Here is a 72,089-nt window from a genome sequence, read left to right on the forward strand (position 1 = left end):
ACTAAAACGTCGTTCTCCGGTACTATGGAGAGAGCAACAGATTTGTTGGAAATCATACATACAGATGTATGTGGTCCGATGAATATTGAGGCTTGTGGCGGATATCGTTATTTTTTCACCTTCACAGATGATTTGAGCAGATATGGGTATATCTACTTAATGAAACATAAGTCTGAAACATTTGAAAAGTTCAAAGAATTTCAGAGTGAAGTTGAAAATCATCGTAACAAGAAAATAAAGTTTCTACGATCTAATCGTGGAGGAGAATATTTGAGTTACGAGTTTAGTCTACATTTGAAACAATGCGGAATAGTTTCGCAACTCACGCCACCCGGAACACCAAAGCGTAATGGTGTGTCCGAACGTCGTAATCGTACTTTACTAGATATGGTGCGATCTATGATGTCTCTTACTGATTTACCGCTATCGTTTTGGGGTTATGCTTTAGAGACGGCTGCATTCACGTTAAATAGGGCACCATCGAAATCTGTTGAGACGACGCCTTATGAACTGTGGTTTGGCAAGAAACCAAAGTTGTCGTTTCTTAAAATTTGGGGCTGCGAGGCTTATGTGAAAAAGCTTCAACCTGATAAGCTCGAACCCAAATCGGAGAAATGTGTCTTCATATCCGAAGGCAAGACATTCGTTGCTAAGAATGGATTCTTTCTAGAGAAGGAGTTTCTCTTGAAAGAAGTGAGTGGGAGGAAAGTAGAACTTGATGAGGTAACTGTACCTGCTCCCTTATTGGAGAATAGTTCATCACAGAAACAGGTTCCTGTGACGACTACACCAATTAGTGAGGAAGTTAATGATGATGATCATGAAACTTCAGATCAAGTTGTTACTAAACCTCGTAGGTCAACCAGAGTAAGATCCGCACCAGAGTGGTACGGTAATCCTGTTCTGGAGGTTATGTTACTAGACCATGACGAACCTACGAACTATGAAGAAGCGATGGTGAGCCCAGATTCCGCAAAATGGCTTGAGGCCATGAAAACTGAGATGGGATCCATGTATGAGAACAAAGTATGGACTTTTCTTGACTTGCCCGATGATCGGCAAGCCATTGAGAATAAAAGGATCTTCAAGAAGAAGACTGACGCTGACGGTAATGTTACTGTCTATAAAGCTCGACTTGTTGCGAAAGGTTTTTGACAAGTTCAAGGGATTGACTACGATGAGACCTTCTCACCCGTAGCGATACTTAAGTCTGTCCGAATCATGTTAGCAATTGCCGCATTTTATGATTATGAAATTTGGCAAATGGATGTATAAACTGCATTCCTGAATGGATTTCTGGAAGAAGAGTTGTATATGATGCAACCGGAAGGTTTTGTCGATCCAAAGGGAGCTAACAAAGTGTGCAAGCTCCAGCGATCCATTTATGGACTGGTGCAAGCCTCTCAGAGTTGGAATAAACGTTTTGATAGTATGATCAAAGCATTTGGTTTTGTACAGACTTTTGGAGAAGCCTGTATTTACAAGAAAGTGAGTGGGAGCTCTGTAGCATTTCTGATATTATATGTGGATGACATATTGCTGATTGGAAATGATATAGAAACTCTGGATAGCATAAAGGGATACTTGAATAAGAGTTTTTCAATGAAAGACCTTGGTGAAGCTGCTTATATATTGGGCATCAAGATCTATAGAGATAGATCAAGACGCTTAATTGGACTTTCACAAAGCACATACCTTGATAAAGTTTTGAAGAAGTTCAAAATGGATCAAGCAAAGAAAGGGTTCTTGCCTATGTTACAAGGTGTGAAGTTGAGTTAGACTCAATGCCCGACCACTGGAGAAGATAAAGAGAAAATGAAAGATGTTCCCTATGCTTCAGCCATAGGCTCTATCATGTATGCAATGCTGTGTACCAGACCTGATGTGTGCCTTGCTATAAGTCTAGCAGGGAGGTACCAAAGTAATCCAGGAGTGGATCACTGGACAACGGTCAAGAACATCCTGAAATACCTGAAAAGGACTAAGGATATGTTTCTCATTTATGGAGGTGACAAAGAGCTAGTCGTAAATGGTTACGTCGATGCAAGCTTTGACACTGATCCGGACGATTCTAAATCGCAAACCGGATACGTGTTTACATTGAACGGTGGAGCTGTCAGTTGGTGCAGTTCTAAACAAAGCGACATGGCGGGATCTACGTGTGAAGCGGAGTACATAGCTACTTCGGAAGCAGCAAATGATGGAGTCTGGATGAAGGAGTTCATATCCGATCTAGGTGTCATACCTAGTGCATCGGGTCCAATGAAAATCTTTTGTGACAATACTGGTGCAATTGCCTTGGCAAAGGAATCCAGATTTCACAAGAGAACCAAGCACATCAAGAGACGCTTCAATTCCATCCGGGATCTAGTCCAGGTGGGAGACATAGAAATTTGCAAGATACATACGGATCTGAATGTTGCAGACCCGTTGACTAAGTCTCTTCCACGAGCAAAACATGATCAACACCAAGGTTCCATGGGTGTTAGAATCATTACTGTGTAATCTAGATTATTGACTCTAGTGCAAGTGGGAGACTGAAGGAAATATGCCCTAGAGGCAATAATAAAGTTATTATTTATTTCCTGATATCATGATAAATGTTTATTATACATGCTAGAATTGTATTAACCGGAAACATAATACTTGTGTGAATACATAGACAAACAGAGTGTCACTAGTATGCCTCTTCTTGACTAGCTCGTTGATCAAAGATGGTTATGGTTCCTAGCCATTGACATGAGTTGTCATTTGATTAACGGGATCACATCATTAGGAGAATGATGTGATTGACTTGACCCATTCTATTAGCTTAGCACTCGATCGTTTAGTATGTTGCTATTGCTTTCTTCATGACTTGTACATGTTCCTATGACTATGAGATTATGCAACTCCCGTTTACCAGAGGAACACTTTGTGTGCTACCAAACGTCACAACGTAACTGGGTGATTATAAAGGTGCTCTACAGGTGTCTCCGAAGGTACTGTTGGGTTGGCGTATTTCGAGATTAGGATTTGTCACTCTGATTGTCGGAGAGGTATCTCTGGGCCCACTCGGTAATGCACATCACTTAAGCCTTGCAAGCATTGCAACTAATGAGTTAGTTGCAGGATGATGTATTACGAAATGAGTAAAGAGACTTGCCGGTAACGAGATTGAACTAGGTATTGAGATACCGACGATCGAATCTCGGGCAAGTAACCGATGACAAAGGGAACAACGTATGTTGTTATGCGGTCTGACCGATAAAGATCTTCGTAGAATATGTGGGAGCCAATATGAGCATCCAGGTTCCGCTATTGGTTATTGACCGGAGACGTGTCTCGGTCATGTCTACATAGTTCTCGAACCCGTAGGGTCCGCACGCTTAAAGTTTCGATGACGGTTATATTATGAGTTTATGGTTTTTGATGTACCGAAGTTTTTTGGAGTCCCGGATGTGATCACGGACATGACGAGGAGTCTCGAAATGGTCGAGACATGAAGATTGATATATTGGAAGCCTATATTTGGATATCGGAAGTGTTTCGGGTGAAATCGGGATTTTACCGGAGTACCGAGGGGTTACCGGAACCCCCCGGGGGGTTAATGGGCCATAGTGGACCTTAGTGGAGAAGAGGAGAGGCGGCCAGGGCAAGGGCCGCGCGCCCCTCCCCCTAGTCTGAATAGGACAAGGAGAGGGGGGCGACGCCCCCTCTTTCCTTCTTCTCCTCCACTTCTTTCCCCCCTTCTCCCATTCCAACAAGGAAGGGAGGGAGTCCTAGTAGGACTCCTCCTGGCGCGCCCCTCCTGGCCGGCCGCACCTCCCCCCTTGCTCCTTTATATACGGGGGCAGGGGGCACCCCAAGGACACAACAATTGATCGTTTGATCTTTTAGCCGTGTGCGGTGCCCCCCTCCACCATAGTCCACCTCGATAATACTGTAGCGGTGCTTAGGCGAAGCCCTGCGTCGGTAGAACACCATCATCGTCACCACGCCGTCGTGCTGACGAAACTCTCCCTCAACACTCGGTTGGATCGGAGTTCGAGGGACGTCATCGGGCTGAATGTGTGCTGAACTCGGAGGTGCCGTACGTTCGGTACTTGATCAGTCGGATCGTGAAGACGTATGACTACATCAACCGCGTTGTGCTAACGCTTCCGCTTTTGGTCTACGAGGGTACGTGGACAACACTCTCCCCTCTCGTTGATGTGCATCACCATGATCTTGCGTGTGCGTAGGAATTTTTTTGAAATTACTACGTTCCCCAACAGCGAGCTGACGTCCGAACTCGCATAGGCATGCAACGTCATGACCTCACGCCGTTCAAGAAGCTAGGGTCTATCCTCGATGATATGGAAGGATGGAACTTCTAGTGATTTACGATGCCGATGATGATGATATGTGTCGGTTGAACTTGTATACTTTCTACAACGATGAAACTTTGTGATGTCCACGGTCCCTGCCGAACTTGCGTAACGCTACTTTGTTAGTTTGGGTACGATGACCTGCGTACCTCTAGTTAATTAGTTTGCGTACTGTATGTTGCATCTAGTTGCTAACCCTTTCTTTTTCGTGTTGCTCTAGTATATTTTGTTGCATATGATTGTACATCCTCTTGATGAAGATGCATCTCTAACAGGTGGCAGTGCTATGTCATGTACAAAGGGAAGGTTCCGGGGGTGTACAACGAGTGGCCTGAGTGTCAGGCGCAAGTGAATGGGGTCTCGGGCGCCAACCATAAAGGCTTCAAAAGCAGACAAGAAGGAGAAGCTAGTTACTTGAGGTTCACGCTAGCGCGAGAGAGGACTCGTAACCGCCGCCTCATGTACTGCATAGTTCCGCTCTCACTCATAGTGATAGCTCTTCTCGCGTATACCATTGTTTAGATGGATGACGTTGTAGTTGCAAGTATTCGAGACTTGCAAGTATTGCTATTTTTGAGATGATGACGAGATACCACTTTGTGTTGGATTATGATTATGATGAGACTATTTGTTGGGGATATAAATACTGGTGTAACCCGCCCATGAGGGGCCGGGTTACGCTATAGCAATTCATTATATGAAGCCTAATATCAAGCTTGAAGATGGCGGTTCAGTAAAGGGCCTAAAGCCCGTAGGCGACTTAAGGCCCGTAGTATAAACCGCCGTAATGGCGTGACTTGTGTTGTAAGGCAAGATTAACTAGTTTCCGAGCCGGATACTGTTTATAAGCCGGCCGGGACTCTATAGGCTGCGGGGCGTCAACCCGTGTATATAAGGGGATGACTCGCCGGCGGCTTAAGGGAGATAACATCAAATCGGTAGCCAGGCATAGCGGATTCGCTCCCTGGTCATCGAAACCCTAGTAATTCCACCTCAACTGGAGTAGGCTTTTACCTTCATCGTAAGGGGCCGAACCAGTATAACCCTCGTGCCCTTTGTCCCGCTTTAACCCCTTTAAGCTTCCTAGTTGCGATGGCTCCACGACTAAATCCTTTCACAAGGGCATCTGCCGTGACTATTCCACGACAGTTGGCGCCCACCGTGGGGCCAGCACACGGTGGATTTGAGTTCTTGAAGGGCAACTTCGAAGGGCTCAAGGGATACGCTGTGGGCCGGATGACCAAGAGTCATCGCGGCAAGCACTACATCAACGACGCAGGCTAGGGCCCCGACGCCGGCTCAATCGAGTACGGGTACCGGGTCCCCTTCGGCGGAATCCACGTTATCATTGGCAAGATCGGCGAGCCGGGCCCTGAGCCGGACATCTGCACCGACCTCATCGAGACGGCTCAGCGTGCGAGACCCGCCCGGACCCTGCCCGCCTTGAAGCGTGCTTTCGTGGGATGCATCCACGGAGGACTCTCTGAAGGATCTAGATCTAGCGATGAGACGGCCATCTGCTCTGATGATGAATCATCCACAGGTGAGACGGACTCGTTGTATCGACTTCGAGACGGCAGGCTCGGGGGTTGTTCCCATGGCAACAGTATTCCGGACCCTTTTGAGCCGCCAAGCCGGGTTGGAATCTTCATGGCCGGCACGCAACCTATTCAAAACTCCGCCGCTGGGGCAGGAGGCCCTGTGCACTCGCCGGCTCAGGTGCCGATGGATCTCACGGATAAGATGACTGCCCTGCTAACCGCCACGGTCGTCCCAGCAGATCAAGCTCAACATGATGTGGAGGTGGCACAGTTAAAGATGGATATAGCACGAGCCAAGGAAGATCTGGCAGCGGAAGGAATCAGGATGGCTGCAGAACGGGCGGCTCTGGACGACCAGACTCAACTGATTCAAGCGCAGTCTTTCCGGCTCACGATGGATCAGAACGCATCCAATGAGGTCATGAGAAGGAGGCATCAGAAGGCTCAATCTCGGCTCCCTCCGGTTTATGATCCTCGAAACCTCTTCAACACGCCCGGTGCAGGGCCCAGTAACCCGCCAGAAATCACGGCACCCGAGGCTGGAACGCCGGTTCAGCCGCAAGTGATGGGGCCTCCCCGTGTGAATATTGCCCCACCTCAATACGTGCCAATACCACCGGGTCATTATTCCAATCCGTTAGAAAACATGATCGCTGCAGCGGCGCGACTGGCGGCTCTCCCAGTCGAGGGTGACTCTCCAACGGCGGTCGAAACCCGCAGGGCCAGAGAACTTCTTCAGACGGCTTTGGCACAATAGGAGGCATATTCATATAGCCGGGACAGGATTCATTCAACCCCTCATCCAAGCCGGAGCCCAAGTTATAGCAGACACATGGTTTCAGCGGCCGACTCAAGCAACGTCCGGTGCCGTGACTTGCCAGCTGGCCATGGCCCGGTGCATAATGGAGCCTTTAACGCGGTAGACCAAGACAGAGCACGTCAAGAGGCGGAGCAGGCGGCTCAGCTGACAGCTTACCAACCCTTCCCGATTTATCCGACGGCTTCAATCGAGGCAGACATAGCTACGAGGACCGGAGGTGTCCCTTGTCTAGTGCCGGCTCGCCGTAACGAACGTCTGCCCAAGGATTTCAAAGGACCTAGGAAGGTACCTAATTACACGGCTGATTTACAGCCTGGAGCATGGATTGAAAGCTACGAGATGGCTATGGAGTTGCTGGAGGTCAGCGAAGCGGCAATGGCCAAATACTTCACCATGATGTTGGATGGGACTGCCCGCACTTGGTTGAAGGGACTGCCACCTAATTCCATCGGGTCATGGGCAGAGCTGAAAGCCCGGTTCATCCAAAACTTCAAAGATACATGTAGGCAATCTATGTCAATTGAGGATTTGACTAACTGCAAGCAGCAAGAAGGCGAGTCTACAACCCATTGGGTACGCCGGGTCAAGGAAATAATACATTCGTCTGATAAGATGGATGCCGGCTCTGCGGTCTTAATGTTGGAGCAAAATTGTCGTTTTGCGCCCCTGAAGATGAAGCTTGGGCGGCTCAAGCGCGATTGCAACGATATGGGTACGCTGATGGCGGCTCTGGTCAAGTACGCCGACTCTGATAGTACCAAGGATCCCGCGTCTGATGAGGAAAAGACAGGGAAGGGAAAGAAGAATGGCAACGGCAAGGGCCCTCAGCATAACCCGGCGAGTCAGGGAGGTAATAAGCGTAAGGCTGATGATGGTATGGAGTTTGTGGCCAACACCAACACGCAGGGTAACAATCACCGACGTAAGGGGAGACAGCCTCCCCGGTCTGGCGGGTCAGGCCCGACGCTTGAGCAGTTGTTAAATGAGCCCTGCCCAAGGCATGGCTCTAGGGAGAAGCCGACCACTCATCTATGGAAAGACTGCGCGATCATGAAAGCTTTTAAGAATTCCAACATGTTCAACGGTAACAATGGGAAGGGCGGCGGCTCAGGTGGCGGCGGCTTTCATGGCCCGGGCGGCGGTTCAAATTCCAATTTTCAGAATCCTCAAGCTAATCAAGGTGGTTTTAGCCAGCAATCTGGCCAGGGTAATCAGCAGGAGCAGGGGGATACTAGACCCATCCAAAGCAGCTCAACAGTGGACAGTATCATGTGTTTACTACCAGTTTGTGCAAGCAAGACCAGAAGCTTCATAAGAGGGTTGTGAACGCTGTTGAGCCGGCAGTTCCACGTTACTTGTGATGGTCTGAGCAGCCGATTGTATGGAGTAGGGAAGATCACCCTCCCCGGGTTGAGAATCCAGGTCACCTGGCCTTGGTGGTGGCTCCTCAAGTTGGTGGGTATAAATTCACTAAGGTACTCATGGACGGAGGTAGTAGCATCAACATCCTCTATTATGAGACCTTCTGTCGTATGGGATTAACTGATAAAAACCTCAACCAGTCCAATACTGTTTTCCATGGTGTGGTGCCCGGTAAGTCGGCGTATCCAGTTGGTAAGATCGAGCTGGAAGTAGCCTTTGGAGATGAGTACAACTACAGGGCGGAAAAACTGACTTTTGAGGTGGTCAAAATAAGAAGCCCGTACCATGCTTTATTTGGGCGGCCGGCTTACGCTAAGTTCATGGCACGGCTGTGTTACGTATATTTGCAGCTCAAGATGTCGGGTCACAATGGGACCATTACGGTTCATGGCAGCCGAAAGATAGCCTTGGAGTGCGAGGAAGGGGACGCTGCTTACGCTGAATCTGTTTGTGCGACAGAGGAATTAAAGTTTTACAAGGATAATGTTGACCCGACAGATATGACGTCTTTGAAAAAACCGACCATGGAGCATGAGCCGGTAATGAAATTTAAGTCCGCCGATGAGACTAAGGTTATTGACTTTGTGCCAGGCGACTCATCTAAGCAGTTCAGCATCAGTGCCAATCTGGATCCTAAATAGGAAAGCGCGCTCATCGAGTTCATCCGTGAGAACCGGGACATCTTTGCATGGAAACCTTCTGACATGCCGGGTGTACCGAGAGAACTCGCTGAGCACACTCTTAATATTGATCCAAAATTTAAGCCAATCAAGCAATTTCTCCGGCGGTTTAATGAGGAGAGGCGGAAAGCCATTGGTGAGGAAGTAGCCCGGCTCTTGGCGGCCGGGTTCATCGTTGAAGTCTTTCATCCAGAATGGCTAGCTAACCGGGTGCTCATGCTCAAGAAGAACGGCACCTGGCATATCTGTGTGGATTATACGGATTTAAACAAGGCTTGTACGGCTGATCCTTTTTCTCTCCCCCGTATTGATCAAATTATTGATGCTACGGCGGGTTGTGAGCGTTTAAGTTTTTTGGATGCTTACTCTGGATACCATCAGATCAAAATGGCAGTTAAGGACCAAGAGAAGACGGCGTTCATTACCCCTTTTGGAGCCTTCTGTTATGTGTCTATGCCGTTTGGGCTCAAGAGCGCCCAGGTGACTTACCAGCGGTGCGTACAGAATTGTCTTCATAATCAGATTGGGCGCAACGTTCATGCCTATGTGGATGATATTGTGGTAAAATCCAGAGAGAAGGAGACCTTGATAGACGATCTGAGGGAGACCTTTGGTAATCTCCGGTCTACAAGATGATGCTTAACCCGGCCAAGTGTGTCTTTGGTGTTCCTGCAGGCAAGCTCTTGGGTTTTCTGGTTTCTCATAGAGGCATTGAAGCTAACCCGGAGAAGATCAAGGCAATCACCTCTCTGGCTAAGCCGGCGTGTATAAATGACGTCCAGCGTCTGGCGGGTCGGATCGCTGCTTTAAGATGATGCTTAACCCGGCCAACACCGCTGTATCAGATGATGAAGAAAACAGATGATTTTGTCTGGAGTGATGCTGCCAACACCGCCTTTGAGGATTTGAAAAGACAGTTAGCTGAGCCGCCAGTTCTTGCTGCTCCTGTTGATAAGGAGCCCTTATTATTGTATGTAGCCGCTAACGCACGAGCCGTCAGTGTGGCCATCGTGGTGGAGCGCAAGGAGGCGGGTAAGGAACACCCGGTTCAGCGGCCGGTTTACTACGTCAGCGAAGTACTTATTGAGTCCAAGCAACGGTATCCACATTGGTAGAAGCTTGTTTATGGGGTATTCATGGCAAGCCGGAAGCTTAAGCAATATTTCCAGGGCCACCCTATCACTGTGGTTAGTTCTGCTCCTTTAGGAGATATCATCCAAAATAGAGAAGCCACAGGAAGAGTCGCTAAGTGGGACATTGAACTTGGGCCTCATGGTCTAAAGTATATGCCACGCACGGCTATCAAATCACAAGCATTGGTAGATTTCATCAACGATTGGACAGAGCTGCAGATACCTGAAGAGAAACCGGATAACACATACTAGACTATTCACTTCGACGGGTCCAGGCAATTGGAGGGCTCGGGGGCTGGAGTCGTGTTAGCTTCCCCTCGAGGTGACAAATTTTGTTATGTACTACGGTTGATGTTTCCCTGTACTAACAATGCAGCTGAGTACGAGGCCTTGCTCCATGGTCTTCGGATGGCTAAGGAGATGAGCTTAAGCCGGGTAAGGTGCTTTGGCGACTCAGATTTGGTGGCCCAACAAGTATCAGGCAAGTGGGATTCCAAGGACCCCCTCATGGCGGCTTATCGCCGTGAAGTTGATGCCATTGCGGACATTTTCAGGGTTACCAAGTAGAGCACATTGACCGCAGAAAGAACGAGGCGGCTGATGCCTTAAGCCGGCTGGGCTCTCAGCGAAAGCCGGTGCCGCCTAATACTTTCTTTGATATTCTGCATAACCCTTCTGTCAAGTTACCTACAGAGGAAGACTTGACTGTTCTAGACCCAGAAGCACAGTTGGTGGCGGCTCTTCATGTTATCCCAGATTTGACAGTGCCATACTTGGCTTACATGACCCGGGGAGAATTGCCTGAGGATGAAATTTTGGCCAGACAAATAACCCGGCGGTCTAAGTCAATGATAATTGCCAATGGCGAGTTGCACCATCGCAGTGTCACTGGGGCTTTTCAGCGTTGTGTTTCCCCTGAGGAAGGGCAAGAAATTTTACGAGAGATTCACGAGGGGGATTGTGGCCATCATGCCGGCTCAAAATCCCTTGTGGCCAAAGCTTTTCGTCACGGTTTTTATTGGCTGACGGCTCATGCTGATGCAGAGGACTTAGTCAGTAAATGTGACGGTTGTCAGAAGTTCTCAAGACGTGCTCACGTGCCGGCTCAAGAGTTGAGGATGATTCCAATCACTTGGCCGTTTGCAGTCTGGGGGCTTGATATGGTTGGACCTTTCAAAAGGTCCAAGGATAAGAAGACCCACCTCTTGGTGGCGGTTGACAAGTTCACAAAGTGGGTTGAGGCAGAGCCAGTTAGTAAGTGTGATGCAGCCACGGCGGTTCAGTTCATGAAAAAGTTGATATTTCGCTTTGGTTTTCCACACAGCATTATAACTGACAATGGTACTAATCTGTCTAAAGGCGCCATGGAAGAATTTTGTCAACGAGAGCATATTCGACTTGATGTTTCATCAGTGGCTCACCCCCAATCCAATGGTCAAGCTGAGAGAGCCAATCAGGAAATCTTGAAAGGCATCAAGCCCCGGCTTTTGGTCCCTTTGCAGCGGACGCCGAGTTGTTGAGTGGAGGAGTTACCCTCTGTGATATGGAGCATCAATACTACTCCTAATAGGTCTACGGGTTATATGCCTTTCTTCATGGTTTACGGAGCCGAGGCGGTTCTCCCTAGCGACATCCGTCATGACTCGCCTCGTGTGGCGGCTTATGTTGAGACGGACAATGAACAAGCGTGTCAGGATGCTCTTGACTTGTTGGATGAACAACGTGATATAGCAGCAGCTCGCTCGGCGATTTACCAACAAGACCTGCGCCGCAATCACAGCCGCCGAGTTAAGTCCAGAACCTTTCCGGAAGGTGACTTGGTGCTCCGGCTCATCCAGGATCAAACAGATGCACACAAGTTATCCCCACCTTGGGAAGGGCCCTTTGTGGTCAGCAAGAACTTGCACAACGGGTCATACTACCTCATCAATGTTCGAGAGCACAAAGATTCACGTAAGTCGGAGGAGGAGACCGCCGGCCGTGGAATATAGATCAGCTTTGGCCTTTTGTATGTATATGCAATGATTACATTTGTGGTCTCGCAGCCATTTGTATGTGTATCATGATGACATTTGTATCTGCTAAAGATTCTTGTATAAAGCCAGTTCAAATACAAAACAAATATGCATAAAAAATAAAAAACTACTAAAATTAGCAGTAGCGAGTGGAGAAAAGTTAGCAGCAGCGTGACAGTAGCAGTAGCGCATCCAGCCAAAGCGCGCTAGAGCTATTAGCAGTAGCGAGCTTCCACGCAGCACGCTGCTGCTACACTTGTATAGCAGTAGCGCGGGCGTGCATGCGCTGCTGCTACGGGTTAGTTATAGCGTCTTATTAGTAGCGCCGGTCACCGCACTACTGGTATACCTAGAACCTGCGATGCTGCTAGGATTTTCCCTAGTAGTGGGTGATGACTGCTTGTGTGATTATACACAATATGATTGCAGAAGATGAGCGCCCGGAATGTCTGTATGATCAAGGGTTTTAGTTTCAAGGTGAGAATGCTGTGCCTGAGCATGGAGGAGCAACAATGTTTGAACAGTTTACCCAATTTCATCATGACATGCGTGATTGGGAAACTCACGTGCAACTGCAAAATAATTTGGTTGAGTATATGTGGGCTCATGTTGGCAACCAATAGATGTATCTTCTTTATTCGGCTTGCAAAACTATGTGAGACATTTTTACTTTTATTCGGCTTGTAAAACTATGCTATTTTATTCAGTTGAAACTATGTTATTTGACTATATGTTTGAATGCAAAAGTTGTGTGCGAAACAATGCAAAAATGAGCTATTTTTTGAAAATACCGTCCGTTTGGGTCGCCCTGTTGGAGTTGCTCTAAAATGGCCATAGAGATTGAGAATTGCATTGGCGCTCTCAGGTGTCACAGATCCATATATGAACATACTATTAAAAAAATATCAAACTTTTAAAAAATTCTAAAATTTTAGGATATCAAACATGGATGCTCATTCTACTCCCGCTTTTTCATGAGCAATTGATACCTGTGTTATCCGTGGCAAAGAAAATACGGTCCGACATATGATCCATTGAAAGCACAAGTGCTCCCTGGGTGATTTTGGTAATTAATGTCAACATATCTCTTGTTGGACTAATGTTTTCATCTAGTATGTTTCAGATAAGTTCAACAATGGAGTGGCATGGACTAGAGGATATTGAACCCCTCCAAGATGATAAGGACAAAGGATTGGCTCAAGCTCAAAGCTCTGGATTCTACATTTTCTATTTTAGTGATCCAAGATCACATTGAGTCCATAGGAAACAAATACTATTAAAAGGGGATGAGGTGTTGCTTAATGGCTTGCTCGCACAAAGTGCTTAGTGATATGATCCAAAGCCCTCAACCACTTTCTCACATCCACATATGTTCCAAACAAAAAGTCAAACTCGGCCCCACCGAAATTTCCTATCCGGCACCACTGAGTTCACTTGACATAGCCACTACCAGAAACCCTAGTCAATTCGGTTTCACCGATGCGATCTCGGTCTCACCGAGATGGGCTTGCTAACTCTCTGTTACCTATTGCAGTAATTTCGGTCTCACCAAAATATGCAATCGGTCTCACCGAGTTTGCTTGGCCAACTCTCTGTTTTGCTTATTACGCAAATTGGTCCCACCGAGTTTGTGTAATCGGTCCAACCGAGATGAGGCTTTACCCTAACCCTAGCACATCGGTCCTACCGAGTTGATCATGTTGGTCCCACCGAAAATCCTAACGTTCACATTTTGAACTAAATCGGTCTGACCGAGTTTTCTGATTCGGTCCCACCGAGTTTGGTGATTTGTGTAACGGTTAGATTTTGTGTGGAGGCTATATATACCCCTCCACCCACTCTTCATTCGCGTGGAAAGCCATCAGAACATGCCTACACTTCCAACATACATTTTCTGAGAGAGAACCACCTACACTTGTGTTGAGGTCAAGATATTCCATTCCAACCACATAAATCTTGATCTCTAGCCTTCCCCAAGTTGCTTTCCACTCAAACAATCTTTCCACCAAATCCAATCCTATGAGAGAGAGTTGAGTGTTGGGGAGACTATTATTTGAAGCACAAGAGCAAGGAGTTCATCATCAACACACCATCTATTACCTTTTGGAGAGTGGTGTCTCCTAGATTGGTTAGGTGTCACTTGGGATCCTCCGTCAAGATTGTGGAGTTGAACCAAGGCGTTTGTACGGGCAAGGAGATCGCCTACTTCGTGAAGATCTAGCCTAGTGAGGCAAGTCCTTCGTGGGCGATGGCCATGGTGGGATAGACAAGGTTGCTTCTTCATGGACCCTTCGTGGGTGGAGCCCTCCGTGGACTCACGCAACCGTTACCCTTCGTGGGTTGAAGTCTCCATCAACGTGGATGTACGATAGCACCTCCTATCGGAACCACTGATAAAAATCTCCGTGTCTCCAATTGCGTTTGCACACTCAAATCCCATCCCTTTACATTCTTGCAACTTGCATGATTTACTTTCCGCTGCTCATATACTCTTGTCATGCTTGCTTGATATGTATTCTGAATGTTTAAACTTGTGCTAAAACTCCACTTCAACTTAAAGAAATTAAAAACTGCAACTTTTCTTACTAAGTGTCTATTCACCCCCTCTAGACACCTCTTCTCGATCCTTTCAATTGGTATCAGAGCTTTGGTCTCCATTGCTTTGGTTTAAACACCTTTGGAGGAAGATGGATGCGTCTACATTGGGGAGTCTTAGACATAGAGTGCCTATACTTGATGGAGAGTACTTTCATGAGTGGAAAAATGAGATGCTTGAGATTTTCAATGAATATCATTTAACCAAGTACATTACTACTCCTTGTGCTCGCTTTGTTGATCCTTTGCATCCCACATTCGATGAGGATCTTGACATGATTCGCAATCTTAGAACTATTAATCTTATTGTAAAAGGATTGCCTAAAAACTTGATTGCTAGCTTACGTGCTCTAGATTGTGCTTACACAATATGGAGATTTCTAGAGGAACGATTCCCAAATTATTCCTTGAAAATCTAGATGAGATTCTCCATAAGTCTATTGCCTTGAATAGGATGAGTACTAGTGATCATAAGTTTGATGAGTGCATATTTGAGCTTCGTGATCTCATGCGTGCCAAAGGAGATGTTGGAGTTATTAGCAATATCATTTCCGAAGTCATTAGGATTCATAGAGATGAACATTGCTACGGTCATACTTCTAATGAATCACTCTCTCTAGGAATTGATCCATCACATGACGAGGATGAACATGGATACTATGATGAGAATGATGATAGTGACTATGATCTTGATGATGCGATGAGACACTTTGGTCTTATGGCTAATCTTCGCGGCTACATGGCTGGAGGAAAGGAATTGGTCCTTGATAGTGGATGTACTGATCATATGACCGGAGACAAAGATATGTTCCGTGAGCTTGCTAAAAACGACGGCCCTCGAAAGTATGTCACATGATAGCTCCATAAAAAATGTTATGCTCGTTGAATCTCTTGGCTACAATTTACTTTCCGTATCTAGGCTTGCTGACTTTGGTTTCAATGTCCTATTTACTGAAGTAGATTGCCAAGTGTTTCGTAGAGATAATCATAAAATGGTCTTTACCGGTATCCGTAGAGGTGATCTTTACATTGTTGATTTCACTAAAAAGGCTCAACCTAGAACTTGCTTTATTGCTAAATCTTCGAAAGGTTGGTTGTGGCATAGAAGGTTAGGCCACGTGGGCATGCGAAATCTTGATAAGCTTATTAAAGGTGATCATATCCTTGGAGTAAAAGATGTTATATTTGAAAAGGATAGACTTTGTAGTGCTTGTCAAGCAGGAAAACAAGTTGGAGGAAGTCACCCCGTGAAGTACATTATGACCACAAGAAGACCGCTTGAGCTACTTCATATGGATCTCTTTGGTCCCAATGCTTACAAGAGTCTCGGTGGTAACTCATTTGGTCTAGTCATAGTTGATAATTTTTCAAGATTTACGTGGGTGTTCTTTCTTGATGATAAATCGCAGGTCCAAAAGATCTTCAAGAGCTTCGCTAGGAAGGCCCAAAATCAATTTGAAGTGAAGATCAAGAAGGTTCGCAGTGACAATGGAACGGAGTTCAAGAACGCAAATGTGGACACCTTTCTTGACGAAGAAGGGATTTCACACGAGTTCTCGGCTACGTACACACCTCAACAAAATGGATTTGTTGAGAGGAAGAACCGAACTCTTATTGAGATGGAAAGAACGATGCTTGATGAGTACAAGACTCCGAAACACTTTTGGGCGGAAGCGGTTGAGACAGCTTGTCATGCAACAAATCGCCTGTATCTTCACAAGCTACTTGGCAAGACGGCATACGAGCTCCTCACCGGTAACAAACCCCAAGTTGGATACTTCGACTATTCGGCTCAAAGTGCTACATTCTTGATAAGCATCGTCATTCTAAAGTTGCTCCTAAATCTCATGAAGGATTCCTACTTGGTTATGGCTCAAACTCTCACACTTACCGTGTCTACAACAATTTCACCCGAAAGGTTGAAGAGACGGTAGATGTGAAGTTTGATGGATCTAATGGCTCGCAAGTAGAGCAATTGCCAATTGATGTAGGAGATAAAGACCCTTCGGAAGCAATCCAAGACTTGTCTATTGGAAAGATTCGACCAACGGAGGTGAAGGAGAGTACCTCATCCGTCCAAGTGCAAGCGTCTACCTCACGACAAGCTGAACCAAGAGTTGGCATGGAAGCATCCACGAGTGGGACACATCAAAATGAAGAAATGAGGAAGTACACCAAGATAAACCTCATCAACCTCCTTCTCCACCATGACAAGAGAACGACAACGTCAACAATGAAGAAGGCCAAGAAGAAGGACAAGATGATGAAGAGGATGTTCCACCCCGACCCAAGCAAAAGCTCCCACGAGTTCGAGCAAGAGTCTCAAGAGATCATCCCATCAAACAAATCTTCAATGATATTCAAACCGGGAGAATCACTCGCTCTAAAACTCGTTTGGCTAATTTTTGTGAACATTATTCATTCATCTCGAGCATTGAACTTATGAAGGTTGAAGAAGCATTGGAAGATCCGGATTGGATAAACGCCATGCATGAAGAGCTACACAACTTTGAGAGAAATCAAGTGTGGACATTGGTCGAGAAGCCCGACAACAACCACAACATCATTGGTACCAAATGGGTGTTTCGCAACAAGCAAGACGAATATGGTCAAGTCGTCCACAACAAAGCTCGTCTCGTCGCCCAAGGCTACACTCAAGTCGAAGGTATGGACTACGGTGAGACATATGCCCCCGTTGCTAGACTTGAGTCCATCCGCATCTTACTTGCCTATGCTAATCACCATGATATCACTTTATACCAAATGGACATTAAAAGTGCTTTTCTAAATGGTGAAATTGAGGAGGAAGTTTATGTTAAACAACCTCCCGGCTTTGTCAATCCTAAGAAACCCGATCATGTCTACAAACTTCACAAAGCTCTTTGTGGTCTTAAACAAGCTCCTAGAGCGTGGTATAAATGCTTGACCAAGTTCCTTATTGAGAAAGGCTTTGAGAATGGAAAGATAGATTCTACTCTTTTCACTAAAAGGGTTAATGGTGAATTATTTGTATGCCAAATTTATGTTGATGATATCATATTTGGTTCGACTAACCCCCATTTTAGTGAGAAGTTTGGAAAGCTAATGTCAAAGAAGTTTGAGATGTCTATGATGAGTGAACTCAAGTTCTTTCTTGGGTTGCAAATCAAGCAAACTAAGGAAGGCACCTTTGTTTCTCAAACAAAGTACACCAAGGACTTATTCAAGAAGTTCAACATGCAAGAAAGCAAAGGTATGAAAACTCCCATGCCAACTAGTGGACATCTTGATTTGACCAAGGACGTCAAATCGGTTGACCAAAAGGTTTACTGTTGTATGATTGGATCATTGTTATATCTATGTGCCTCCCGTCCCGATATTATGCTAAGTGTGTGCATGTGTGCATGATACCAAGCGGCCCCCAGAGAATGTCATCTTAAGGCTGTGAAAAGGATAGTGAGATACTTAATACATACACCAAATTTTGGCATTTGGTATCCTAAGAGGTCCTCTTTTGATCTTGTTGGCTATTCCGACTCGGACTATGCCGGAGACAAGGTTGATAGAAAGTCCACTTCGGGTACTTGTCAATTTCTTGGTAGATCTCTTGTTTCTTGGTCCTCCAAGATACAAAACTCGGTGTCCTTATCCACCGCCGAAGCGGAATACATTGCCGCCGGTTCATGTTGTGCTCAATTACTTTGGATGACCCAAACTCTTAAAGATTATGGGATCAATGTGAAACATGTTCCATTGCTTTGTGACAATGAGAGTGCTATTAAGGTTGCTCACAATCTGCAACATTCTCGAACTAAGCATATTGAAGTTCGTCATCATTTCATTCGAGATCATGTTGCTAAAGGGGACATTGATCTTAAGCATGTTCGTACCGATAAGCAATTGGCAGATATATTCACCAAACCGCTTGATGAGAAAGTCTATTGTCGTTTGAGAGGTGAATTGAACATCATTGATGCTTCAAACTTGGAGTAGGAACTCCATTTGGATACATGCAAGGCATGAGCCTATGACTAATCCTTGATACTTCTCTTATGATGATGATCATATGTCTTGGATATACTTGCACCCTTGCACGCTATCTAACCCTTGTAGGTACTTGGATGAATCTAAATCTATGAGATTGCAACTCACTTACAACTTGAGCAATCTCTACATCACCAAGTCTCTACACAATGGTGGTTGAAGACAAGGAAGTTGGAACCCTTCAACATATCCTTTGACAAATTCTATATATCAAATTTCATTTGGTATCAAATTTCATGATTGCTCTTCCTTGCAAAACTAACCCATGTAGGTAGATGAACTCACTTCCAAGTGGTGCTCCCAACTCTTGATGAGCTACATCAACCTCAAGCAACCCACACAAGTTCAACTACATGACTAAGATCAACACCACCACCCAAGGTATGTCATTCCATCTTAGAGAAGCTTTGCCACAAGTCATAGGTCAAAGCAACTCAACAAGATGTGAATACATCAAATGCTTAAACGAAAAATGGTAACCCCATTTTGAGCTCAAACGATGAGTATGAATTATGATCAAGTGTTCTCACTTGACTCCTTAGTCAATACTCTAACATAGGTGACTTTGTCACCGCCAAATTCTAGATGAAGTTCTCTAGTGTTTCTCTGAGTTTTTGCATTTGTCCTTTGCTTATTTATTCCCTTTCCTTTATCCAAAAAAAACTTCATCTAGATTTTCCTTTCTCTGTTTTTTTATTTTTTGTTTGCATCCAATTCATTGCAAATCTTTTAGTTAATTCCTTGCAAATCTTTGTGAGATCTTATTTGCCTAGTGAGCTGAGGTGACAAGTGTTTCTCTCTGTGTTGAACTCGGTCACACGGGTCTGTCAAGTTCGGTCAAACCGAACCAATTCGGTGCCACCGAAGTAGATAACTCGGCGTTACCGATTTCAATGCAGAAAAGACCATTTGCCACTTGTTCCTGCATTTTTTGTTCCAGCTCCACTCGATGATTCTTATCCTCTACCAGCATCACACCCTATATGCTGCTTTGCTTTGTGACTCAAGGACCAAACCTATTTTGACTCACACTTCAGAAGAACCCTTCTTGGAAATTGATGTCAAAGGGGGGAGAGAGAGAGATCACATCAAAGCTTAATTCTTCAAAAAGGGGACGAGAGAAATCACATCAAAAGCCCCAGATGCTTGGTATTCAAAGAGGAGAGAAGTCACATGTCTTTAGAGGGGAGAAGACATGTTCATGTTTGCTAATTTTCTTTGCTCTGATTTTCTTTTCAGTTCCCTATCTTCTCCCAGCATCTCTCGTACAAGATTCAGGGGGAGCAAGACATCTAAGGGAAGGAAATCTTTGAATTCATTGCATATCTTTTACCTTTGGGGACATGTCTACATCCAATAGAGTACTCAGTACTCACTCTCTACATGTCATCCCAGTCTTGGTACTCTTGTGGTTTCTTTCGTTTGCTCTAGCTTGTAGATGTATCTGTGTTATCTAACCTTGTTTACTCAGGTTCATTCCTTCCTAAGCCAACTCAAGACCACAAGGTAAGTATATGCATCACACTCATGTGCATGAGGATTTCTTGCTGATGTACATACTGTTTGCAAGAAGGACTCATGAGCATGAAGGTACATTTCCTATATTCACATCTTTTGCTCTGATGCATATAGCCAAGATACATGTAACACATTGCTTACTCTGTCATGCTTATGCATTCACATGCTCCTATATTCCATATTTGCATGATTGCATACATATAGGGGAGCCTATGCATGTTACATGTCTTTCCAAAGCTTTACTGGTTATTCTCTATATCTTTATCTAAAGCTTTGATGTATGTTGTCATCAATTACCAAAAAGGGGGAGATTGAAAGCACAAGTGCTCCCTGGGTGATTTTGGTAATTAATGTCAACATATCTCTTGTTGGACTAATGTTTTCATCTAGTATGTTTCAGATAAGTTCAACAATGGAGTGGCGTGGACTAGAGGATGTGGAACCCCTCCAAGATGATAAGGACAAAGGATTGGCTCAAGCTCAAAGCTCAGGACTCTACATTTTCTATTTTAGTGATCCAAGATCACATTGAGTCCATAGGAAAGCCAATACTATTAAAAGGGGATGAGGTGTTGCTTAATGGCTTGCTTGCTCAAAGTGCTTAGTGATATGCTCCAAAGCCCTCAACCACTTTCTCACATCCACATATGTCCCAAACCAAAAGTCAAACTCGGCCCCACCGAAATTTCCTATCCGGCGCCACCGAGTTCACTTGACATAGCCACTGCCAGAAACCCTAGTCAATTTGGTTTCACCGATGGGATCTCGGTCTCACCGAGATGGGCTTGCCAACTCTCTGTTGCCTATTGCAGTAATTTCGGTCTCACCGAAATATGTAATCGGTCTCACCGAGTTTGGCCAACTCTCTGTTTTGCTTATTACCCAAATCGGTCCCACCGAGTTTGTGTAATCGGTCCAACCGAGATGAGGCTTTACCCTAACCCTAGCACATCAGTCCTACCGAGTTGATCATGTCGGTCCCACCGAAAATCCTAACGTTCACATTTTGAACTAAATCGGTCTGACCGAGTTTTCTGATTCAGTCCCACAGAGTTTGGTGATTTGTGTCTAACGGTTAGATTTTGTGTGGAGGCTATATATACCCCTCCACCCACTCTTCATTCGTGAGAAAAGCCGTCAGAACATGCCTACACTTCCAACATACATTTTCTGTGAGAGAACCACCTACACTTGTGTTGAGGTCAAGATATTCCATTCCAACCACATAATCTTGATCTCTAGCCTTCCCCAAGTTGCTTTCCACTCAAACCCTCTTTCCACCAAATCCAATCCTATGAGAGAGAGCTGAGTGTTGGGGAGACTATCATTTGAAGCACAAGAGCAAGGAGTTCATTATCAACACACCATCTATTACCTTTTGGAGAGTGGTGTCTCCTAGATTGGTTAGGTGTCACTTGGGAGCCTCCGTCAAGATTGTGGAGTTGAACCAAGGAGTTTGTACGGGCAAGGAGATCGCCTACTTCGTAAAGATCTACCCTAGTGAGGCAAGTCCTTCGTGGGCGATGGCCATGGTGGGATAGACAAGGTTGCTTCTTCGTGGACCCTTCGTGGGTGGAGCCCTCCGTGGACTCGCGCAACCGTTACCCTGCGTGGGTTGAAGTCTCCATCAACGTGGATGTACGATAGCACCACCTATCGGAACCACGGATAAAAATCTCCGTGTCTCCAGTTGTGTTTGCACACTCAAATCCCATCCCTTTACATTCTTGCAACTTGCATGATTTACTTTCCGCTGCTCATATACTCTTGTCATGCTTGCTTGATATGTACTGTGAATGTTTAAACTTGTGCTAAAACTCCACTTCAACTTAAAGAAATTAAAAACTGCAACTTTTCTTACTAAGTGTCTATTCACCCCCCTCTAGACACCTCTTCTCGATCCTTTCATCCATCCAAACAGATGTTTCTATTGATGAGCATTCTTTGACTTTTTTTGCCGAGAATACCACGAGCACCCATTGCTCATGAAAGTAAACACGGGAGTACAATGGACACCCATGTTTGATTTTTTAGAAATTCTAGTTTTTTGTGAAAATTTCTGGTATTCTTTTAACACTATATTTATATAGGGGCGTGTAGCGCACTAGAGCCAAAAATCCTCATCCCAGAGAGATTTCGCTACTATTGGTGTCTTTGCATGAGGTCTTGAAAAATAAAAGCATCACCAATCGTAACCCCTACTCCCATCTTCGACTCTCCACCACCTCATTTGTGCGGATAGATGGCCCGAACAAATTAGACAGAAAAATGTCACCCAATCGGACCCCCAAACCTAGTCCATACATTTGGACGGTCCAACATTCATCAAACTCAATCCACGTCCGCCATGTCAGATTCATACAGAATCCCTTCAAGTTGTCAAACGACCGCCATCTCCTCCGTGCAAGTCCTCCATTTGCCACATCTGTGTCGTTGTCGTCCTTCGTCCTTGCTCTGCGTCGTCATCGTCCTTCGTCTTTGCCCGATACGAATTTATTGGACAAATTTTAGGATGGTAGTTATCGACGTAGAGTCTGTTGTTTCTGCTCTGGCTTCACGAGCCACGCCCCCATGCACTACGACATTCTAGCTTCACAACGTATCATGAATGACTCCCGAATGGAGGCTTCGGGTGTGCCGGGTGTGTCAGAGTCCAACGTGGCGGGTGTCCTGACTCCCCCAAACCTCTCACAAGATTTTGGTTTGCGGGAATTCAGACATCCGAACTAATGCGCGGGCATTTAATGCATGGCTCTAGATAGCAAAGAGTGTTAAGACTATGGTGTTATTATTTTTAGGGGCATTTTGATGCACCGCGTTTTTTTAGAGTACGCCAAAGGCGTACCATACCTTTATAGAAGAAGAGAGCAAGCATTATTTACAAGGGTTACAAGAAAGAAAAGATCTTCCTAAGCGAAGCGCACACCCTAGGGCACCCAACTAGCTAGCCTATGCCAACACTCTCACAAAACGAGCCATAACCTCCTCCACCCAAGCCCGCCAGTCTCCATTCTTTAAGCTCTGCGATGATGGCAAGGGCCAGCTCGGATGCGGTCTTCTGCTGGTTGATCCGGTAAAAAACTCTAGCATTGCGTTGCTTCCAAAGAGCCCATGTGGTCGCGATGATGACTGTGTCAAAGCCGCACTTGAATGCTTTTCTGAAGTTAGTCCTCGTGGCCAGCCACCAGTCAAGAAGAGTATCCTTCGGTCTGGGGACGCTACCGCTGAAGCTCAAAGTCTCAAAAATGTAGTGCCACACTTCCCTCGCGTAAACGTGTTGAGTGAGGATGTACTCCACATTGTCCTCATCTTGGAGACACGTGAAGCAGGCGGACGGAGCATCCTGGAGTCCATGTATGAATCTCCTGTCAGAAGTCCAAATCCGGTGCTGAACTGCCAACCAAACGAAGAGTTTGCACTTCAGGAGAGCCCAGCTTCTCCAAATGCAAGTGGCAAAGGGGGCTCTTTCAGCGCCTTAGCAAAGACGATTGTAGGTGGACTTTGCAGTATAGGATCCGAACGGGTCAGCTGGCCACGAGAAGGAATCGTCCCTAGTGGGGTCGCGATTGATCGTACTGATCGCGAGATTGAGATGTAAAAGCTGCATGTGGCCAACAAAGTTAACTTCTCCACTGATGTCATGCAGCCATCGCCCCTCCAAGAGCCCATCCTCGACCGTGCGGCGATTGATCGTACGCGTGTCCACAAGAGCGTGGATGAGCGGTGCGATGTCCTTGACCACAAAGCCATGGATCCATCGATCTCTCCAGAACAAGACCTTACTGCCCTTCCCCACAATGATGTGCACCATGCTGTCAAAAACCTCCCGAGCCTCTCTGTCGTCCGCCATGGGCAATCCTTGCCAAGGCCTGTCAGGATCCGTTCTTCTGAGCCACTCCCACCGAACTCTCAAGGCCAACCCTTGCAATTGTATATTAAGAACGTCCAAACCACCTTGGCAGGTTGGTTTGCATACCGAATTCCATGCCACGAGGCATTGACCGCCATTCACTTTCTCCTTGCCAACCCAGAAAAATGAGCGCATCCATTGGTCGATCTCTTTAAAAACCCAAGCTGGAGCCTCCGCGATCATGAAGTGATGTATGGGTTTGGCCGCGATGACCGACTTAACGAGCACCAAACGTCCAGGGCGATGAATAAGCCCTCTTTGCCAGGCTGGGGCGAAGCTCTTGGCTTGGTCGATCATGGGCTGCCACTCGGCCCTCGAAAGCTGTCGGATGGCAACTTGGAGACAAAGGTATTTGCACGGAAAGTTGCCCAAACGACAATGCAAGATGGACTGCACCCGGTCTCGGTCGCTGGTATCCCCATGGATCAAGATGGCCATCGACTTATGATAGTTGATTTTAAGCCCAGAAGCCTCCCCAAACACATGTAACACCGATCTGACAAACGTGAGGTCCAGCTCCTTTGGCTTAACAAATAAGACCACGTCGTCTGCGTAGATCGACACCGACTGATGAGCATCAATGCCCGGAAAATTTCCAATAACACCTAAATTGGCAGCCTTGATCATGATGTGTGACAACACATCCATGGCGATGATGAATAGCAGGGGAGAGATAGGATCCCCCTGCCTGAGGCCCTTGACATGAGTGAAGCTTCTGCCGGGAACTCCATTGACAATCACTTTGGTGGTGGCGGTCCGTAGGAGAATAGAGATCCAACCGCACCACTTTTGGCAGAATCCTTTGCTCCTCATCACATCCATCAGGAATGACCAATTGAGCAAATCAAAAGCCCTAGAGATGTCAAGTTTCAAGAAAGCGCTGTCCGCCTTGCGAGCGTGTAACTTCCTGGCCACTTGCCTGACAAGAAGGAAATTGTCGTGCAGATGCCTCCCACAAATGAAAGCTGACTGGTTGGCCGTGATGATTTCTTTCATTCTTCTGCGCGCTCTCATCGCGAGTAACTTGGCGAAAATCTTAGCCACACTATGAGGGAGGCTAATTGGCCGAAAATCTCCAACCTCCTCCACGTCGGCTTCTTCGGAATAAGGACAATGTGGGCTCGGTTAAGCTTACCAAAACCACGGCCATCTCCAACATAGAGCTTAAGAAACACCGCCATGATCTCATGCTTGATGATGGGCCACGCCTTCTGATAAAAGGCCGCGGTAAACCCATCCGGCCCTGGCGCCCGCTCCAGGTGCATCTCTTTGATCGCGCTCCAAACTTCCTCTTCTGTGAATATATCGTCCAACTCCGAGAGGTTAAGATGAGCCATATCCAAGAAACCAAGATCGACGTTGACGTCGCGGGCTGAAGCCTGCCCCAACAACTGTTTGTAGGCATCCGAGAAGATCTCCTCCTTTCTCTCTTGCTGCGAGACCAGCTCTCCATTGTGCCTGATGTGAGGGATGAAGTTTTTGGTTCTCCTTCCGTTGGCCACCGCTTGGAAAAGTTTGGTGTTGGCATCCCCTTCACGAATCCATCTCAAGCGAGAGCGCTGTCTTTCAATGGTTCGCTGGAGAGAGGCCAAACCCAAAAGCGCGTGCTTAAGTGATCTTCTCAGCCACCTCTCTCTGCAATCAAGTTGACGGGACTCCATCGCTCGGTCCAGTCTGAGGATGACAAAGTTGGCGATCGCCATCTGGATTTTGATGTTGCCAATCTTGCACTGGCCCCAGGCTTGCAGGGCAGAGGCGGTGTTCCTAAGCAGTGCATTGAGCCTCTTGAAAGGGTCAACAGTGTCATCCTCACACACCCACGCGTCTTTCACAGCTTGCTCAAAACCCTCCAAACGAGTCCAGCAGGTCTCAAACCGAAACCTACGCTTTGGGCAGAATGGGGCAGAGGTTGACAAATGAAGTGGCGCATGATCCGAGATATTGGAGGAGAGAGCTTGAAGCAGCACATCCGGAAAGTTGAGCTCCCAGTCCACCGAGACCAGGACCCGGTCGATCTTAGTCATCACCAACTGATCTCTTTCATTAGACCAAGTGAAACGCCTACCATGCATGTATAACTCCTTAAGCTCGTTGTTATCCACAAACGCCTTGAACTTCCTCATCATGCCCCTGTTAAGGTTGGAATTGCTCTTCTCGTTCGCGCGAATGATCATATTGAAGTCGCCAAGCACCATCCACGGCCGCGGAGACACATCCCTCCTATGTTGTAGCTCAACAAGAAACTGAGTCTTAAGCTCGTCCCCTTGGGGGCCGTACACCGCCGATAACCACCACTCCGAGCCATCCTGGCTATGAACCAACCCAGAGAGGAAATTTGTGTCAAAAGTGATATTACTGATAGATAGATGCGCACTGCTCCACCCCAAGAGGATGCCACCCCTAGTGTCCAACGCCGGCAAGTAGGCGAACCCATCAAACGATGGTCCAATGCATTGCATAACCAAATACGGGTCAAATACATCTATTTTTGTCTCTTGGAGACATACAAGATTAACCTTAGCATCGACAACGAACTCCCGGACAGCGTTCCTTTTGGCAGGGTTATTGAGACCCCTCACATTCCAACACAACACTTGGGGATTCCAATCCATGAGAAAGGAGGAAACACCCGAACACCCACCCAAAACGAGCGCAATCAAGCTACGCTCAACACCTCCACAGCACCAGAACACGCATCAGGGGTCGGCGGCACCTCCTTGCCAAACAACGCAGCAATCACCCTCTCTTGCTGCTCCCTTAGAGGGGAGTCGAAGATCTCGGCTAGCTCGGCAATGGTGTCCTCGTTACCTTCCAAGTCTTCCGGGACCAACCCAAGAGATGCACCGCGTTGGGGTGGCCCTAATTTCATCATAAGGATACATTGATAAATGTATATGCACGATCAGGACTGTACAAGGAGCAAGAGACAAAGAATGGACACACACGTGCACATTTGTAAACAGCACAGTCACTGTCATTGTCTCCTTATACAAATTACAACAGTAATTTACAATATGTACTGTACTGTACGGAAGTGTGTCCTAACGATGCACATGTTTCGATTTAACCGGCCGAATCCAGGCTCGGAGTTAAAACCTAAAACGACTCTGAAGAATGAAAGCAACGCAGTTAAGACTTAATTAACACACCTGAAACCGATCTTTCGCCCAAATAAACAGCGAGAACAGCTGATGGGCGTGGGTTTCTAGACTTGGATGAAGGAATGGCAGGGTACCCCCATGAGCTGCGCGAGGCTGGTGGACCGGAGCTTCCTCTCCGTGACGGCGGGGTCTTCCAGGAGGAGCACCTTGTCCTTGTCCTGGACGCCGGCCATGTGCAGGTGGTCGCCGTCGTCCCGCTCCCGGCCCCGGTACAGCAGCCGCTGCTCCCTGGGCCACAGGCCGGTGGCCAGCGACAGCAGCACCTTGAGGTCGCCGAAGGTGGCGGTGGCGTCGATGGACACGTCGTGCTGCCACGCGCCGCCGGCGGTGCAGACCTTCACCAGGATGGCCTCGACCACCGCATCGTCGTCCGGGCCCCGGCGCTTCTGCACCAGCATCCCGCCCGGCCGCACCTCCCACTCGATCCTCTCGTGCTCGGCCACCATGGCGCACATGTCCACCCCGCCGCCGATGCCGCCCGCCGTGCTCTTGGACCGGCTCCTGAACAGCCTCCTCGGGCTCGGGATCTTCACCATCTCTGCTCCTAGCTCTCTCTGCTTCTCTCTGCCTGCCTCGTGTGTGTGCAGTGTGCGTGATGATGGATGGTCGATGATGGATAGCTAGCTGCTCTCTGGGTGTTGTGCTGCGTGAGGCTTGATGGAGTTGGAGGGATGCTTGTGATTTTAAAGGGGGAGAAGGTGCCGAGCATGAGGACAAGGTCGGCAGCGGCGACAGAGACGAGAGCCGTGCGCCTGCGCGGTCGAGGGCGCGGGCGCGAAAAGGGAGAATTAAGATATGGGTGGTGACTAGGCGGAGCTTAGCAGGAATAGCAGAAATAGATTAGCGTTAAACAAGTGTTGTATACGCTGAGTCGCCGCGGGTGAGGGGACACCTGTCTGCTCTTTGCTAAGACGGCTGGATCGGCAGCACATGGGGAGGTGGCAACGCGGTCTCTGCAGCTGCATGAATGGCGGGACCGACGGAATCGCCTCACCGGCTGCAGGTTAGTTTGTTTTGTTGTCGTTCGTTATCATTTTTTACTATTCCCTCCCTCCCGAATTAGTTGCCACATTCTCCACAACTTTTTCCTCAAACTGAAGTCTATGCACTAAAATGAGTTTCAGGTTTCTCTTTTCTGGAGGAAAATGTATTCTCATCTATATCTGTCTTTTTCGAAAGAGGCTAATGCATTTATCAAATATCAACATTACAAGAAAATACCTAAGCGAAACTTAAATTACAAACAAGGGAATCCACCATCTTCCCCATTTGCACATGCATGTTGGCGCTCTGAAGGATCCACTGCCCGGAGAAGAAGACAATGTTGGCTCGACCGTCCTAAGTGGCGGATTGGCTAAATGAGCGTCGCTACCATGAAAGGCCGAGCAGGGTGAAGACACACCCCAACTTCCCCCTTCCACCACCACCACGACCACCACAAAAAGAGGGGAAGATAAACATGTCTGACCGATTTTGTTCCTAAATCTGATGGGCCATCGGAGCAGGAGAAGAAACTGGAGAGAACATTATTGAGCATCGACGTCACTACAACTAGAAGGGTCGAGCGATGGACAACAAAGACCTACCTATCTACTCGACCTCACACTAATTAAATCCAATGTATCGCCCTGGTCCATGCATTTTCTTCCTTTTGCTATAGTTCGTGCGGTGTTGTGGTAACGCATTATGTATCCCACTCGGAGGGTACGTTCTATGAAGAAATTATAATACTTATGAAAAAGATTACTCCAGATTTAGAGAAGAAGCTGGAAGAAACATTATTTACCCATCGTTAGAATGACCGAAGCGATGGTCAATGAAGAATTCGAGACCTAGCTAAAACCCAACCGGGCTAGCTACAGCTCGCACCGATGGACTGGATCCTCCCACAATCCCTCACCGGCAGAGTCAACGAAGGAGGAGGAGGGCGACGACCTACCGGCGGAGGAGGGGTGGATACAAGGAATGCATAGAGATCGTCGGGTTTTTTTATCCTCACGCAGCGGCCGCCTCTCTCCACAGAAAAGCTTGGGGTTCCTCTGCCTCCTGCCAGCACCGCTGGTCCACCTCCACAATCCCCCACCGGCAGAGTCAATAAAGGAGGAGGAGGAGGATGGCAACCTACCGGTGGGGAGGTGTGGAGATAAGGAATGCATAGAGATTGTCGTTTATTTTTTCTCACGCAGCGGCCACCTTCTCTCCGAACAAAGCTTAGGGTTCATCTGTCTCTCGTCCCTGCTGCCGCCACGGGTCCACCTCATCTCCGGTGGCCTTAGGGCCATGGGTTTGAAGGAAATATGCCCTAGAGGCAATAATAAAGTTATTATTTATTTCCTTATTTCATGATAAATGTTTATTATTCATGCTAGAATTGTATTAACCGGAAACATAATACATGTGTGAATACATAGACAAACAGAGTGTCACTAGTATGCCTCTACTGGACTAGCTCGTTGATCGAACATGGTTAAGTTTCCTAACCATAGACATGGGTTGTCATTTGATAAAAGGGATCACATCATTCGGAAAATGATGTGATTGACTTGACCCATTCCGTTAGCTTAGCACTTGATCGTTTAAGTATGTTGCTATTGCTTTCTTCATGACTTATACATGTTCCTATGACTATGAGATTATGCAACTCCTGTTTACCGGAGGAACACTTTGTGTGCTACCAAACGTCACAACGTAACTGGGTGATTATAAAGGTGCTCTACAGGTGTCTCCGAAGGTACTTGTTGGCTTGGCGTATTTCGAGATTAGGATTTGTCACTCCTATTGTCGGAGAGGTATCTCTGGGCCCACTCGGCAATGCACATCACTATAAGCCTTGCAAGCATTGTAACTAATGAGTTAGTTGCAGGATGATGCCTTACGGAACGAGTAAAGAGACTTGCCGGTAACGAGATTGAACTAGGTATTGAGATACCGACGATCGAATCTCGGGCAAGTAACATACCGATGACAAAGGGAACAACGTATGTTGTTATGCGGTTTGACCGATAAAGATCTTCGTAGAATATGTAGGAGCCAATATGAGCATCCAGGTTCCGCTATTGGTTATTGACCGGAGACATGTTCGGTCATGTCTACATAGTTCTCGAACCCGTAGGGTCCGCACGCTTAAAGTTCGGTGACGACTTGTATTATGAGTTTATGTGATTTGATGAACCGAAGGTAGTTCGGAGTCCCAGATGAGATCGGGGACATGACGAGGAGTCTCGAAATGGTCGAGACATAAAGATCGATATAATAGACGACTATATTCGGACATCGGAAAGGTTCCGAGTGGTTCGGGTATTTTTCGGAGTACCGGGGAGTTACGGGAATACGGGGGAAAAAGTATATGGGCCTTATTGGGCTTTAGGGGAGAGAGAGAGAGAGGCAGGCCGCGCGCCCCCCAACGACTAGTCCGAATTGGACTAGGGGGAGGGGCGGCGCCCCCTCCTTCCTTCTCTTCCCTCTTCCCCTTCCTTGTCTCCTACTCCTACTACTTGGAAGGGGAGGAATCCTACTCCCGGTGGGAGTAGGACTCCTCCAGGGCGCGCCATAGGGGCTGGCCCTCTCCCCCTCCTCCACTCCTTTATATACGTGGCCAGGGGCACCCCATAGACATACAAGTTGATCTGTTGAACTCTCCCAGCCGTGTGCGGTGCCCCCCTCTACCATAATCCACCTCGGTCATATCGTAGCGGTGCTTAGGCGAAGCCCTGCGTTGGTAGCAACATCATCACCATCATCACGCCGTCGTGCTGACGAAACTCTCCCGTGAAGCTCTGCTGGATCGGAGTTCGCGGGACGTCATCGAGCTGAACGTGTGTAGAACTCGGAGGTGTCGTGCGTTCGTGTGGCACCCCGGCTGAGAGAAACCGGAACACCCCGTATTCCAGCCCAGAGATCGAGGAGAAGTCTCTGGAATACGTCACTGCTTGACATAGAACAAATCAGCTCTTATTACAAGAATAATAATTACAAGGCTCTGATGTTACAAAGAAGCACATCAGCACTGCGACACCACGCCTGCGATACTATACTTGCTCTATGCTAGCAGCGGAACAACTCGTAGCAGCGGAACAACGACGAAGGTGGTGAACTCCACTCCGCAGGGACTCTGGCTGGGACACGATCTAGCTCGCACGCACGGCAACCTCGACAAGCAATCAAGCAATCATGGCATCACCTGCAATCTGGCATGACACGCCAGGTCAGTACATTGAATTTACTCGCAAGCTCACAACAACCATAAACATCAAGGCAAGACAATAACATAGCATTAACAGGTTAATTAATTAACAACTACCATGATGAAACAACTACTAAGCATGAGATGAAACTAATACAATGCTGATAAATCACCATCTCAGATCTCCATAACCATATCTCTCGGCTAACCGGCCAAGCAATATACCATCTCGATCAACTCATGATCAAAACCACACGGTGATCTTTCCAGCGATCACTACCATGACCAACACTTGGTCTCAAACTGTGATCTTTCCGGTGATCACAACCATGACCAACACTTGGTCTCCAACATCATCATCAACATCCTGCCAAACTGTTACTGCTCAGAATATATCATCATATAAATCACCTATAAGTCATTACGTCATGTGAGTGTTGATCGAACGGTGGGACCTAGTACGAACCCATGCCCATGACCGAGGACGCGGCTATCGATAGATTAAACACACACACTCTGCAGAGGTAGCGCACTTTACCCACACCACGGAACCCATGGCCTCGCACTCCCATTCGGGTGGACCAACGGCGTTCCGACAAAACCGATCTACTACCATGACACTCTCCCGGCCACTCCGACCCGCTCCCAACTGGGCTAGTCCTGGGTGGCCCCGTGTCTACCAAAGACACAACGACCACCGTCGTGGCCAAAACGTCCCTCATGGGGACCGGATCCATAACAATAACAACGGGCAAACAAGGTTATGTCTGCTTACCGGGCCAGGGTAAGCATGCCCATAACCTTCCCTAGTTGGAGACACCGACGAGAGGCACGACAATAGACCGCATTAGGGCCTTCCCATAAAAGGCAAATGTGGTTGCACTGGAAAAAGCCCGGTTCGGTGGCACCTGACCAACTTAATGACGGAATTTAACCCCAAAATGTAATAGTAATGACTGATACTCCGATATCATCTATCAACCTATAATCCAAGTCATAGCAATATCCAACAAATAATCCAAGCATAATCTCATCATCTCAAAATACTCCAAGGGTAGCACAACACTACTATCATGATGAATAGGAAAACAATAGTCGTACTACTCCAATAACAAGAATAAAGCTATTCGGCTAAGATCCACATGTACACATCATCTCAGAAAATAATACTCCAAGTAACCGAACATCAACTAGCATCATGAAAATAAGCATACTAACCACTAATAATCCAAAGGCAGCATGATATCCAAAGTAATACTCCAAAATAATACCAGATACCATCATGAGGAATAAACATAATAGCCACTAAGAATCCAAAGGCACATGTCATCCACATAATCATCAAAATATTAATCCTAGAACTCCAAGCAATATCATGGCAATATCAAGATCAAACAATACTCCGAGAAATGCCATGAACAAATCATACATAGCTAACACAATATTTTAAACAAGTTCAAATTAATAAACCATGTCACTGCATTGCAATCATGCAAATGGAGGGTGTGGCTTTCCTGGGGTGGAAGAAATCACCGGAAGAAAGTGCGAGAAGCTCGCGGAACGAATCGCGGGAAACAGATCTCTCTCGGAAGGGGCTGATTAAGGGCAAGGGCAAAATGGGCATTTTCAGAATGTCAAAACATGGTGAAAATGTTACCAACAGAACGGGCTCGACGAAACGAAGAAGTGGGTTTTGGAATCACCTCATTCGGTGTTACGGTTGCGGAGTTATAAGGTGTGGAAGAAGAAGGACCAATCTGTGAATATTTCTTCAGCAAACAGGTCCCTGAGTGGATAAGGGAGAGGCGCAAAATCAGAAATACGCTTTCTGAACAGGAAAACGCACTCCCGATAACAGAAGAAGGTAATACGCTTTCGGGCAAATGAAAGCGTACTAAGCGAAATACGATATCAAAGAACTGAAAGTGCACTCACCTAAAAGGCGCTTCCACTTATCCACGTCAGCACCCGGCTGGGTCAACGCGGAATGGCTGACGTGCGGGGCCCGCCTGCAGGTCGCCTCGCTCGCCCCAGGTCCTCGTCCCCATCGCGCTCGCCCGCGCCTGGCCACGGCAGAGCCGGCGCCCGACGGCGATAGCCGGTGCTACTGGCCATCTCCGGCGATGCCCGGCCTACCTACGGATTCAGGGGGACGAGACGGATGCGTCCCCAGGCATAGCAGCTTCCAGGGAGCTCGGGAAACGATGGAGCATTGGCCGTGGCGGAAGGGAGCTGCGGGCGTCGACGGGCTCGCGGCTACGGGTGCTCCGGCGAAGTGTGGAGGGGCTGGGGAGGCTCGAGGGTGGTGGTGGAGACCTCTGGTGGTGGTGGAGGGCAAGGAGGGGACGGCGTTGAGTGAATTTAGCTAAGCATTACCGGCGGCCATGGCGGCAATGGTGGTCGTGGAGGGCGGCTCGAGCTCGGGGAAGAGGTCAGGGGAGGCTAGAGGACGTGCAGGAGGCCAGTGGTGAAGCAAGACGGGGTCGGGGTGGCCTTATATAGGCGGGGAAGGGGTGTGCCGCGCTGTCGCCGCCGCGGACGCGTGCCTGGCACCGCGGACGCGTGCCCACGCGCATGAGCTCGGAGTTAGGCGACGAGGAGGAGCAGTGGAGGCTCTCACGAGGCAGAGGAGGCCAAGGCGGCGCAGGGAGGATGACGACGGCGACGAACAGAGCCAAACCGCCACTGTGCTCTCGTGGGCGTTCGGCGGCGAGCGTCGGTGAGCGTCGGTGAGGAAGCGGACGGAGGGGGAGAGGGGCCCAGGGGAACTGCGACGATGAGAGGAAGACAATGGACACGGTCACGCGCGCTAAGGCGACGAGAGGAGGAGGTGCCGAAGTACAAACAGCCACAGGGCGCGGCCACTTCACACAGAGCGCGTGCACAGTGATGCCATTAACGCGGTCACCGCGTGCACTGGCATGTAGCGGGGGAGAGAGGCTTGAACATGATGTCTAGTGGTAAGTTCATCCAGGGTAGGTCTCATCTACGGTGGTAGTTTGGTTAAAAGTGATCTGGTTAAACGGTAAGAACCCTTTGAAGTTTACTGCAGTAAACTTGGGTGAGCACTAGTGATCAACAGGAAGGGTTTCGGATCCAATGGAGTTGTCTGCGAGGTTGAGGATAAGAAGAACTTTCATCCTGGTAACTTGGAGAAGAATTGGATCAAGATAAATCATAGTTGCTTTGCAACTGCCAAATCTGGTCCAGAAATGAGATTTGGATGATGCACTCAAATGGTGTGGCCACTTGAGCTCAAATTTGGCAAGGTTTCATGATTTGATTATATAAAGATGCTGTATAAGTTTCATACCAATTGGATTCACCAAAATGGTACTTGCTTCACAAACATCCTTGCTGACCAGAAACTTGCAAACATTCTAGAGGCATAATGGCTTGACGAACCATGCCCAAAATGGGTGGAGGTAGGTTATATGGATAATAGAAGGCCTAGAAAAATTGGCAGCCATAATGGAGTAAGATAAAATATACTTGCTTCACAAACTAAAATTTTGGACAGAATCAAAGAATTGAAGATGAGCTCTCATGGAGGCATGCCATGAGCTCTACTTTGGTGGAGGGCTATGATTTGATGATATGAGGGATCATGCAAAATGGAAACTCATTTGGATATGCCTAGCTTGCACCTCCTTCACAAAGCTTTTTTCTGGATAGAAACTTTGGAAAATCATAATTAAATAATTACTAAACAAATGAGGTTGCGTTTTGGCATGTGGCAATGATATGGACAGGAAAAGGTGTCCAAGGAGTTTGAGGTCAATTGGGAAAAGGAAAATAGCACTTGCTTCGCAATGTGCCATTTAGGGCAGAATAGGGAATGAATTATTTGAGCAAGATGATAAACATGACAAATGAAATATTTTGCCATATTTGAGAAATATATGACCCAAACAATTTATGAGAATTATTTGGGAATTTAAGGAGTGATGGAAATAAAGGTTGCTTCACAACCTAGGGCAGACAGGGTTATTCCTTTAATAGAAAAAGGAATATTTCCTAGAAAAAGATTTTAGGGTTTGGTCAAGCAGTGAAGTGACAAGATCTTGGCAAGGTTTTGAGAATGATGAGCCACTTGGGAAGGAAAAAAGAGGATGATTTCCCAGGTGACAAGGCCACAGAACCACTCCAAAAAGAAAAATAGAGCAAAAACCAATAAATCAAAAAGAAAAAGAAAAGGGCCAAAATCCAGGTTGTTACAACTCTTACCCCCTTAAAGAAATCTCGTCCTCGAGATTTAGTTGCTCTGGGAACAAGTATGGCTTGACGATACCGTTTCCAACTCGGGCATCCTTTTTCCTTTATTTATTGTTCCCCCAAGAATTTCAGATGATCAACTTACCTTGCTCTGGGGTGGCTTTTCCCAAATTTTGATGGGTCTTTGCTCATATACCAAATCCTTTTGCTGACATTGATTTTCTCATATCTGCGATGATGTCCGATGAATCTGATCATAAATTTCCTTTTGGTCATGAAAACCTTTTTATTTCTGTCATGGGGTTGCTGCAAGCCTTCTGGGTTCAATAAATGCTTAGAATTAATCATGGCCATCTTCTGACGGGATCTGACTGCTCATAGGTGGCACTGATTCATCTTGATTTATTTCCTTTGGCTCGAGCATGTGGCATATACCAGAGATTTGACTGCCTTCCGTCGTGAGCAATATAATGGTGTATGGAGTTATAGTTATGTCATACCTCAAACATTTACATCTTGAGACTTTGCCCGACAGGGGCTGACGGACAAATGCTTTTCCTGACAGACTGACCGTGTACTTGATTCCGTCGGCGAGTATACCGGGTCTGAGCTGATTATTCGGCTTTTGACTTTCTCGTTTTGTCGGTATACCCATTTTTGGTAATACGCTGTGATATGTTTTAACTCTGTCGTTGAGGTCAAACCGTTGAGGTTACAAAGGAATCTTGGATCTAACAGAACAGACTTGGATATTCCGCACTAACCATGTCAAGCGGGTCAGCAGGATATGAAAATCCTTGTAAATAGAGTAGGCCGCTGAAGGTGTATGTCTTTGTGGATCCATATGGAATTATGGCCTCCAACTGATTTGGGTATCCGGACCCTGATGGTCGTGCAAAATACATCATACCTTTGTTGTCAGTCTCACCCTTTAACGGTCATGATTTTCTTTGTCAGGATACCTTGCTGAAATAACTTGGCCACACATGCCCTTGATTCTTCGTATGACCATGACTGTGGCTAGTGCAATATTGTTGGCATTTATTCCTTCCGCTTATTTTCTGACCTGTGTCCGCACATATATGACATATACTCGGGGTTTGTAGCTGTACGGAGCTCATTGCTGAGGCCAATCATACAAGAAGGTGACAAGAGTTCACGAGATCCCCTTGTAGGTGCGGAATATTGGCCTTGGTGGCCATTGTCAAGATTGTTACTTCTGCGATGTCATATTCAGATCTTGTCGATCCTTGCATTACATAAGGTGTGTATCTCTGCTTATCTTCATTTGCATGACTTATGAGGTTGTTGGGTCCGTACCTTTCTTAGGTATATCTGCTGGATCAGTGCCGTATCCCGTATGACTGACCGATCTGACCCGGGATACATGCGTGCCATATGTATAATAATCATATGCAACTGAATACCATATTATTGCAGCAGCCATATGTTTTGACTGAATTGTTCCTCTGACAAAATTATTGCAAATTTGATCCTTGAGATGTACTGCCATATACCGCCAACTCATCATATAATCTCGGAGGACGGTGTATAGTGTGGTACTGACGCGGACTGGGTGGCTTACGAGGGAAGCCATCCAAGTAGCTTGCTGAGGAAGACTCTTAGATTCTGCTCGAGGCTTTTGTCTGGGTAGCGTGCAGAAGAAATCTCGATAGCTTACACCCGAAGCTTGGTCGGATTATTGTGCAGGAGATACTTGAGTTCCGTACTTGAGAAGCTTCTCCTCGGGTTTGCTTGTTGAGAAAAATTCATTTCCGTCGGTCAGAAGCTTTTACCGAGGTATCTTGTTGAGAAAGACCGGGTACCGTGGGCCGGAAATTGTTCACATACCATGCCGAGGAAAAATTTGAGGAGCCTTGCCTCATAAATTTCTTCCGATAGCGTGTGGAATAATGCTGGGTTTCTTATATCCAAAACTTCATACTGATATGCAGACTGAAATCCATGCACACGTCCATAATATTTTGCGGCTGATTAATTGCATGAGAAAATTTGTTTGACTGTCTTCCTTGAGCATATCACATCCCGACTTTCTCTTGGAGTATAACATATTTCAAGTACCATTTATTGCTGAGCCAAAACTTTCCCTATGATCCATACCTTGGACTGAAAAATATATCGTTGGTCTTGCATTTGACTTGTCTTTCTGCTGGCTGGATCATTACTGCTGTAGAATTGATGCAGATAATCAATCCAAAACACAATTGGCATTCTGAGCAGATATTCCTTATATCATGCGGTTGACTGAGAAGGCCATAATGTTTAGCTGAGCTTCTTCCAACTATTTGAAATACTTATTACTTCTTCGAGTCCGGTGTCAGTTGATGAGCAACTCTTTATAGGGGAAAAATAATGTAACACCGGGGCCCAAAAATAAAGAAGCAAAAGAAAACTCAACTAAACAAAACCACACAACAACAATCAATTCACACACAATCAATGTCACATTTTACTGCTAGTCACACAATATGCATGCCTACTTAAGCACACAAATCTCGCGGGATCTCTGGTTCTACGGTCTAGCATGTTGTGACGGTGTGCACGAGGACGAATAAATGTGTGGAAGAATTGGTGTAAACAGCGCTACACCAAGTGCTAGCTTAGCCAGGTAGCAGCCTGGACTAGCTTGGAGGTGAGGACTTACTCGGTAATCATGTAGCGGGACACGAAGGTCGCAACCACATTATTATCAAGCGGACGGAAAAAGATCCGTACTCGTCCAAGAAATAGGATAGCGGGGAAAAACTGAGGCTACTGACATTGCCCTTTCTTGATAACTACGATCATTAAGGGTTGCCAAAATGACAAGAAAAAGGATGATCCGTGATAGAAGCATGTCTACCACCGAAACAAAAGGTGGGGCTGAAGGAAATAACTTGGTGCGATACCTGAGCATCATTTTTGCAAACAGTGTCAGGATCACTTGGCATCACTCTGCTGGGACAGAAATGACGCCAAACACCGAAGAATGAGCAAGAAAAGAAAACTGGAGAAATGCAAAGGCTGAGCTGTAGTGGATCCGGACCGATGCCATCTACATCACCAGATTAAACCGTTAGTAAAAAAATAAGGCTACATGCATGCTATGCAACAAACAATTGCAGCAACCAAATGCAACAAACAAGACCACCTCTAAACTACCGGTTTCTACCGCTCACGCTGACTAGGGCATCCTACAGCCAGACCTGCTCTGATACCAAGCCTGTGGCACCCTGGCTCAGAGAAACCGGAACGCCCCGTATTCCAGCCCAGAGATCGAGGAGAAGTCTCTGGAATACGGCACTGCTTGACATAGAACAAATCAGCTCTTATTACAAGAATAATAATTACAAGGGTCTGATGTTACAAAGAAGCACATCAGCACTGCGACACCACGCCTGCGATACTATACTTGCTTTATGCTAGCAGCAGAACAACTCGTAGCAGCAGAATACTTCTAGCAGCAGAACAACGATGAAGGTGGTGAACTCCACTACGCAGGGACTCTGGCTGGGACACGATCTAGCTCGCACGCACGGCAACCTCGACAAGCAATCAAGCAATCACGGGATCACCTGCAATCTTGCATGACACGCCAGGTGAGTACATTCAATGTACTTGCAAGCTCACAACAACCATAAACATCAAGGCAAGACAATAACATAGCATTAACAGGTTAATTAATTTACAACTACCATGATGAAGCAACTACTAACCATGAGATGAAACTAATACAATGCTGATAAATCACCATCTCAGATCTCCATAACCATATCTCTCTTGGCTAACTGGCCAAGCAATATACCATCTTGATCAACTCATGATCAAAACCACACGGTGATCTTTCCGGCGATCACTACCATGACCAACACTTGGTCTCAAACTGTGATCTTTCCGGCGATCACAACCATGACCAACACTTGGTCTCCAACATCATCATCAACATCCTGCCAAACTGTTACTGCTCACAATATATCATCATATAAATCACCTATAAGTCATTCCGTCATGTGAGTGTTGATCGAATGGTGGGACCTAGTACGAACCCATGCCCATGACCGAGGGCGCGGCTATCGATAGATTAAACACACACACTCTGTAGAGGTAGCGCACTTTACCCACACCACGGAACCCATGGCCTCACACTCCCATTCGGGTGGACCAACGGCGTTCCGACAAAACCGATCTACTACCATGACACTCTCCCGGCCACTCCGACCCGCTCCCAACTGGGCTAGTCCTGGGTGGCCCCGTGTCTACCAAAGACACAACGACCACCGTCGTGGCCAAAACGTCCCTCACGGGTACCGGATCCATAACAATAACAACGGGCACACAAGGTTATGTCTGCTTACCGGGCCAAGGTAAGCATGCCCATAACCTTCCCTAGTTGGAGGCACCGACGAGAGGCACGACAATAGACCGCATTAGGGCCTTCCCATAAAAGGCAAATGTGGTTGCACTGGAAAAAGCCCGGTTCGGTGGCACCTGACCAACTTAATGACCGAATTTAACCCCAAAATACAATATTAATGACTGATACTCCGATATCATCTATCAACCTATAATCCAAGTCATAGCAATATCCAACAAATAATCCAAGCATAATCTCATCATCTCAAAATACTCCAAGGGTAGCACAACACTACTATCATGATGAATAGGAAAACAATAGTCCTACGACTCCAATGACAAGAATAAAGCTATTCGGCTAAGATCCACATGTACACATCATCTCCAAAAATAATACTCCAAGTAACCGAACATCAACTAGCATCATGAAAATAAGCATACTAACCACTAATAATCCAAAAGCAGCATGATATCCAAATTAATACTCCAAAATAATACCAGATACCATCATGAGGAATAAACATAATAGCCACTAAGAATCCAAAGGCACATGTCATCCACATAATCATCAAAATATTAATCCTAGAACTCCAAGAAATATCATGGCAATATCAAGATCAAACAATACTCCGAGAAATGCCATGAACAAATCATACATAGCTAACACAATATTTTAAACAAGTTCAAATGAATAAACCATGTCACTGCATTGCAATCATGCAAATGGAGGGTGTGGCTTGCCTGGGGTGGAAGAAATCACCGGGAGAAAGTGCGAGAAGCTCATGGAACGAATCGAGGGAAACAGATCTCTCTCGGAAGGGGCTGATTAAGGGCAAGGGCAAAATGGGTATTTTCAGAATGTCAAAACATGGTGAAAATGTTACCAACAGAACGGGCTCGACGAAACGAAGAAGTGGGCTTTGGAATCACCTCATCCGGAGTTACGGTTAAGGAGTTATAAGGTGTGGAAGAAGAAGGACAAATCTGTGAATATTTCTTCAGCAAACAGGTCCCTGAGTGGATAAGGGAGAGGCGCAAAATCAGAAATACGCTTTCTGAACAGGAAAACGCACTCCCGATAACAGAAGAAGGAAATACGCTTTCGGGCAAATGAAAGCGTACTAAGCGAAATACGCTTTGAAAGAACTAAAAGCGCACTCACCTAAAAGGCGCTTCCACTTATCCACGTCAGCACCCGGCTGGGTCAACGCGGAGTGGCAGATGCGCGGGGCCCGCCTGCAGGTCGCCTCGCTCGCCCCAGGTCGTCGTCCCCATCGCGCTCGCCCGCGCCTGGCCACGGCAGTGCCGGCGCACGTCGGCGATAGCCGGAGCTACCTGCCATCTCCGGCGATGCCCGACCTACCTACGGATTCTGGGGGACGAGACGAATGCGTCCCCAGGCATAGCAGCTGCCGAGGAGCTCGGGAAACGATGGAGCGTTGGCCTCGGCGGAAGGGAGCTGCGGGCGTCGACGGGCTCGCGGCTACAGGTGCTCCGGCGAAGTGTGGAGGGGCTGGGGAGGCTCGAGGGTGGTGGTGGAGACCTCTGGTGGTGGTGGAAGGTAAGGAGGGGGACGGTGTTGAGTGAATTTAGCCGAGCATGGCCGGCGGCCATGGCGGCAATGGTGGTCATGGAGGGCGGCTCGAGCTCGGGGAAGAGGTCAGGGGAGGCTAGAGGGGTTGCAGGAGGCCAGTGGTGAAGCAAGACGGGGTCGGGGTGGCCTTATATAGGCGAGGGAGGGGTGTGCCGCGATGTCACCGCCGCAGACGCGTGTACGGCGCCGCGGATGCATGCCCACGCGCATGAGCTCGGAGTTAGGCGACGAGGAGGAGCAGTGGAGGCTCTCACGGGGTAGAGGAGGCCAAGGGGGCGCAGGGTGGATGACGACGGCGACGAACAGAGCCAAACCGCCATTGTGCTCTCGTGGGCGTTCGGCGGCGAGTGTCTGTGAGGAAGCGGACGGAGGGGGAGAGGGGTCCACGGGAACTGCGATGATTAGAGGAAGACAATGGACACGGTCACGCTCGCTAAGGCGACGAGAGGAGGAGGTGCCGAAGCACAAACAGCCACTGGGCACGGCCACTGCACACAGAGCGCGTGCACAGTGATGCCATTAACGCGGTCACCGCGTGCAATGGCATGTAGCGGGGGAGAGAGGCTTGAACATGATGTCTAGTGGTAAGTTCATCCAGGGTAGGTCTCATCTACGGTGGTAGCTTGGTTAAAAGTGATCTGGTTAAACGGTAAGAACCCTCTGAAGTTTACTGCAGTAAACATGGGTGAGCACTTGTGATCAATAGGAAGGGTTTTGGATCCAATGGAGTTGTCCGCGAGGTTGAGGGTAAGAAGAACTTTCATCCTGGTAACTTGGAGAAGAATTGGATCAAGATAAATCATAGTTCTTTGCAACTGCCAAATCTGGTCCAGAAATGAGATTTGGATGATGCACTCAAATGGTGTGGCCACTTGAGCTCAAATTTGGCAAGGTTTCATGATTTGATTATATAAAGATGCTATATAAGTTTCATACCAATTGGATTCACCAAAATTGTACTTGCTTCACAAACATCCTTGCTGACCAGAAACTTGCAAAAATTCTAGAGGCATAATGGCTTGACGAACCATGCCCAAAATGGGTGGAGGTAGGTTATATGGATAATAGAAGGCCTAGAAAAATTGGCAGCCATAATGGAGTAAGATAAAATATACTTGCTTCACAAACTAAAATTTTGGACAGAATCAAAGAATTGAAGATGAGCTCTCATGGAGGCATGACATGAGCTCTACTTTGGTGGAGGGCTATGATATGATGATATGAGGGATCATGCAAAATGGCAACTCATTTGGACATGCCTAGCTTGCACCTCCTTCACAAAGCTTCTTTCTGGATAGAAACTTTGGAAAATCATAATTAAATAATTACTAAACAAATGAGGTTGCGTTTTGGCATGTGGCAATGATATGGACAGGAAAAGGTGTCCAAGGAGTTTGAGGTCAATTGGGAAAAGGAAAAAAATAGCACTTGCTTCGCAATGTGCCATTTAGGGCAGAATAGGGAATGAATTATTTGAGCAAGATGATAAACATGAAAAATGAAATATTTTGCCATATTTGAGAAATATATGACCCAAACAATTTATGAGAATTATTTGGGAATTTAAGGAGTGATGGAAATAAAGGTTGCTTCACAACCTAGGGCAGACAGGGTTATTCCTTTAGTAGAAAAAGGAATATTTCCTAGAAAAAGATTTTAGGGTTTGGTCAAGCAGTGAAGTGACAAGATCTTGGCAAGGTTTTGAGAATGATGAGCCACTTGGGAAGGAAAAATAGGATGATTTCCCAGGTGACAAGGCCACAGAACCACTCCAAAAAGAAAAACAGAGCAAAAACCAATAAATCAAAAAGAAAAAGAAAAGGGCCAAAATCCAGGCTGTTACAGTTCGGTACTTGGATCGGTCGGATCGTGAAGACGTACGACTACATCAACCGCGTTGTCATAACGCTTCCGCTTTCGGTCTACGAGGGTACGTGGACAACACTCTCCCCTCTTGTTGCTATGCATCACCATGATCTTGCGTGTGCGTAGGAATTTTTGGAAATTACTACGTTCCCCAACAGTGGCATCCGAGCCAGGTTTTATGCGTAGATGTTATATGCACGAGTAGAACACAAGTGAGTTGTGGGCGATACAAGTCATACTGCTTACCAGCATGTCATACTTTGGTTCGGCGGTATTGTTGGATGAAGCGGCCCGAACCCACATTACGCGTACGCTTACGCGAGACTGGTTCTACCGACGTGCGTTGCACATAGGTGGCTGGCGGGTGTCAGTTTCTCCAACTTTAGTTGAACCGAGTGTGGCTACGCCCGGTCCTTGAGAAGGTTAAAACAGCACTAACTTGACGAACTATCGTTGTGGTTTTGATGCGTAGGTAAGAACGGTTCTTGCTCAGCCCGTAGCAGCCACGTAAAACTTGCAACAACAAAGTAGAGGACGACTAACTTGTTTTTGCAGGGCATGTTGTGATGTGATATGGTCAAGACGTGATGAGATATAAGTTGTTATATGAGATGATCATGTTTGTTTGAAGTTATCGGCAACTGGCAGAAACCTTATGGTTGTGTCTTTATTGCATAAGATGCAAGCGCCAAATAATTGCTTTACTTTGTAGCTATGCGATAGCAATAGTTGCAAGAGCAATAGTTGGCGAGACGACCATGTGACGGCACATTGATATAGATCAAGATGATGGAGATCATGGTGTCATGCCGGTGACGATGGAGATCGTGACGATGCTTTGGAGATGGAGATCAAAGGCACAAGATGATGATGGCCATATCATGTCACATATTTTGATTGCATATGATGTTTATCTTTTATACATCTTATTTTGCTTAGTTCGGTGGTAGCTTTATAAGATGATCCCTTACTAAAATTTCAAGGTATAAGTGTTCTCCCTGAGTATGCACCGTTGCGAAAGTTCTTCATGCTGAGACACCACGTGATGATCGGGTGTGATAGGCTCTACGTTCAAATACAACAGGTGCAAAACAGTTGCACAAGCAGAATGCTCAGGTTAAACTTGACGAGCCTAGCATATGCAGATATAGCCTCGGAACACTGGAGACCGAAAGGTCGAGCGTGAATCATATTGTAGATATGATCAACATAGTGATGTTCACCATTGAAAACTATTCCATCTCACGTGATGATCGGATATGGTTTAGTTGATTTGGATCACGTAATCATTTAGATGACTAGAGGGATGTCTATCTAAGTGGGAGTTCTTAAGTAATATGATTAATTGAACTTAAATTTATCATGAACTTAGTCCTGGTAGTATTAGCATATCTATGTTGTAGATCAATAGCTCGCGTTTAGCTCCCCTGTTTTATTTTTGATATGTTCCTAGAGAAAACTAAGTTGAAAGATGTTAGTAGCAAAGATGCGGATTGGATCCGTGATCTGAGGATTATCCTCATTGCTGCACAGAAGAATTATGTCCTAGATGCACCGCTAAGTGACAGACCTATTGCAGGAGCAGATGCAGACTTTATGAACGTTTGGCTAGCTCAATATGATGACTACTTGATAGTTTAGTGCACCATGCTTAACGGCTTAGAATCGGGACTTCAAAGACGTTTTGAACGTCATGGACCATATGAGATGTTCCAGGAGTTGAAGTTAATATTTCAAGCAAATACCTGAGTTGAGCGATATGAAGTCTCCAACAAGTTCTATAGCTAAAAGATGGAGGAGAATAGCTCAAGCAATGAGCATGTGCTCAGATTGTCTGGGTACTACAATCGCTTGAATCAAGTGGGAGTTAATCTTCCAGATAAGATAATGATTGACAGAATTCTCTAGTCACTATCACTAAGTTACTAGAACTTAGTGATGAACTATAATATGCAAGGGATGATGAAAGTAATCCCCAAGCTCTTCGTGATGCTGAAATCGACGAAGGTAGAAATCAAGAAAAGCATATGTAACATCCCAAATTTTCAATTTGGAATGTTATACATTAGATCATCATGCATAACATATTTTATTGCATTTTGTTTTGTGATCCTAGAAATTCTACGCAACTCAAGGACCCATGGAGAGAGTTGGGGATTTCATTATTTTCATATTTGGGTTTTCTCAAATTTTGAAAATAGGATCATTTGTTTTAATTATTTTTTGTTCGAAAATATTTCATATCAATTATATGAGAGGGGATAATATGACTTCTCCAAAAATAATGAAATATTGGAGGAAAAATATTAAAAACTAATATTTGATTTTATTTGGATTTTATTTGAATTAGGAAAATATGCGTTTTTCAAAATTGCATTTTAGGCCCAAATAAATGTTCATCTTGTCCGTCTTATTTTTAGAGGACGGGGAAAATTTATTTCGGGATTTTTGGAGTACATTTAGTATTTCTTTTTTTTCTTTTTCTGCACGTCCAATTTAAAAAAAGAACCGACCTACCGGGCCGTGTCAGGCTTGGACTCTGGCCCGGCCGGCCTTTATAAGCCGCGAGGCCGCCCCGCCAGCCCAAGCCGCCCGCCCCCGCGAAACCCTAGCGCCGCCGCCGCCGAACCGCACCACCGTCGCCGGTTCCGCGCCGCCGCCGCCGCGTCGCCGCCCCGCCGCCGGGAGCCGCCGCCATCGCCGCCCCGGAGCCGCCGCCGCCGCCCGGAGCCCCGCCACCGAGCCCGCCCGACGCCGGAGCCGCCCCCGCCGTCGCCGTCCCGCCACCCGAGGTTGAACACCGCCGCCGCCGATTTTCTCCGGATAACCGTGCGTGTTTTTTTAGAAAACCCCGGTTTATTTTTTTATCAGATCGTTTTTTCCGGTTTAGTCTATTTCGCGGACGTTCGTCCATACATTCGTTTTAACGAACGGCTTTCGTCGTTTAACCGCAGACAGCGAACGTTCGTTCGTTAGCATGTTCGTCAGTTTTTCTTTTTCTCGGATTTTTCGCGATTATTTTCGATCGCGATTTCAGATCTGTTTTTCATTTTAATATAACTTTTCGCTCGTTTATCGGAATCAGGCGATTCAAGCGCCTAGAGTTTCGTCTCGAAACCCTCCTTCTGATTAACCAACTCAAACAAGTTTTGCTACTGTAAAATTTGACTTGGGTCCAGATTAGTAAACGCAGCTTGTTTCTTTCGCCGTTTGAGTTTCGTTGCTACGTTCGATTTGATTCTTTTTGCAAACCGGAGTTCTTAAGTTGAACTTTCTGGTTAGATCTCTTATTTTGAGTTTTATCTGTGCACCCTTTCTTGATTGCTTATGTATGTATTGTTTGTTTGCGATAGAGTACCCGGAGTGCGAAGCGTGCTACTACGAGTCTCTAGGTTTCACGGATCATCAGCAAGGCAAGTAACACTATTGCATGATTAGGATCTAATTAAAATGTGGGTTTTGGGAAGTAGTTGAGGTAGTACCTATTGCCCTGTTTATATCAAACCATTGGGAGTTAGTTCTACGTTTGCTTATATTGCTATGCTATGCTCGTAGACGTGGATTGGGTTTGAGTGAATTTTTCCATGACAGATGTGAGATTGTTAATTAATGGTTCAACTTAAGGTGGCTACTTTAATTTACATCTGGGTGGATTGAGGCACCTGGAGAACCCAGTGTTGCCTGTATTTTTGGATATCCCGGAGTACCAGTGTGATCATCCTATGGACCGCCACCCAGACTCTAAGGGATCATGAGATTATTCATGCTAGAAACTTCCGTGTGCAGCCACAAGCTATTATGGGCTCTAGCATAGTTGAGTAGGTTACATGACCTCTTGAAGAGGTGGGCTAGCAGATGTAGAGGAAAGTAGGTGTAACTGTCCACCCGGAGTAAAGAGTATTGTTTCTGAAAGACTGTGTCTCGGTCATCCGTTTCTCAAACACCATGTGGTGCGAGAAATCAAGCGGAGGCAATCGAGTCTTGTCGGGAAAAGTGCGCAAACCTCTGCAGAGTGTACAATCTAATCATGGTTAGCCGTGTCCCCGGTTATGGACATCTTGAGTATCTAGCTCTTGGATTATCATGTGAATCTCATCATCATGTTACATATTTTAATTTGATTGGGTTAATCACGTTCTTAATTGGGATTGAGTTGGAGGTACCTTCTCAATGTTTAACAACCACCATGATAGTTAAATAAAATTTATTCCTTTGTGGTAGGGAAAAATTGGATTTTCACAAAACTGTAACCATAGAGCTTTCCACCAGCCAAACATGCATGTAGTGATAGCATTATTCTGTTCATTACTCTCTATGTGTTACATTGCCAGCATATTCCATGTGCTGACCCGTTTTTGGGCTACAACGTATCATGTTGCAGACTTTTCAGACGACGAGAAGGTGCCATATGTCGTGGTCTTATACTCAGTGGTGCCGCTGGAGTTGATGTACTCACTTTATCTTCCAAGCCTTCCGCTGTTATCGTTTTAGATGGCCTTAAGCCATATTTGTTGTATTAAGTTATCTTTTGAGACATTCGATGTAATAAGTGTGTGATTGCTACTCTATTATAAATCCTTCAAGTACTGTGCGTGTCAGCATTACCGATCCAGGGATGACACTAATGCACAGAGACTAGACTGTAGGTCTGGTCGCTACAAAGATGGTATCAGAGCACACGCTGACTGTAGGACACGACCACTAAGCTAAAGCCCTAGATCACTACTCTCTTCTCATTTCTAACTCCTCTCCTTTCTTCCACTCTTTTAGGATGGCGGATGCAAAGAACAAGTTCGCCCAACCGGATGAGGATACACCTTTTGGACGACACTTGAAGGAAGTTACTAAGTACCTGAACATCGGAATACCAAGCTTCACCAGAACCTACAACGCCACACTACCAGAAGAGGAGCGCTGGATGATTCAAGTTCAAGTTCCAAGAAGGACGTTCATGCCAGTCACTGAGCCCATAGAGTTTTCCTTTGATGCACCAACCTGGAGTCTAGGAAAGAGCATGGCAGCCCACATCACCATGGGACGCAATGGAGAAGTGCACCACAATGATCTCAAGGATACTATCTATCAGATTTGTGGGCGCCGAGACGAGCAATGGGAGATAATCAGCACCAGGAAGGATAGATCTATTGCAGCTTTCATTCAGGAGTTAAACCAGCACATTCGTCGCTAGGAGAACCAGATGTGCGCAGACATGATAGAACTGAAGAAGGCAAAGACAAGGATCATGGAACCGGAGGAAGAACTCAAGGCTACACGCGAGGATTATATGGAGGAAATCGTCGCACTAGTGGAGAAGAATGGCGACCTGACAAAGAAGCTAGGAGTTTTCATGGGAGACCCAGCACCAGGAGGAGATGATGATGAATCTACTTGCCCGGAGAACTACATCATCATCGACGGCACTGACTCGGACCTCAGTGATGATGATTGGGAGGATGAAGCCGGAGCAGATATCATGGAATCTTCGACTGAGCAATTTTTCTAGTAGACCACCAAATTAGTAGTAGTATTCCACCATGTATATAGTATAGTCCAAGCACTTTGTAACGATAGTTAGATCGATTGTTTGCCTTGTTTGAATTGATTGGAGTGATATGATTATGTTTGTCTCATGTGCATATGGGTAGTGTTTTCCCTCTAGACCTCATTCTATCCTATTTTCTCATCTTTTCTAAAACCCATCAGATGCCTCCGAGACGCGACATCGGATTTGTTTTCCCACCGGAGATCACTCAGTTGATTCAGCAGCAGAATGCCCTGATGCAAGCGCTAGTTCAGAACCAAGGCAACAACAACAACAACAACCCACCACCACCACCACCTGTTGATCACTTAGCCCGTTTTCTTAGGCTGAATCTGCCGGTGTTCTCCAGTAGCACCGAGCCGATTGTGGCAGATGATTGGCTCCGCAAGGTTGGAAGGGAGCTGACCACTGCAGGATGCACAGATGCGGAGAGAGTGCGTTTTTCCGCACATCAGCTTGATGGACCCGCAGCATCATGGTGGGAGAATTACACAGCCACTCACCCCATTGACACTGTCACATGGGACCAGTTTCAGCAAGCTTTTCGTACTGCCCACGTTTCAGCAGGAGCTATGGCCATGAAGAAGCGTGAGTTTCGCAACTTATGCCAAGGAGGACGTACCGTTGGCCAATACATGGAGGATTTCAGTAAGTTAGCACGTTATGCCCCAGATGACGTTGCTACGGATGCAGCTAAGCAGGAGAAGTTTCTGGAAGGACTGAATGATGAGCTGAGCATGCAGTTGATGGTGGCAACTTTTAACAACTACCAGGAGTTGGTAGATAGAGCTCTCATGATTGAAGGGAAGCAGCAGCAGATTGAGAGTCGTAAGAGGAAGTATGGACAAAGAAAGTACAGTACAGGAGCTCACCAGAAGCCTCGTTTTACCCCAAACTCGGGAGGACACCTTCAGCATAACCATGGAGGTCACAATCACAATGGAGGGAGCTCGCACAATCATAGTGGCCCCAAGAATGGCAATGGGAACGGAGGAAGCAACGGACAGAACCGTACCAACCCATCAACCCCAGCCAAGAAGGATCTAAGCCACGTTACTTGTTTCAACTGCCAGAAGACTGGACATTATGCCACTGATTGTCCGGAAGCTAAGAATGGAAATGGCAATGGAAGCTCGGGGAAGAAGCCGAACCCTTTCAACAGAGGACAAGTGAACCACGTTAATGTGGAGGAGGTTGAAGCACAGCCTGAAGCAGTAATAGGTAAGTTTTTGGTTAAGACATTTACTGCAATCGTTCTTTTTGATACTGGTGCATCGCATTCATACATATCAAGGGGATTTGTGGATAAGTTTAAGTTCCCCACCAAAGTTCTTAGAACACCTATGTTAGTAACCTTGCCATGAGCAGAGTATATGGCAAGCCAAGGATGTTTTCAGATGCCATTGGCCATAGGTAGGCATGTTTTCCACTCAGACCTAATAGTTTTGGAGTCGCAAGGTTTGGATGTGATTTTGGGAATGGATTGGCTATCGATGTATAGAGGAAACATTGATTGTGCCAGTAAGACGATTTTGCTTACTACCCCAGAAGGGAGAAGGATTAAGTATGTATCCCGGCATGTGCCGAAGAGGACTCAAGTGAATTCCTTATCAGGAGTTGTACAGGAGGAAGTGCCAATGGTGAAGGATTTCCCTGACGTATTTCCATAGGAGTTGCCTGGCATGCCACCAGATAGGGACATCGAGTTTTTGATTGAGCTTTTGCCAGGCACTGGGCCAATATCAAAGAGACCGTACAGGATGCCCGCTAAGGATTTGGAAAATTAAGACGCAGATTAAGGAGTTACTGGATAAATGATATATTCGCCCAAGTACGTCACCTTGGGGATCGCCCGTACTTCTAGTGGAGAAGAAAGATGGATCGTTGAGGATGGTTGTTGATTATCGTGGATTGAATGAAGTAACAATCAAGAACAAGTACCCACTACCGATGATCAATGATCTGTTTGACCGACTACAAGGAGCTAAAGTATTTTCCAAGATTGATTTGCGATCAGGATACCACCAGTTCAAGATTCGAGAGCAGGATATACCCAAGACAGCTTTTACCACAAGGTATGGGCTATATGAGTACACCGTTATGTCATTTGGCCTGACTAACGCACCCGCCTATTTCATGAACATGATGAACAAAGTGTTTATGGAGTTTTTGGATAAGTTCGTCGTAGTGTTCATTGATGATATTCTGGTCTATTCGAAGAATGAAGAAGAGCATAAGGAGCATTTGCATTTGGTACTTGGAAAGCTCAGAGAACATCAGTTATATGGCAAGTTCAGCAAGTGCGAGTTTTGGTTAAAGAAGTTGGATTCCTTGGACATGTTATATCCGGAGAAGGAATAGCAGTAGATCCCACTAAGGTTAACACTGTGACAAATTGGGAGTCACCCACGACAGTTGGAGAGATCCGGGGTTTTCTTGGACTCGCAGGATACTACTGGAGATTTATTGAGAATTTCTCGAAGATTGCAAAACCTATGACCGAGTTGTTGAAGAAGGACACCAAATTCAATTGGACTGAGGAATGTGAGGCTAGTTTCCAGGAGTTGAAGAAACATTTGGTTACAGCGCCAGTGTTGATTCTGCCAGATCAACGCAAGGATTATGAAGTATATTGCGATGCTTCTCGTCGAGGACTTGGAGCAGTGCTAATGCAGGAGGGAAGAGTTGTTTCATATGCCTCACGATAGCTTAAACCCCATGAGTTGAATTATGCGACACATGATTTGGAGTTTGCAGCCGTAGTGCATGCGTTGAAGACATGGAGACATTTTCTCATCGGAAACCATTGTGAGGTGTACACGGATCACAAGAGTTTGAAGTACATTTTCATGCAGAAGGAGTTGAATCTCAGGCAAAGGAGATGGTTGGAGCTCATTAAGGATTATGATATGAGATTGCATTATCAACCAGGGAAGGCTAACGTAGTAGCCGATGCGTTGAGCCGCAAGAGCCATGTCAACACACTCATGACCGGAGAGTTACCCAAGGAGTTAGCAGTGGATCTTCGCGAACTATGTTTGGAAATAGTTCCGAGAGGCTATGTAGCAGCATTGGATATTCAGTCTACTTTGATGGATAAGATCAGAGAAGCTCAGAAGACAGACAAGGAAATTGCTGAGATAAAGGAAAGGATGAGTAAAGGAAAAGCCAAGGATTTTGTGAGGATGAGCACGATACCTTATGGTTTGAGGACCGCGTTTATGTGCCCAATGATCCGGAGATCAGGAAGTTGATCTTGCAAGAGGCCCATGATTCACCATATTCGATTCACCCAGGAAATACCAAGATGTACCAGGATTTAAAGGATAGTTTCTGGTGGAACGGAATGAAGAAGGATATTGCGGAGTATGTAGCAGTTTGTGATGTATGTCAGAGAGTAAAGGCAGAGCATCAGAAGCCAGCAGGATTGCTACAACCATTGCCGATACCCGAATGGAAGTGGGATAAGCTAGGCATGGATTTTATCACAGGATTGCCCAGTACTCGTTCAGGCTATGACTCGATATGGGTTGTAGTCGATCGTTTGACGAAGGTAGCTCATTTCATCCCAGTAAAGACCATTTATACAAGTGCTAAGTTCGCAAAGATATACATGACCAGGATCGTATGTCTGCATGGAGTTCCGAGGACCATTGTATCAGATAGAGGAACCCAGTTTACTTCAAAGTTTTGGAATCAATTGCACGAAACTTTGGGTACCAGGCTAGAGTTCAGTACAACCTTTCATCCACACACAGACGGACAGACCGAGAGAGTCAATCAGATTTTGGAGGACATGCTGAGAGCTTGTGCGCTAGATTATGGATCTAGTTGGGACGACAATTTGCCGTATGCAGAGTTCTCTTACAACAACAGTTATCAATCCAGTTTGAAGATGGCCCCTTTCGAAGCTCTGTACGGAAGGAGGTGCAGGACACCGTTGTTGTGGGACGAAGTTGGAGACCGCCAGTTGTTTGGACTAGTTTTGATTAAAGAGTCTGAACAGAAAGTGAAGTTGATTCGTGATAGGCTCAAGGTAGCCCAGTCCAGGCAGAAGAGTTATGCGGATTCTAAACGCAAGGAGACAGTTTACGAAGTCGGAGACAGAGTTTATCTTCGAGTATCACCACTTCGAGGAGTGAAGCGCTTTGGAGTTAAGGGAAAGATAGCGCCACGTTTTGTAGGACCATACAAAGTCTTGGAGCGTATGGGAGAAGTTTCTTACAAGTTGGAATCGCCCGGAGGATTGTCGGGAGTTCACGATGTGTTCAATGTTTCTCAGCTGAAGAAGTGCCACGCAGAGATGGCTGAGATACCACAGAGAGATACAGTGTCATTGGAAGCGATTCAGCTGGATAGTGATTTGACCTATGAGGAGAAACCAGTCAAGATTCTCGAATATGCCAGCCGAGTCACCCGCAGCAAGGTTATCAAGTTTTGCAAAGTTCAGTGGAGTCACCATACCGAGGATGAAGCCACCTGGGAGCGAGAGGAAGATCTACGGAAGGACCACTCTCACCTATTTTCTAGCCAACCCGAATCTCGAGGGCGAGATTCATCTTAAGGGGGGTAGGTTTGTAACATCCCAAATTTTCGATTTGGAATGTTATACATTAGATCATCATGCATAACATATTTTATTGCATTTTGTTTTGCGATCCTAGAAATTCTACGCAACTCAAGGACCCACGGAGAGAGTTGGGGGTTTCATTATTTTCATATTTGGGTTTTCTCAAATTTTGAAAATAGGATCATTTGTTTTAATTATTTCCTCTCCGAAAATATTTCATATCAATTATATGAGAGGGGATAATATGACTTCTGCAAAAATAATGAAATATTGGAGGAAAAATATTAAAAACAAATATTTGATTTTATTTGGATTTATTTGATTTTATTTGAATTAGGGAAAATATGTGTTTTTCAAAATTGCATTTTAGGCCCAAATAAATGTTCATCTTGTCCGGCTTATGTTTAGAGGACGGGGAAAATTATTTCAAGATTTTTGAAGTCCGTTTAGTATTTCTTTTCTTTCTTTTTCTGCACGTCCGATTTAAAAAAAAACGAACCGACCTACCGGGCCGTGTCAGGCTAGGACTCTGGCCCGGCCGGCCTTTATAAGCCGTGAGGCCGCCCCGCCAGCCCAAGCCGCCCGCCCCCGCGAAACCCTAGCGCCGCCGCCGCCGAACCGCCCCACCGCCGCCGGTTCCGCGCCGCCGCCGCCGCGTCGCCGCCCCGGAGCCGCAGCCGCCACGATCCGCCGCCCCGCCGCCGACCCCGCCCGACGCCGGAGCCGCCTCCGCCGCCGCCGTCCCGCCACCCAAGGTTGACCGCCGCCGCCGGTTTTCTCCGGAAAACCGTGCGTGTTTTTTTTTAAACCCCGATTTATTTTTTTATTAGATCGGTTTTTTTCCGGTTTAGTCTATTTCGCGGATGTTCGTCCGTACGGTCGTTTTAACGAACGGTTTTCGTCGTTTAACCGCAGACAGCGAACGTTCGTTTGTTAGCCTGTTCGTCAGTTTTTCTTTTTCTCGGATTTTTCACGATTATTTTCGATCGCGATTTCAGATCTGTTTTTCGTTTTAGTATAACTTTTTGCTCGTTTATCGGAATTAGGCGATTCAAGCGCCTAGAGTTTCGTCTCAAAACCCTCTTTCTGATTAACCAACTCAAACAAGTTTTGCTACTGTAAAATTTGACTTAGGTCCAGATTAGTAAACGAAGCTTGTTTCTTTCGCCGTTTGAGTTTCGTTGCTACGTTCGATTTGATTCTTTTTGCAAACCGGAGTTCTTAAGTTGAACTTTCTGGTTAGATCTCTTATTTTGAGTTTTATCCGTCCACCCTTGCTTGATTGCTTATGTATGTATTGTTTGTTTGCGATAGAGTACCCGGAGTGCGAAGCGTGCTACTACGAGTCTCTGGGTTTCACGGATCATCAGCAAGGCAAGTAACACTATTGCATGATTAGGATCTGATTAAAATGTGGGTTGGGAAGTAGTTGAGGTAGTACCTATTGCCCTGTTTATATCAAACCATTGGGAGTTAGTTCTACGTTTGCTTATATTGCTATGCTATGCTCGTAGACGTGGATTGGGTTTGAGTGAATTTTTCCATGACAGATGTGAGATTGTTAATTAATGGTTCAACTTAAGGTGGCTACTTTAATTTACATCTGGGTGGATTGAGGCACCTGGAGAACCCAGTGTTGCCTGTATTTTTGGATATCCCGGAGTACCCGTGTGATCATCCTATGGACCGCCACCCAGACTCTAAGGGATCATGAGATTATTCATGCTAGAAACTTCCGTGTGCAGCCACAAGCTATTATGGGCTCTAGCATAGTTGAGTAGGTTACATGACCTCTTGAAGAGGTGGGCTAGCAGATGTAGGGGAAAGTAGGTGTAACTGTCCACCCGGAGTAAAGAGTATTGTTTCTGAAAGACTGTGTCTCGGTCATCCGTTTCTCAAACACCATGTAGTGTGAGAAATCAAGCGGAGGCGATCGAGTCTTGTGGGGAAAAGTGCGCAAACCTCTGCAGAGTGTACAATCTAATCATGGTTAGCCGTGTCCCCGGTTATGGACATCTTGAGTATCTAGCTCTTGGATTATCATGTGAATCTCATCATCATGTTACATATTTTAATTTGATTGGGTTAATCACGTTCTTAATTGGGATTGAGTTGGAGGTACCTTCTCAATGTTTAACAACCACCATGATAGTTAAATAAAATTTATTCCTTTGTGGTAGGGAAAAATTGGCTTTTCGCAAAACTGTAACCATAGAGCTTTCCACCAGCCAAACATGCATGTAGTGATAGCATTATTCTGTTCATTACTCTCTATGTGTTACATTGCCAGCATATTCCATGTGCTGACCCGTTTTCGGGCTACAATGTATCATGTTGCAGACTTTTCAGACGACGAGTAAGGTGCCATAGGTCATGGTCTTGTACTCAGTGATGCCGTTGGAGTTGATGGACTCACTTTATCTTCCAAGCCTTCCGCTGTTATCGTTTTAGATGGCCTTAAGCCGTATTTATTGTATTAAGTTATCTTTTGAGACATTCGATGTAATAAGTGTGTGATTGCTACTCTGTTATAAATCCTTCAAGTACTGTACGTGTCAGCATTACCGATCCAGGGATGACACTGATGCACAGAGACTAGACTGTTTGAGGTCTGGTCGCTACAGCATCAAGTATTGATGGTTGACAAGACCACTAGTTTCAAGAAAAGGGCAAAGGGAAGAAGGGGAACTTCAAGAAGAACGGCAAGCAAGTTGCTGCTCAAGTGAAGAAGCCCAAGTCTGGACCTAAGCCTGAGACTAAGTGCTTCTACTGCAAAGGGGCTAGTCACTAGAAGCGGAACTACCCCAAGTATTTGGCGGATAAGAAGGATGGCAAAGTGAACAAGCTATATTTGATATACATGTTCTTGATGTGTACTTTACTAGTGTTTATAGCAACCCCTCGGTATTTGATACTGGTTCAGTTGCTAAGAGAAGTAACTCGAAACGGGAGTTGCAGAATAAACAGAGACTAGTTAAGGGTGAAGTGACGATGTGTGTTCGAAGTAGTTCCAAGATTGATATAATCATCATCGCACACCCCCTATACTTTCGGGATTAGTGTTGAACCTAAATAAATGTTAATTGGTGTTTGCGTTAAGCATGAATATGATTTGATCATGTTTATTGCAATATGGTTATTCATTTAAAGTCAGAGAATAATTGTTGTCTGTTTATATGAATAAAACCTTCAATGGTCATACACCCAAGGTGAATGGTTTATTGAATCTCGATCATAGTGATACACTTATTCATAATATTGAAGCCAAAAGATGCAACGTTAATAATGATAGTGCAACTTAGTTGTGGCACTGCCGTTTAGGTCATATTGGTGTAAAACGCATGAAGAAAATCCATGATGATGGGATTTTGGAATCACTTGATTATGAATGAGTTGATGCTTGCGAACCATGCCTCATGCGAAAGATGACTAAGACTCCGGAACAATGAAGCGAGCAACAGACTTGTTGGAAATAATACATACTGATGTGTGCAGTCCGATGAGTGTTGAGGCTCGCGGCAGGTATCGTTATTTTCTGACCTTCACAAATGATTTGAGCAGATATGGGTATATCTACTTGATGAAACATAAATCTGAACCATTTGAAAAGTTCAAAGAATTTCAGAGTGAAGTGGAAAATCATCGTAACAAGGAAATAAAGTTTCTGCGATCTGATCGTGGAGGAGAATATTTGAGTTACGAATTTGGTCTTCAATTGAAACAATGCGGAATAGTTTCGCAACTCACGCCACCTGGAACACCACAGCGTAATGGTGTGTCCGAACGTCATAACCGTACTTTATTGGATATAGTGCAATCTATGATGTCTCTTACCGATTTACCACTATCGTTTTGGGGTTATGCATTAGAGACAGCTGCATTCACGTTAAAAAGGGCACCATCTAAATCCGTTGAGACGACACTGTATGAACTGTGGTTTAGCAAGAAACCTAAGCTGTCGTTTCTTAAAGTTTGGGGTCGCGATGCTTATGTGAAAAAGTTTCATCCTGATAAGCTCAAACCCAAATCGGAGAAGTGCGTCTTCATAGGATACCCAAAAGTTACTGTTGGGTGCACCTTGTATCACATATCCGAAGGCAAGACATTCGTTGCTAAGAATGGATCCTTTCTAGAGAAGGAGTTTCTCTCGAAAGAAGTGAGTGGGAGGAAAGTAGAACTTGATGAGGTAACTGTACCTGCTCCCTTATTGGAAAGTAGTTCATCACAGAAATATGTTCCTGTGACTCCTACACCAATTAGTGAGGAAGCTAATGATGATGATCATGTAACTTCAGATCAAGTTACTAGCAAACCTCGTAGGTCAACCAGAGTGAGATCCGCATCAGAGTGGTACGGTAATCCTGTTCTGGAGGTCATGTTACTTGACCATGACAAACCTACGAACTATGAGGAAGCGATGATGAGCCCAGATTCCGCAAAATGGCTTGAAGCCATGAAATCTGAGATGGGATCCATGTATGAGAACAAAGTGTGGACTTTGCTTGACTTGCCCGATGATCGGCAAGCCATAGAAAATAAATGGATCTTCAAAAGGAAGACGGACACTGATAGTAGTGTTACTATCTACAAAGCTAGAATTGTCGCAAAAGGTTTTCGACAAGTTTAAGGTATTGACTACGATGAGAGTTTCTCACTCGTATCTATGCTTAAGTCTGTCCGAATCATGTTAGCAATTGCCGCATTTTATGAAATCTTGCAAATGGATAAGCAGAAACTGCATTCCTTAATGGATTTATTAAAGAAGAGTTGTATATGATGCGACCAGAAGGTTTTGTCGATCCTAAAGATGCTAACAAAGTGTGCAAAGCTCCAGCGATCCATCTTTGGACTGGAGCAAGCATCTCGGAGTTGGAATATACGCTTTGATAAGTTGATCAAAGCATATAGTTTTATACAGACTTGCGGTGAAGCCTGTATTTACAAGAAAGCGAGTGGGAGCACTACAACATTTCTGATAAGTATATGTGAATGACATATTGTTGATCGGAAATAATGTAGAATTATTCCGCAAAGCATAAAGGAGTGTTTGAAAGGAGTTTTTCGAAGAAAGACCTCGGTGAAGCTGCTTACATATTGAGCATCAAGATCTATAGAGATAGATCAAGACGCTTGATAAGTTTGTTTAATGAGTACATACCTTGACAAGATTTCGAAGTTGTTCAAAATGAAACAGTCAAAGAAAGAGTTCTTGCCTGTATTACAAGGTGTGAAATTGAGTAAGACTCAAAGCCCGACCACGGCAGAAGATAGAAAGAGAATGAAAGTCATTCCCTATGCCTCAGCCATAGGTTCTATAAAGTATGCCATGCTGTGTACCAGATCTATTGTATACCCTACACTAAGTTTGGCAAGGGGGTACAATAGTGATCTAGGAGTAGATCGCTGAACAGCGGTCAAAATTATCCTTAGTGGAATAAGGATATGTTTCTCGATTATGGAGGTGGCAAAAGGTTCGTCGTAAACTGTTACGTCGATGCAAGCTTTGACACCGATCTGGATGACTCTAAGTCTCGACCTAGACACATATTGAAAGTGGGAGCTATTAGCTAGAGTAGCTCCGTGCAGAGCATTGCAAACATAGAAATTTGCAAAATACTTACGGATCTGAATGTGACAGACCCATTGACTAAAATTATCTCACAAGCAAAACATGATCACACCTTAGTACTCTTTGGGTGTTAATCACATAGCGATGTGAACTACATTACTGACTCTAGTAAACCCTTTGGGTGTTGGTCACATGTCGATGTGAACTATGGGTGTTAACCACATAAAGATGTGAACCATTGATATTAAATCACATGGCGATGTGAACTAGATTATTGACTATAGTGCAAGTGGGAGACTGAAGGAAATATGCGCTAGAGGCAATAATAAAGTTATTGTTTATTTCCTTATTTCATGATAAATGTTTATTATTCATGCTAGAATTGTATTAATCGGAAACATAATACACGTGTGAATACATAGACAAACAGAGTGTCACTAGTATGCCACTACTTGACTAGCTCGTTGATAAAAGATGGTTAAGTTTCCTAACCATAGACATGGGTTGTCATTTGATAAACGGGATCACATCATTAGGAGAATGATGTGATTGACTTGACCCATTCCGTTAGCTTAGCACTTGATCATTTAAGTATGTTGATATTGCTTTCTTCATGACTTATACATGTTCCTATGACTATGAGATTATGCAACTCCCGTTTACCGGAGGAACACTTTGTGTGCTACCAAACGTCACAACGTAGCTGGGTGATTATAAAGGTGCTCTACAGGTGTCTCCGAAGGTACTTGTTGGGTTGGCGTATTTCGAGATTAGGATTTGTCACTCCTATTGTCGGAGAGGTATCTCTGGGCCCACTCGGCAATGCACATCACTATAAGCCTTGCAAGCATTGTAACTAATGAATTAGTTGCGGGATGATGCATTACGGAACGAGTAAAGAGACTTGCCGGTAACGAGATTGAACTAGGTATTGAGATACCGACGATCAAATCTCGGGCAAGTAACATACCGATGACAAAGGGAACAACCTATGTTGTTATGCGGTTTGACCGATAAAGATCTTCGTACAATATGTAGGAGCCAATATGAGCACCTAGGTTCCGCTATTGGTTATTGACCGGAGACATGTCTCGGTCATGTCTACATAGTTCTCGAACCCATAGGGTCCGCAAGCTCAAAGTTCGGTGACGATTTGTATTATGAGTTTATGTGATTTGATGTACCGAAGGTAGGTCTGAGTCCCGGATGAGATCGAGGACCTGACGAGGAGTCTCGAAATGGTCGAGACGTAAAGATCGATATATTGGACGACTATATTCGGACATCGGAAAGGTTCCGAGTGGTTCGGGTATTTTTCGGAGTACCGGGGAGTTACGGGAATACGGGGGAAGAAGTATATGGGCCTTATTGGGCTTTAGGGGAGAGAGAGAGGCAGGCCGCGCCCCCCAAGGACTAGTCCGAATTGGACTAGGGGGAGGGGCGGCGCCCCCTCCTTCCTTCTCTTCCCTCTTCCCCTTCCTTGTCTCCTACTCCTACTACTTGGAAGGGGAGGAATCCTACTCCCGGTGGGAGTAGGACTCCTCCAGGGCACGCCATAGGGGCCGGCCCTCTCCCCCTCCTCCACTCCTTTATATACGTGGCCAGGGGGCACCCCATAGACACACAAGTTGATCTGTTGATCTCTCCCAGCCGTGTGCGGTGCCCCCCTCCACCATAATCCACCTCGGTCATATCCTAGCAGTGCTTAGGCGAAGCCCTGCGTTGGTAGCAACATCATCACCGTCGTCACGCCGCCGTGCTGACGGAACTCTCCCGTGAAGCTCTGCTGAATCGAAGTTCGCGGGACGTCATCGAGCTGAACGTGTGCAGAACTCGGAGGTGCCGTGCGTTCGGTACTTGGATCGGTCGGATCGTGAAGACGTACGACTACATCAACCGCGTTGTCATAACGCTTCCGCTTTCGGTCTACGAGGGTACGTGGACAATACTCACCCCTCTTGTTGCTATGCATCACCATGATCTTGCGTGTGCGTAAGAAATTTTTGAAATTATTACGTTCCCAAACAGTGGCATCCGAGCCAGGTTTTATGCGTAGATATTATATGCACGAGTAGAACACAAGTGAATTGTGGGCGATACAAGTCATACTGCTTACCAGCATGTCATACTTTGGTTCGGCGGTATTGTTGGATGAAGCGGCCCGGACCGACATTACGTGTACGCTTACGCGAGACTGGTTCTACCGACGTGCTTTGCACATAGGTGGCTGGCGGGTGCCAGTTTCTCGAACTTTAGTTGAACCAAGTGTGGCTACGCCCGGTCCTTGAGAAGGTTAAAACAGCACTAACTTGACGAACTATCATTGTGGTTTTGATGCGTAGGTAAGAACGGTTCTTGCTCAGCCCGTAGGTGCCACGCAAAACTTGCAACAACAAAGTAGAGGACGTCTAATTTGTTTTTGCAGGGCATGTTGTGATGTGATATGGTCAAGACGTGATGAGATATAAGTTGTTATATGAGATGATCATGTTTGTTTGAAGTTATCGGCAACTGGCAGAAACCTTATGGTTGTGTCTTTATTGCATAAGATGCAAGCGCCAAATAATTGCTTTACTTTGTAGCTATGCGATAGCAATAGTTGCAAGAGCAATAGTTGGCGAGACGACCATGTGACGACACATTGATATAGATCAAGATGATGGAGATCATGGTGTCATGCCGGTGACAATGGAGATCGTGACGATGCTTTGGAGATGGAGATCAAAGGCACAAGATGATGATGGCCATATCATGTCACATATTTTGATTGCATATGATGTTTATCTTTTATATATCTTATTTTGCTTAGTTCGGCGGTAGCTTTATAAGATGACCTCTTACTAAAATTTCAAGGTATAAGTGTTCTCCCTGAGTATGCACCGTTGCGAAAGTTCTTCGTGCTGAGACATCACGTGATGATCGGGTGTGATAGGCTCTACGTTCAAATACAACGGGTGCAAAACAGTTGCACACGCAGAATACTCAGGTTAAACTTGACGAGCCTAGCATATGCAGATATGGCCTCGGAACACTGGAGACCGAAAGCTCTGCTGGATCGGAGTTCGCGGGACGTCATCGAGCTGAACGTGTGCAGAACTCGGAGGTGCCGTGCGTTCGGTACTTGGATCGTGAAGACGTACGACTACATCAACCGCGTTGTCATAACGCTTCCGCTTTCGGTCTACGAGGGTACGTGGACAACACTCTCCCCTCTTGTTGCTATGCATCACCATGATCTTGCATGTGCGTAGGAAATTTTTGAAATTACTACGTTCCCCAACAGGGTTGTGGTGTATCCCGGCCCTTGCCGGCGGGAGGGCTTCATTTTTAGACGTTTCTTTGAGTTTTGTTAGGATTTGAGTCAATCAGGCGAGATGGCGTCAGCTCGACCCTCTCCTCGTGGTGCGTCTAGCATCGTTGGTGGGCATGTGGAGGTGGACTTGCTCGAATTTGGTTGTCGTTCGTCTACATTCGTGTATTTTCGGGTTGGATCCTTCCGATCTATGCTACTCTTCATCGGCGGCGGTTGCTGCTCTTGTGTGCTGGTCCTACGGTGCCTTAGTATGACGATTTTTTGACTATTTACTACAATAAGTTTTGTCATGCTCCGCCAAAGGAGGAGTGATGACGGCGGCGTGCCTTCGGCTCACTTCAGTGCTTGTAATCGTTGCTATGTGGTATATGGATCTATATGTATTTTTAATTTCTGGTGTTCGTTATACTATCATAATGGAAGATGAATAGGTGGTAAGTTTTCTCGATAAAGAAATGAGTTTCTTTCTTTTGACGTGCTCATAAGTGTTTCGTCTCTAACTAAGCAGTGGGTGGGAAGAGACTAATCGGATGATCAGTTGATTGAGTAAGTAAGCGTGCGATGGAGGGAGGTGGGCAATATATTTCAACACTCCCCCTCACGTCTAGGCTATTTTAGTCCTTAGACGTGGGATCGATGTAGGCCGCATAATCGTTTTATTTAATACTGCGTTGGCAGGGTCTTGAACTCAAGACCTCTTGGCTCAGATACCATATTGAATTCATGCTCCAGCCAGCTCAACCAAAAGTCCGAACTGAGGAAAAGGGTCGGACGGACATTATACTCCAACACTACGAACCATGATTCCATGAATCTCATACGTGTGGTGTGCGTGGCAGGAGCATGTGGGAATTGTTCCAAAATGATTCGCCTCACCTGACCCCTGCTCCGGCCCCTGATCGATTGGTAGCCTTTGTAGCGTAGCCGAAATGAAATGCACCCGAGCTCTCCGTATAATAATAGCACCACGTTACCACTGCACGCATTTCGGTTTGGTCGCCGCAGGGATACAAACCGGCGATCTGATGGTTGCACATGCACGGGGGACCTGCGGCCCATCGGAGGAGATCGCGGCGCCGGCAGCCGTAGCACTGTGGCTCCATTACTCGATCGATCGGTTGGTGCTATACGGGGACGCGCACAATGATTTGCCGAGCCGCCAATCGAGGAACCGCTGCGTCATTGGTGTCGATTTGGTAGGGGGATTAGTTTAGTTTGAGCGACCCCTAGCTCTGTTCCTGCCACCGGCCCAGTTTTTGTCGCCTCTCCCTTCGGCAGCAGGGGTAGCATCGTAGCAGTCGCCATGGCGGCAGCTAGCTCGGCCGCGAGCAGGTTGGTGCAGAGCGAAGGAGGAGTGGTTCGGGGTTGGCGGCGATCGCGGTGGATGAGAGGGACAGCGGCATCTTTTGGTTTTGGAGCTTCCGGCCTCGATCTCTGCTGCGTGCGGCCAAAGATTTAGGCGCTAGAGACAAGCGCGAAAAGTGCATGTTTGAATATTTTACTCTTGTAACGATCGATCGCAGGGAAACCGCGTAATAAAACCTACCCGGCCTCTTGATCCACCAGCCAATAAGAGCAAGTAGTAGAGTCCCGAAAAAAACGAACAAGTAGTAGAGGTATGTCATAATTCACGGAAAAACGGTATTTCTAGCAACTAAAATGACCAGAGAGGTTGGGAAATGCATTGGAGCTCTCGGGCGCCACACATTCTTATATGAATATAGTATTAAAAAAATACCATAAAAATTCAAAAAAATCTGGAATTTTGGGATATCAAATATGGGTACCCGTTTTAGTCCCGCGTTTAGTTTCGTGAGGAATGGATGCCCGTGATATCCAAGACGAAAAATACGGTCTGGCATACTATTCATCCATACAGTTTGTTTCTATACATGAGAATATTCTGACTTTTCTTTACCGGTAATACCACGGGCACCCATTGCTAAATTAAACACGGGAGTACAATCGGCACACATGTTTGATATTTCAAAATCTCTAGTTTTTCTTTTGAAAATTTCTAATATTTTTTAATACTATATTCTATAGGGGCGAGTGGCACCCTAGAGCCACAAACCCTCATCCCAGAGAGGTTTCGCTACTATTGGTGTCTTTGCACGAGGGATTGAAAAATAAAAGCATCACCAACCGTAACCCCTACTCCCCTCTTCGGTTGTCCCCCATCTCGTTTGTCCGGAGACGGCCCGAACAGATTAGACAGAAAATTGTCGCCCAATCAGACCCCCAAACCCAGTCCATACGTTTGGATGGTCCAACACTCATCAGACTCAATCCACTTCTGCTATGTCAGATCCATACTGAATCCCTTCAAGTTGCCAAAATCGACCGCCGTTTCCTTCACGCAAGTCCTCCATTCTCACATCTGCGTCGTCGTCGTCCTCCGTACTTGCTCCACGTCCGCGTCGCCCTCCTCATCCTCCATCCTAGCCATCGACGCCTACTCCGCCGTCCGACCGCGAACATGGACTTGGGTGGGCGGGTTTCATGGGTGTTTAGACCGTTGAGGTGGCCAACATGGAGAGCATCGCCCGCAAGAACCGGTGTGTCTGCATCCATGAGCAGGCTGAGAAGAGGTTGCGGTGAAGGAGGTCATCAATGTGGAGTTTGCCGTATCGGCCCCAGCGTCATCCGCCACACCCACGCCCTACGACATTCTGGCTTTGCAATATATAATGCATGGCTTCCTGCAGGACGTAGACACCTCCCATGACCTGGCGTATGAGTCGCCATGGCTCCAATGGGCGCGGATGTCACTGTGAAGCTCTGTCTACAGACATGCCCAACAATAGTTCAAGAGTTCCTCAACTGAATTCAATGATTTTTTGCCCCATATGCATTTATTGGACTAATTTTAGGATGGTAGCTATCGACGCGAAGTTTGCGATATCCGCTCTGGCGTCACCCACCACGCCCACGCCCTACGGCATTCTGGCTTCACAATGTATCATGGATGGCTCCCAAGGGGGGGGGAGGGGGGGCTTTGGTTGTGCTGCGTGTGTCGGAATCCAACGTGGCGGGCTCTGGACTCCCCCAAACCTCCCACAAGTTTTCGCTTTAGGGGAATTCAAACGTTCGGACGGGTCCACGGGCTAGACAGCAAAGAGTGTTCGGACTAAGTTATCCGAATGTTTAGGGGCGTTTTGATGCACGGTGTTGGAGCGACCCTAATTTTATCATAAGGATACATGGATAAATGTATATGCACCATCAGAAGACTGTACAAGGAGCAAGGGACAAAGAATGGACACACACACGTGCACGTTGGTAAACAGCACAGTCGCTGTCATTGTCTCCTTATACAAATTACAACAGTAATTTACAATATGTACTGTTCTGTACGGAAGTGTGTCCTAACGATGCAGATGTTTCGATTTAACCGGCCGAATCCAGGCTCTGAGTTAAAACCAATAAAACTCTGAAGAAAGAAAGGAATGCAGTTAAGACTTTTAATTAACACACCCGAAACCGATCGATCTTCGCCCAAGCAAGAGCAGCCGGCGAGAAAGAAAGAAAAATCGATCGATCAGGAGGATGCGTGGGTTTCTCAGACTTGGATGAAGGAATGGCATGGCACCCCCATGAGCTGCGCGAGGGTGGTGGACCGGAGCTTCCTCTCGGTGACGGCGGGGTCCTCCAGGAGTAGCACCTTGTCCTTGTCCTGGACGCCGGCCATGTGCAGGTGGTCGCCGTCGTCCCGCTCCCGGCCACGGTACAGCAGCCGCTGCTCTCTGGGCCACAGGCCGGTGGCCAGCGACAGCAGCACCTTGAGGTCGCCGAAGGTGGCGGTGGCGTCGATGGACACGTCGTGCTGCCACCCGCCGCAGCCGGCGGATACTCTCACCAGGATGGCCTCGACGGCGTCGTCGCAGCCGTCGTCGTCGGGCGCCCGGCGCTTCTGCAACAGCATCCCGCCCGGGCGCACCTCCCACTCGATCCTCTCGTGCTCGGCCACCATGGCGCACATGTCCACCCCGCCGCCGATGCCCACCGTGCTCTTGGACCGGCTCCTGAACAGCCTCCTCGGGCTCGGGATCTTCACCATCTCCTCCTCTGCCGCGCTCTCTCTGTTTCTCTGCCGCGTGATGATGGATGATCACTGGATGGATGGATGGAGTTGTGGTGCGTGAGGCTTGATGGAGTTGGAGAGATGGTTGGGATTTTAAAGGGGGAGAAGGTGCCGAGGATGAGGACAGGGTCGGCAGTGGCGACAGAGAGGGACGAGAGCCGTGCGCGGGCGCGAAAAGGGAGAATTAAGATGTGGATGGTGACTAGGCGAAGCTTAGCAGGAATAGCAGGAACAGATTAGAGTTAATCGAGTGTTGTATACGCTGAGTCGCCGCGGGTGAGGGGACACCTGTCTGCTCTTTGTCAAGACGGCTGGATCGGCAGCACATGGGGAGGTGGCAACGCGGTCTCTGCAGCTGCATGAATGGCGGGACCGACGGAATCGCCTCACCGGCTGCAGGTTAGTTACTTTGTCGTTCCGTCCCATTTCTTTAGAGCAACTCCAACGACGGCCGACCCAAACAAACAGCGATTTTGTCCGTTTGAGTCGACCGCCCGTCCGGCGTCCGCCCTATTTTACATTTGGGTTGGCAGTGCGCCTAACGCACCGACCCATTTCATGTTCGCACATAATTTTTAAAAAAGGCCTGCGGTCATAGATCATGCTAGCGGCCATGTCTCAGGCCGGTATCATGCCAGCGCCGACATACAATGCCGGCTTCAAAATAACACCACACAGTTCATGCTGGCGCTCTCGCCAGCGGCCGGCACATATGCCAGCACACAAAAAAGGGGTGGGACTTGAGTTCGACCACGCCATCGCGGCCCCGTGGTCATGCCAGCACACCTGCCGGCATAAAAAAAGGATGGCACTCGCCGTCATAAATCACTCGTCGTCGAACTTGAGCATATCAGCCTGCACGGCCTCTCCCTTGGCGACACGGTATTGAGATCCACCTTCATGATCTCTACCCCGGTCATCATGCTAGTGAGAGCCACTTCTTTCGCCTTGGTCTTGGCGTTGGCGGCCTTGATCTCTAGCATCTTGGCTTGCTTCTCCGCCTCCATCTCAAGCATCTTGGCTTGCTTCGCCGCGTCCATCTCAAGCCTCCTCCGTTGGATCTCCATGAAGGCGTTCATTTGCTCTTCTTTGTAACGCCAGCGCTCCTCCTCCCTTGAGTCCGTGCTCATCATGCCCTCCACGCTTGCGGCCGCATCCCGCTTGTCCTTCTTCTTGGAGTTGGTCTTCCTACGCGGCCGTGCCTTCTCGCCGTCCCCAACCTCCTCCACGGCTTGCTTCCCCCCACGCGACTTGAGGGCGGCATATTGCGCCTTGAACTTCTCCTCGTCTTTGATGACCCTAAAGCAATGGGAGAGGTTGAAGCACTTGCCATTGTGTTGGTCCGTGAATGCCTCCAAAGCTTGAAATGCCTACAAATGTATTTCATGTAAGCATATTGGCAAATGGTATGCAAATGAACACGCAAGCATAAACGGAATGACACAAATGAAGGAAATATGCCCTAGAGACAATAATAAAGTATTATATATTTCCTTATATCATGATAAGTGTTTATTATTCATGCTAGAATTGTATTAACCGCAAACATAATACATGTGTGAATACATAGACAAACAGAGTGTCACTAGTATGCCTCTACTTGACTAGCTCGTTAATCAAAGATGGTTATGTTTCCTAGCCATAGACATGAGTTGTCATTTGATTAACGAGATCACCTCATTAGGAGAATGACGTGATTGACTTGACCCATTCCGTTAGCTTAGCACCCGATCGTTTAGTATGTTGCTATTGCTTTCTTCATGACTTATACATGTTCCTATGACTATGAGATTATGCAACTCCCGTTTACCGGAGGAACACTTTGTGTGCTACCAAACGTCACAACGTAAATGGGTGATTATAAAGGTACTCTACAGGTGTCTCCAAAGGTACTTGTTGGGTTGGCGTATTTCGAGATTAGGATTTGTCACTCCGATTGTCGGAGAGGTATCTCTGGGCCCACTCGGTAACACACATCACTATAAGCCTTGCAAGCATTGTGACTAATGAGTTAGTTGCGGGATGATGTGTTACGGAACGAGTAAAGAGACTTGCCGATAACGAGATTGAACTAGGTATCGAGATACCGACGATCAAATCTCGGGCAAGTAACATACCGGTGACAAAGGGAACAACGTATGTTGTTATGCGGTCTGACCGATAAAGATCTTCGTAGAATATGTGGGAGCCAATATGGGCATCCAGGTCCCGCTATTGGTTATTGACCGGAGACGTGTCTCGGTCATGTCTACATAGTTCTCGAACCCGTAGGGTCCGCACGCTTAACGTTACGATGACAGTTTTATTGAGTTTTGATGTACCGAAGGAGTTCAGAGTCCCGGATGAGATCGGGGACATGACGAGGAGTCTCAAAATGGCCGAGACGTAAAGATCGATATATTGGACGACTATATTCGGACTTCGGAAAGGTTCCGAGTGATTCGGGTATTTTTCGGAGTACCGGAGAGTTACGGGAATACGTATTGGGCCTTATTGGGCCATACGGGAGAGAAGGAAAAGGGCCTCAAGGGTGGCCGCACCCCTCCCCTTGGTCTGGTCCGAATTGGACTAGGGAAGGGGGGCGCCCCCTTCCTTCCTTCTCTTTTTCCCTTCCTCTTTTCCTATTCCATATGGGAGGTGGAATCCTACTAGGACTAGGGAGTCCTAGTAGGAATCCACACTTGGTGCGCCCCCTCCTAGGGCCGGCCTCCTCCTCCCTTGCTCCTTTATATACGGGGGTAGGGGGGCACCCCAGAGACACAACAATTGATCCTTGAGATCTCTTAGCCGTGTGCGGTGCCCCCCTCCACCATATTACACCTCGATAATACCGTTGCGGAGCTTAGGCGAAGCCCTGCATCGGTGGAACATCATCATCGTCACCACGCCATCGTGCTGACGAAACTCTCCCTCAACACTCGGCTGGATCGGAGTTCGAGGGACGTCATCGAGCTGAACGTGTGTAGAACTCGGAGGTGCCGTACGTTCGGTACTTGATCGGTCGGATCGTGAAGACGTACGACTACATCAACCGCGTTGTGATAACGCTTCCGCTGTCGGTCTACGAGGGTACGTGGACAACACTCTCCCCTCTCGTTGCTATGCATCACCATGATCTTGCGTGTGCGTAGGAATTTTTTTGAAATTACTACGTTCCTCAACAACAAAAGAGGGCGGCTTGCTAGCATACCATATCTTGCATGCCGATGCCGCTCACGGGGCGGGCCTTGACGCTCTCAAGAGTGGCACAAAACTTGTTGCACTCTTGTTGGATCACCCTTTATCGCTTCAAAATGGACACCCACCCGCGCGTGCTTACTAGTTGATACGGCGGAAACTTCTTGCGCTCATGGAACTCACGGTCGATGCGAATCCAATAGGTTGATGCCTCTTGTTCGGCGCCCGTCTTGGGGTCTTGCCCAATGTCTCTCCAACACTCACAAAAGAAGCTTGTTCTCGGTCGCCGTGTATGCCTTGGTCCGCTTACTCTTGCGCTTAGGCTTCGCCCCGGCGGCTTGGTTGGCGAGCTCGTCCTCGAATAAAGGCTCCCCTTCGATGTCGCACTCGTCCTCTTCCTCTTGCCCGTAGTCCTCCGGAAACTCGTGGTCGAGTGGGAAGCCGTCCAGGTCCAGGTCGACCTGATCATGCATGAAGGCCGCCTGATATTGCTCAAAGGTGGACGGCGTGGACGCCCCTCGGCCGTGCTGGCTTTGTGTCTCGTCGGGATCGTAGCCTGCGGCCGACGCACCACCCTCGAAGGTCATGTTCTGCATGTAGTCGTCGTCACCGGAGGCCGACATTCTATCGAACAGGTTGCGTGTGCCCGACAGCACGTCGGCTGGCATCTGCCGCGCGTGTTTCCTCGCGCCTCCGGATGATGAGCCACCGGCCACCGGTGTGGCGTTGAGGTCGATGTGCGCGGGCGTGGAAGGCGCCACCACGCTCACCTCGGGCGAGCACTCCCTGGTGAGGCGGGAGGTCTGCGGGTAGACGTGGAAGCCGGTCATCGGGGTGCAACCGACACACGGGGCGAGTCGGGCAGCACCATCCAAGGGAACGCGGATGAGCCGGTGCTGGCCGCGGCCACGGCGGCGCTGACGAGGCCGTGCTGGCTAGGGTTTAACCCTAGCATGTACAGCGCCTCCTTTGTTGCCGACGCGACGCGGGCGTTGGTACCTCCTTCTATGCGGCCGCGGCGGCGGCCGCGATGGCTTCATCCCTCACGTCCGTCGCGTGCCTCCGGCCCTTCCTCTTGGCCGACTCCCTTGCCTGTTGTTCGAGCGTCAGCGTGTTCTTCGGCTTGGGCGTGGCGGTGGTCTTGCAGGGGGCGGAGGCTTGCCTTTGCCGGAGAGGGTGGTCGTCATGCCGGACGAGGCGAGGGGGGCGAGGCCGGTGGCGGCGTCGAGGTCGTCGTCGATGGCGCGGGGGGAGGGGGGTAGTAGCGCGCACGGACGGGAGGGTTTTTGGGGGAAATGGTGGAGGCTGCCACCGACCAGCGGGCTCGGGGGAAGGAGAAGGCGCGCGCGCGTCCGTCTTGTGTCCACGCCGGCGCAAATCCGGCTTAAATATGGGCCGGGAATGGGTCGGCAGGCGGACGAAAACCGGACGGGCGTCCGTTTGGGTTGGCGCGTTGGGCCGACTTTTGTGTCCGCGCCGACCCAAACGGACGCCAGCGTACGAAATGGGTCGCCCCGTTGGAGTTGCTCTTACTATTTTAAATTTTCAAAAAATGTATCTGACGAACGTTTGCTGGGGATGTCCCCGAAGCCATCAGATCGGCATCTGACGGTGACGGTTTTTTGAGAAAATAACCCCGCAAATTAAAACAAAACTGCCATTATAGTTTTGCAAAAGTGCCAACCCAACCCTATCCAACAAACAAAAACTGCCATGCGGAGCGTTCACAAATGGCAAGGCCCCCGCGAACGTTTCGTTGGGGATTGACATCATAAAATTTAAACACTGTTCATCCGGAAGCAAACTGGTGTACCATATTCTCATCAACTCTTTGTCCGAATTGAAGTCTGCTGTACTAAAAAGATTTTCATCCCTCTCTTATTTGGTGGAAAATGTGTTTTCATCTATATCTACTTTTTTTAAAGAGCCTGTGTATTTATCAAATATCAACATGACAAGGAAATTCCCATAAAAACATTACAAGGAAATTTAGGCTATTATATGGATAATTATCCTTTAACTCATTATATTTGCTCAGCTAAAAAAGCAGTCCCCAGCTTAACTCTTAAATTTAGCTCCTCAAAAAAATTCAAACAAATTTGAACATCGATAACTCAATTTGATTCAATGAAGACTAACGCTATGGCCAATAAGACCTACCTAACATTACAATGAAGACTGAACCATTGAAGTTGACATCCCACACCTCGCGGTAGGAGACCACTCAGGGGTCAATTTCGACTCCCGTCGGGGTGTTGCGGCTGTCGAGGGGGCAGTTGAGCTTCGCTTCACATTCGTAGTGCGCCACCTCCTTGAGGTTGTATGCCCTCGTCGCCAGTTCCAGCAAATTACAGGACGCCGATGTCAGTGTACTTGATTTCAGACACCCATATCCCAGACGGCCGCAGCCGCACGCCATGGTACTTCTTCTTCTTCTTCGGCGGCAGTTAGTCCGC

The 72,089-nt window shown here is 46.9% G+C and overlaps 3 protein-coding genes across 3 annotated transcripts; all 3 read right to left on the minus strand.

The window, feature by feature from the left end:
- Nucleotides 1-25,016: 25,016 nt before the first annotated feature.
- Nucleotides 25,017-26,465, minus strand: LOC141043058 (uncharacterized). The gene has a single exon (XM_073511975.1). The coding sequence runs from the start codon at nucleotides 26,463-26,465 to the stop codon at nucleotides 25,017-25,019; it is 1,449 nt and encodes a 482-aa protein (XP_073368076.1).
- A 493-nt stretch (nucleotides 26,466-26,958) lies between these two features.
- On the minus strand, nucleotides 26,959-27,912 carry LOC109769630 (BAG family molecular chaperone regulator 4-like). The gene has a single exon (XM_020328364.3). The coding sequence runs from the start codon at nucleotides 27,701-27,703 to the stop codon at nucleotides 27,212-27,214; it is 492 nt and encodes a 163-aa protein (XP_020183953.1). The 5' UTR covers nucleotides 27,704-27,912; the 3' UTR covers nucleotides 26,959-27,211.
- A 37,739-nt stretch (nucleotides 27,913-65,651) lies between these two features.
- On the minus strand, nucleotides 65,652-66,600 carry LOC109769629 (BAG family molecular chaperone regulator 4). The gene has a single exon (XM_020328363.4). It carries the CDS (start codon nucleotides 66,430-66,432, stop codon nucleotides 65,935-65,937), a length of 498 nt encoding a protein of 165 aa, XP_020183952.1. The 5' UTR covers nucleotides 66,433-66,600; the 3' UTR covers nucleotides 65,652-65,934.
- Nucleotides 66,601-72,089: the final 5,489 nt, after the last annotated feature.

Source organism: Aegilops tauschii, chromosome 3, assembly GCF_002575655.3.
Source record: "Aegilops tauschii subsp. strangulata cultivar AL8/78 chromosome 3, Aet v6.0, whole genome shotgun sequence".
Taxonomy (NCBI): domain Eukaryota; kingdom Viridiplantae; phylum Streptophyta; class Magnoliopsida; order Poales; family Poaceae; genus Aegilops; species Aegilops tauschii.

Bases quoted from the DNA above. Each gene is read 5' to 3' on its own strand.
- LOC141043058 (XM_073511975.1), bottom strand. From the start codon at position 26,465: ATGCAATGCATTGGACCATCGTTTGATGGGTTCGCCTACTTGCCGGCG.
- LOC109769630 (XM_020328364.3), bottom strand. From the start codon at position 27,703: ATGGTGAAGATCCCGAGCCCGAGGAGGCTGTTCAGGAGCCGGTCCAAG.
- LOC109769629 (XM_020328363.4), bottom strand. From the start codon at position 66,432: ATGGTGAAGATCCCGAGCCCGAGGAGGCTGTTCAGGAGCCGGTCCAAG.